A 72,089-nucleotide genomic window follows, 5' to 3' on the forward strand; every position below is an offset into this window, starting at 1 on the left:
TATGAAGGCTACCATGTGCCAATCACAACGGCATCAATGGAGGAGATCAGAGAAGATGCTCAATCAGAAGCCGCTGCGGTGGTGCCAGACGAGCATCAAGATGCTACTACTCTATATGGGGTGCATGCAGAGGAGCTACAAAATGAAACAGAGGATATGTGTTTAAACGGAGAGCTCTATATAGATATAGGAAGTTATGCTGAGTTATGCGAGGATGAGAGAGAGATCTCTTAAAGCCACAAATATTGTATTTGAACAATTTTGCTCCGTGTTGTAAAAGCTCTGGCTCTCTAAGTACCTTCCATGGTGTATAACGCTCTTTTCTACTCGCGCTCACATCTTTTGATTGAAAATTCTGAGTTTTCGACTTGCCTCTTCTATCACTCGATTCATTGCGTCATTGTATTTATATGCGTCATTACGTCATTGTATTTAATGGTCTTTGCGTCATTGTCTACTCTATTCATTCAATATTAAGTTTAAATATTCGTGTGTTTAATGCAGGTATGGATGATGAGGAGTTTCTTTCTTCTTTGTCACCGCAGCAGAGACAGTGGTACGTGGAGCGTCATCGCTCTGGCGCATCATCGCGCGTTCCTACTCCATCCGCATCTCCCTCTCTTTCGGAGCATTCGGCGCGCTCCGAAGCTTCGGCGTCGACGAGACGAGCTTCACACTCGTCTAGACACCGGCGCTCTAGTGGTGGCGGTGGCGGTTGTTGTGGGGATTCCGCCACCGATGCCTCCACACCGCCTCGTGTTCGACGAGGCTCTTTACCCTCCCCTTCTTTGCCCGCCCCCACACCAGCCACAGCATCGCCATCTACGCCAGGTTTTGCACGGCTGAATGTTCCTAGAAGCTACACACCTCTACCTACTCCGCCAGGAGCCACCCCTCTTGACACTCCTCGCTTCGGGGCCCAGACGCCGGTGGAGACACCTGACGTCCATACCCCCATCGGCACGCCGCTAGAGACCCCTACCGGGACACCCAGGTTCACGCGTCACCGGCCAGAGGGCTTGTCTTACTCCATCGACTTCAGCGGCGGCATCATCATGGATGATGACGGCAAGAAGGTGATCTCGCGCATGCGTGGTCTTTGCTCTCAGCTGTTTAGACACTACAACTAAACAAATGGAGTGAAGTACCAAGTGATTTAAAAAACAGAGTCATCAGCATACTTCATGATGAGTTTCCCGTTCCAACACGGGATAAGCGCTTCAATGAAGACCTGATGAAGATTCGAATGCGCGAATACTGCAAACACAAGCGTTCCGAAATGCAAAAAGCAATCAAGAATGGGTGGAACAGGCCAGTTTGGCTGGCCAAAGAAGATTGGAAGAATGCGAAGAAAGCAGCGCGCGAGAATCCCAACAAGTGGAAGCAACAAAAGGATGCAGCCAGAGCGCGAGTAGAGGCAGGGAGCTCGCACCACTTGGGGAGCGGTGGATGGACATCATTTGAGGCCGATTTTGTAAGTGTTTTCACATTGCTCTTTATGTTCGATAGTTTAGGGTTTATGAGTTTTTTAATTCTAACATAATGAAATCTTTGTATGTTTTGACAGTGGTCGATGACAGGACGTGATCCCACACCGTATGAGCGCGAGTACGCAGGCAGGAAGGGCTTAAACGCCCTGATGGACATTCTCAGTTCTCGCGGCGGCATGGTTAGTATTAGGGTTTACTCTTTTTTATTTTTTGTATTGTTTTATAAATGTCATTATATGTTTATACTTACTGAAAGCTGTCTTATTGTCTTTTTTTGCAGAATCCGACAGATACGCTGCTTGGACACGATGAGACGTCTGACTAGACGACGTCAGTTTAGCCGTAGCTAGATAGCATTAGTTTAGGGTTTCTCATAGCTTACGTCTTTTTGAACCATGTATATTATTACATTTGTCACCGCAGTTCCTTTTGCCAATCAATTCTTTATGCCTATGATGTTGTACAATTGTCATTATTACATTTGCCAATCAATTCATTTTGCCTATGATGTGTACAATTGTCAATTTTGCAAACAATGCGTCTTGTGGGTGACTATTTTGGGTCTATTATCTACCCTTGCACTTTTTTAAAAAAGTGAATCAAGTACAATATGGTTGATGGGTGGCAGGGCATTCAATGCCCTGCCACCAAAAAAAAAATTTCTCGGGCGTCGCTATAACCATCGCTATTTATTGCTCTGTAGCGTCGCTATAGTCCTCAGTGTAAACGTCGCTATAACCGTCGCTATGAGCGTCGCTATTAGCGTCGCTATATAGCGACGCTTATAGCGACGCATATAGCGACGCTCTCGTAGCGACGCTCGTAGCGACGCCGGGGGTTATAAAAACCCAGTGTATTTCCGTCGCTAACAGCGTCACAAGAGCACACAACCTCTTGTAGTGACATTATGAGCTGTAGAATCCCATAGAAACTATTCAATATCTACCCAAATTTGATCCTTATGACTAGATATGGTTACTACCTACAAAATTCATATAGTTCTCACAAGAAAATAGCAATATTGAGAAAGCTATACTTGATATACTCGAATGTTTTGTTTTCTTGTATAATTGAAAAAATCAACCATCATTGTGTACTATGAAAAATAGGGTATTAGGTGCCCCAAAACTCAAGGAATATTAGCTTTATGTTACAATATGTCACATAGAAAATCAAAAATGCATTTGGATATCATGAAAGCCACCAAAAAAATCATAAAAGAGCTAAAATTGGCTAAAAAACAGGATTTGACAATTTTTGTAATTTGGTCATAACTTACAACATTAACATATATGTCTCCCTAGAAGCATCAGGACATGTTGAGGACTACTAAAGATAGTTATCTAGCATTATAGACCTCACAAAACATGAGTTCTAGAGTGGTATAGTTACAAAAAGTTGAAAAAGACCAAAAACAGGACTCGTTTTTTCACACAGCTTAGGTTGCAAAATGTTGTGCAAGGACAAGGTTAAAGATGAAATTGATATTCCAAAAAAATGTCAAGTTTTTTTCAGCTTATGAGCCAACTTTCTAGAAAGATAGCACCTCAAAATCCATTTTGAAACTCTTGACATAATTCAAGAAAAATGGTCACTTAACAGGACATAAAAGTGTCCCAGGACATAATAGTGTCCCATTACCAACCTAGTGTTAAGCTGCATATGCCTATGTATCTGGTGTGCTATTGTCATAGGCTCCATGGCTGGCATTGTAGTTGGCCTCAAGCTATACGCCCCTTTTAAAACTCACTATTAACTTACATTAAAAATCCCACTACCAAGCCCACTTCATCTGTTGTGTAGTCTGTTTAACACTTATTCTTCAATCTATCACTTGTACCTTAATTTATTCCCCAAAAAAAAAAAGTAAGAATGTATCAAACACTCAAAAACACCACCATATGATTAACGGTGGTATAAATAACCTCTCTTAGTCTTCATTCTAACCATCTGCTCCAAGTTTTGACTTCTTCATCAGTATGAGTCTAACGTTGAGTTACAATGAGGAATGTCATGGTTGTGCATGTGCATCTCTTTAGGCAATTTCTTACATCCATACATACTAGCAATGTGTTATAAACATGCATGAGTGATTGCTGATGATGATAATTGAGCGTAGAAGTCACCACATGACACCTCTACATGCCAAATGCAATAAGGGTAAAACAACTTATGGAAAGCCTTCCTTGAACAAACTTAAATTTACAACCCCCCCTCTCAATCTCTCTCTCCATCCCTCTTGAAATTGCCCAAAACTCAGTATTGAGTACACATAGGCATTCATAGGTAAACTCAGGCATTGACAGGTAACATGCTACTAGAAATGGCTAACCATTTCCTCAAGTACACATGCTAGACAAATGTAACATGGTGGACTCTATTACCTTTGAATTATTTTTTTCCCCAAACAAGTTGTGAGTGATGAAGGCATTAAAAACCAAAAAAGTTACATAGAAAGCCATGCTCAATTCAAGCCATGGCATCAACCACCATCTCCACCATATCCAACTAGCTATACCAGATACATGAGTTGATGAAGGGTACCACCCTATAGACCAACTACCATAGAGGGACCTAGGCTGACTCGGGTTTCCACCAAGGAGTTAGCCCTGCCACAACACCCCCCTTGACCACCAAGCGAGTGTCCAAGAGATATAATGCCAAGCAAAAGAAAACTGCCATTACCTTTAAAATCTTTCCTCCAATGTGTGTACTTCTATGACTATAACAAAGTAATTGCATATCTTTTTGATGAGAAGTTCAACTCTAGTAACAATTTATATACGAGTTTACAATAGGATGTTGTTGGTCTTTGGTGGATTCGAATGTGGAGTATAGTTGGTTAAGCAGCCACCTTTGACATTGGGACCATCCTTCAAGACTATATTCCATGTGCAAGTTTATTCCCTTTCAAAATCACTCTTGAGACTTTGCAAATATTTGGAATGGAGATTTGAAAGACAAAAGTCCCATGCCACATCATCCCTCTCACCTCGAGCTTGGCATGGAAACCTTAGCCCGTTGCTTTCTCTCCTGTTGACCATCGCACAAGCCTACCACTGCATAGCCAAGCAAGACATAGCAGGCATAAGCCATTGTCATGGCCATGTGTGTCAATCCATGGTGGCACAGTGAAGCCCATCACGATGCAACATTGTCAATCCATGGCTGCAAAGTGAAGCCCATCATTGTGCAACAGTGCGCAGAGGGCTCAAGGCCGCAAATCGCATGCAAAGCGAGATGAAGCAGGCGCACAGGGATGCGCCACGGGCTCAGGGCTACAAAGGCGACACAGAGGGAGATGTGCAAGGATGCACAACGGTGCGGATCCCACAACCTTCATGGGATTTTGCAACATAAATCTCTCTCTCTCTCTGCCCCCCACCCTTTGCCCATAAAAAAATCTTCCCACTCTCTCTCCTCCATGGATCCATGCCTCCCTTTTCCCCTCAAACCATACTATAGGAGCATCTCACAAGATTCTACTAAATAAAGCCCAAAACCAAAATTGAGAGTATCTACTACTACTGGCAGCTTCCAATTCATATTGCTTCGAATCTCCTCAAATTCTTGAGAAGGTGACGTTTGAGGCTTCGATGCACTCCAAAAGCTTGTAACCAAGGGTGCGAATCGAGCACACAACCGGACATAGCAGGAGGTAGTTGATATGCTAACCACTCAGCCATGCACAACTTGTTGCTACCCTGGCGACTCGCTCTCTCTACATAAACAAGTGAAAGGATCACGATGGCTTTCTAAAACAATAATAAAGTAATACAATCTTTAGGTTGAGTTTAACTAGAATTATATAAAGTGAAGCACTATTCAAGAATGTCTCTTTTATTAAGCAATCGAGTGTCCTCCTTCCAAGGAAGCAAACCAAATATATTACTAATTTTTTGAAATTTATAGGATTTTTGAGCTAAGTGACATCATTGCACCGATTTTTCTTCTCTTTATCATGTTTTGCTCGTTTATATATATATATATATATATATATATTTATTTATTTATTTATATATAACTAATTAATATATATATGTGTGTGTATGTGTATGTATGTAGTATAGAACTTACTAGAATTAAGATGAAATAAAAATATCCATTTAATACTTTAAAACCAAAATAACATTTAAGGTAAGTCTCAATCATCACTGAAAACGCTGAAAGTATCGTAACCCAACACATCTCTAAGGCTTCTTTTAGAAAGCCAAAAAAGATAGTTTGTTGCCATGTATCACTAATCAACAAGCTTTTAACCAATGGTCCACAATTGCACCCAAAATATATGTAACCCTTTTACAATGGCCTTATGGAGTCCCAAAAAAACAATGTGAATGTTCATTATGGTCTACATAAGGCTATGTGAGAGAAAACAAATAAAACTTAAATGTTATGGTCTACATAAGGCTATCTGAGAGAAAACAAATAAAACTTAAATAACATTTAAGGTAAGTCTCAATCATGCCATTTTTTATGTTCTTCTAGTCAGTACTCGCTACTCGCAAATGGCTTATATATTAAGAAAGGGTCCCAATAATAAGGTAAATGGTGCACATTGCACATTAGTATTTTGAAACAAAATTTTAAAAAAAGGAAGTAAAATAAAAAGATACGTTAAAAATCAAAACAAAAGAATATTTTAATGCTTTGAAATAAGCATAGAAAATAATTAAATAATTTAGTGAAGTGATTTTTAAAAAAAATCCTCAAATGAGAGAATCATTTATCAATACCTCAGTGTTTGGGAAAGATGTGTCTGAGCTTAGGCTTAAGACGATTGAAAATCGAGATTAGCCGGTTGCAAAGGATGGCAAAGGAGAAAAAACCCAATAAAATATACTAGAAAATAGTTTGAATATTTTGCAAATTTAAAAATTTCTACTAGTATTTCCATTTTGTATTTGTATAAGGAGGAAACTTGTCGTTTAGAACTTAGACTAAAAGGACTTTCTAGAAGACTCCATCATAAGATCAAACTCCTATGAATATTTTGTTTAATGTTTTGATCTCTAAAGTCATTTTCAAGCATGCAGAGAAGGTAAATGTTGTCTAGCATTCTAAAACAATAGAATGCAAAGAAAAGTAAAGAAAGGATGTGAAATGAAAGATGAGTATTTATCATGCACTAAAAACTATGAAGTCCCCCTAACTCATCCAAACACTAACCCATCCCAACACTAAGGGTTTCTTTTAGAAAGCCAAAAAGTAATTTGATTCCCCCCTCCCTTGCTTCGTTCGAGCTCTGCTCCCTTCCTCTCCCAACACATAGCATCTGCTCGCCTCTCCAGCATTCAGTGGTTGCCACCTGCCTCCCTACGCCTCAGTATTGCGCCTGTCAATGCCTCCGCACTCATGACACCTTCCAAGATTCCCTTCATTTTCCATATTTTCCCCAGCCGGTACCCCCTACTGAGCTATCTACGCGTATCTACTGGGTCTATCAGAGTTTTATTATTACGTCATTGCGTTTCCACACTCTTGTCGTGCTTCAGTCCTTCCCCCTCCCTTCCTTTGCCTGCGTCACAGGGAGTGAACCCCTCACTGCATCCCGCGCTTGCAAGGTGCTCCCACTACCCTCTTGCACACTATTTCCTTCGCTTGCACGATTTCCTACCCTTCCTTGCCGTCACAGGTAGACAAAGAAGAGAGAGAGAGAGAGAGAGAGAGAGAGAGAGAGGTTCTTGCTTGAACCCTCAATCCTTGTCGTCGTGACGTCGAGACAGAGAACAAAGACACACACACACATGCCTTGGCCTTCTCTATCGTCATGCCAGATAGAAAACAAAGACAGTAAGAACCTCCACCAAGCTGCACATTCTCCAACAATTTTTATGTCTCTTGTCTCTGCATTCGCCTAGCCTTGCGTCGCCCCAAGTCTCTCATCCCAATGCCTCGCGTCGCTCTCTCTCTCTCTCTCTCTCTCTCTCTCTCTTTTGCAATTCCTACAATCTGTCTCCACCCCTGCACGTCTCAACTCCCTCTTTTTTCCCATCAAAGCAAAGCAAAATCTCATTAGATTATCATCAAAACTAATGAACCGAATATTGGACAGACATACTTTGTTGAAGCAAACTTGCAAAAAAATGTTGTTGCATGTTGGATTGCAACAAATTTGAAAGCATTTGCTTTATCAATAGTGGAAATTTTTCAATAAAAAAAACGAGAACAAGAAAAAGTGACTTTTTTCTTTTAAATAGTGCCCTTTAGGGAGAGAAGAGAGGCCAAGTAGTAGGGTAGGACGCCACAATTTTTGAAAGCAATTGTTTAGGTAAAATCATACTTTTGTTTCACGGGATGTAAAAATAAAGTTGAGTGTTTTAGTTTTAAGAGGAAAGCAGGAACCGTCCACGTGCATGTTTGTGAGTAGGGGAGGAGTCCCGGAGGATCCATTATTTTTCAGAGAAAAATACCCCTCTAATTTGTGGAAATTCTCAAAATACCTCTCGAATTTCAAAAATCTCAAAATGCTCTTTTATGTATTTTTGTTGGATTGTTCAAGATTTTATAATCTTTATTCCTTTTAGATCCGTTTTTGTGTTCTTGGCATGTAATTTGTCACAAAGATGGGGCACTTGGCAAGACGGTGGTGCCACGATTTGCAAAGGCACTTGAGGGAAGGTGTCGTCCAACGCGAGGCTAACATGGGCATGAAGAGGGGGGGAGGGACGAAGTTACAATTTTTCTTTTGATTGATTGGACGACGTGCTCATCGCAGCTCGCAAGTCGCCCAAGCTTTGTCTGGTTGTGCCATAGAGGACAAACCAGTTGCAACGCTGGTAGATGCAATGCATGGGAGGGACTTGACAGGAAACAGGGAGCTGCATTTCCCTTGATTCAGGAGGTGCTCCCAGCGAGGATAGAGTGACTGCCATGAAATGGCCAAAGATGGCCTCGATCGCGATGAATCCTAAGAGGCATGAGCAAGCAAGCAACGTGGACGAGGGTAGCAGAATGCCAGCGAGTGTGTCTGAGCTCCGATGTTGCCTGCTCGGCCCTACTGTAAGGGAAGATGGTGAAGAGAAGAAACGAGGGCCCATAGAGGATGGGGAGGGGGATTTGTCCACTCTGGTGTGTCCGACCTCTTGTGACAGGAGAGCAAGGTTGTCCTGCTTTTTGCCTTAAGCCAGGAAGAGAATCTATCGAACAAATTAATGAATGAATTTAAAGTGGACTGAGTAGTAGAACCCATATAGAAGCCACTTGAATTTTTTCTATTTCGTATGATATCTTCTTGATTTAGGTGGAAATACATTGCACTTATCTATTTGGTTTTTGAATTCTATTAAACAACCCCCCCCCCCCCCCCCCCCCCCCCCGCCGGTAAAGCCCAATGTGGCGGGTTAGGCCAGGCGCCCGCCCACTATACTTATTCATTAAGTACATAATATAATAAGGGGGCTCACATGTTGACAGTGAGTTTTAGCCCTTGCAAAGACGTCTCCTCTTCTCCTCTCTTCTCCATTGTTGCACACACTCACATAGGCTCCTGATCCCGCACTTCAACTGGTATCAAAGCTTGAGGATTGGAGAGCACCATTGGAGCTCGACATGAACACAGGTGCGAAAGCAACAAAAACTTCGAAAGGTTTCTATTCAGACCGTTTCCCTATTCTTCGGATTGATTTTTTGTGCTCTTCAACCTGCAGAAGAAAGTTCTCTCAAAATCCTCACCGATTTTGAGATATGTCACTCACACTGCCTACAGGTCATGTAGGACAGGCCACAAATTTTGTAGATCAAATTTCTCTTGGTTAGAGTCAGTGTTATAGGTCGATTTCCTAGACACCTAACCATTTTTGTGTGCTCTACAACTTTGCAGAAGGAAATATTTGCAAATTCCGCACGATTTGGGAGATATCTACTTCAGACAACATGGTGGTCTACTTTTGTAGGTCCTTCTACTTATAGATCCTTTGCATTGAGAGAGTTTTTTGGCATGTACATGTACGCATACACAAAGATACACTTGCAAATTGATATGTATATGGTGTATGCATATTTTGGTGATTTTGAGTGATTTCTGAGCTGATTCGCTACATCCAAAGAGCTCAGATTGAGCTTGTTGGTTCTCTTGTTTTGTGCATATATGGTTTGCACTCAATGAAGAGAGTGTGGGCTGAAAATTTTAGCAAATTTATGCGCATACATTGAGAACATCTTGTGGACTCTTAGGATTAGAGAGTGGATTCATCACAGGTTATGTGCATTGACTTGTGCAATTAAGCAGATTTTGGAAAGTGTGATGCACGGATTTGCAAAGAGTTTTGCAAGCATTTATAGCATGATTGTCAGCTAGTTTTGATACACATTTGGTGCATCCTTGATGCTCGCTTTTATTTCCATGTGGATGCACATGATGTGCGCTTTTCGGCGGATGTGGGACGGGTGTCTAATCTCACTCAGCGAGAACCACGATCAAATTGTCAATCCATGGGACGAACACTACAACAAAAAAGGGGGCCTTCCACGCACCCCGTCAAAAAAACCGTCGATATATGCATCCCTACAAAAAATTCGCTATATGCTTTGATTTACGCGTCGAAAGGTACTATTATCGATGCATATTTCGACGCGCGCCGAGATCGGCGAGTGCGCCTGTGCTACGGAGATGAGGACGTACCCGCCTCTACCACACCCCTACGTGTCAAAGCGGTCGTGATGGGAGACCTCGCAAGCGTCGTACCCGTAGGCGTCCCCCCCCCCCCCCCCCCCCCCCCCCCCCCCCCCCCCCCCCCCATAGGCGTCCCCTCCATAGGTGTCTCCCCCATAGGCGTCGGACCCTCGGGTGTGAAGCCCGGAGACGTAGTACCCATGCCTTTGGCTATCCAGTACTGAGACGCCTCTGCCATCTGACTGGGCGTCATCCGTGTGACGAAGCGCATAAATGCATCTACACTCATAGAAGCGGGATCTGGAAACTGGTCTGCCATACTAAAGTCCTGCACAAAGAAAGTAAAATAAAGCGTCAGAACACCTTTGTTTAAATTAACTTTAAGCTTAATCTTAAATCAAATTCTTCACACAAACACTTACAGGCCTAGGCCTCAACAAGTGAGGCATCATCGATAAGATCTTGCACTGTATCATTGTCTATCTCTAATTGCAGACATAACACTGTCCCAACTCGTTCTGGCAGATTGTCTTCATCCATTGCATCTTCATCTACAAGTGCCAATTTTGCCTCTTCTGCGTCATCCCTCGTATATCTGTCAGCTTCCTCTGCCATACCTTCGTCCATCTCATCTAATGTCATAGTAGTATCTGCGTCGTCTGACCGACTTTCCTCTAGGAGCTCTTGCCCTTCAAATACTTGTTTATTTCTTGGAGCAACCTGAACCACAAACCACCATTGTCGCTCTCAAGAGTCCGATAGCTCGCAATGTTCGGGAAGAGAAAATGTGTCTCTCGCATCTGTCCAAACCTTTGTAGAATCTATTTGCACAAGCTTGTTTCCATCTTTGCATACCATTGCATTGCGACCAGAGTAATGACCTTGAACAACTTCACATCCAACAAAAACATCTCAAACCGCCTGAAGCTGACTTTCAGGATATCTGACGCCAGAACACAGTAATCCAGGTTGCTAGTGCTCTCATTCGTGTCTCTGGCATTGGCCCTGCTTCCAGTCACATCCAATAGCGAGCTCTTCCTCTTCTAGAGATATGGGTTCTCTGATCTATCGAGCTGCTCTCAGTGTCTTGTCCAACCATGCCATTGTAGGGAATTCAGGTAGAGGAGCGAGATAGTATGGCAAGGGTAAGCCTCTAGTCGTTCAGCTTCGCCTGAAATCGTGTTGCTCCCTATTGCGTCTCTCTTTCTCTTCTTCGTACCTTTCAAGCCATTTTTGCATCGCCTCTGAATTTAGTATACAGAACTTCATGATCTTTTCTCGCATGGCGTCATTCATTTTCTTCGGCATCCCTTGCCCTTGTGGCTCCTCTCCCACCAGTCTTGCAACCTCCTCATCGCTCCACAGTCGAGGCATTTTTGGGTCAGAAACGGATATAAATTCGATCGTCAAGACAAGAGACTCTTGCACCATCCATCCTTCTGCCATGCTCCCCTCGGGACGCGCTTTTTGGCGAATAAAACCCTTAAGTGTTTTCATGAACTGCTCTAGAAAGAACATCCAACGGCTGTGGACTGCACCTGCCACTGCAACCTCATCTACTACATGGACGAGCAAGTGCATTTGGATAGTTAGGCAGCTCGTGGGTAGATACTTCTCAATCATGCAAACTGCCTCAATGGAGTTAGCCATTGCGAATGCAATAGATTCCTCTCGTATCTCCTTGGAAGAGATCCACCGCACTAGCTTTGAAATCTTGTATATGCAGGTCCGCACTTCCTCCGTTAAACACTCCTTGATCGCAATTGGAAGAATGAATTGCAAGAACTTATGCCAGTCGTGCGATTTCAGTCCTGACAGTTGATCGTCATGGGTGAATGCTGTCTTGAGACATTGCATATATCCTGTTGGCATCCTGAACTCTGAAATCACCCTTTTAACTTGTTGCTCTTCGCTTTTTAGCAATACCCATGGTGCTCTGAGAAGTTTTGTTTGGCCAGCTGCATTGGTGAAAGGCCACAGCTCTAGCATCTTTCCAACTGACTGCAAATAATCTCGTGAAGCTCGGTTGTCTTTCATTCCCATGATTGTCTTCCAGAGGAGCACTCCCACATTCTTGAATATATGCATTGGATCCAGCAAATGGTTAATTAGTAGATCACCCCAGTACGGCAACGTATGGAGAATGGACAAACGTTTCATTCCTGGAACAGGTTGCCCCTCATGTTGCTCCCATCGGCGACGCCACTCTTGTACATGCATAGGATGACATTCGACGCGACCAAGCTGACCTTCGTGCAAGTGATGGCCATCTGGAAGATAACGGTGGTGGCCTTGATAAATTGTCTTTCGAAGAGAGGCAGAATAGCGCACATCCAAAGACTGCCCGCAAATTGGACATGCATTGTATCCTGAAGTTGTTAGCCCTGTATATATCAAAGCATGAATCAGGCCAAGGAAAAGTGCTTGCAAATAGCGAGAATTTTGTAAATCAAGAACCATTACCAGAAGCTTCTCTGTATCCTAGCCAATCATGCATAGTCCACATAAGAAGTCCATGGATCCTTGCATGATGTTGTCCTACTGGTTCAATCGCATCTGCTATGTCGATCCCATGCCATAACTCTTGGAGCTCTTCAACTAGTGGAGCTAGATAAACATCCATGTTTCTTGCCTTGAACTTACCAGGTACAATCAAGCTTAATATCAAATGACCCTTCTTGATGGCAAGCCACAACAGGAGGTTGTAATTGATAAGGCACACAGGCCAAGTGCTCCATGACGAGCTTCTCAAGCCAAATGGATTGACTCCATCCATTGCCATGCCCAAACGCAAATTGCGTGGTTCACTCTTAAAATGTGTCTAGGTATCTTCAATGTGTCTCCAAGCCTTTGAATCAGCGGACACCCTAAATGTTGCATCACTGGATCTATTCGTAGAATGCCACTGCATCAACTTTGCAATGGAACCACAAAGAAACATGTTTTTTATCCTAGGAATAATAGGGAAATGCCGCAACACTTTAGCTGGCATTGTCTCGCCAACCGCATCTTGTTTGTAGCGCATTGCTCTGCACTTAGGACACGACAGACAATCTGCGAACTCATTGCGAAAAAGAATGCAATCATTTGGACATGCATGAATCTTGTTGTAGTCCAAGCCAACTGAGGTCAATAGTTGCTTTGCGTCTGGGCTGGAGGGGGGCATTTCATTGCCAGCCGAGAAAATTTGCTCCCGCAACAACCTGTTTAAGCCACATTAAATTAAAAAGCTCTCCAAGCACGTCACCGTTGCAATCGGAAAATCTCTTTTGTAAATTACATACCTAAACAAAGCAGTGACGCTTGCATCTGACCACCCGTACACTGACTGAAGATTCAAAACGCTAGACAAGTACGAAGCACATATATTTTGGCACCTTCATAGATTGGTTGACGTGCCAACTTCCTCAACATGTCTTCAAGAGATAGGCGCACGGCTTCTGGTGCTGCTTCGTTAGCGTTCTCCTTGCTTGTCTGGAAGAAGGCATCCAGCATCTCCTCCATGACGTCGTCTTCTGTCTGTAAGCCCCTTTCTACTTCCATCCTTGGCTCTATATTGGCCGGACCTTCATGCATAATCCTTTTTCTCTCTCTCTCTCTCTCAGATGTAGGTGCTATGTCGCAAAAATCAATGCCCGTTCCGTAGGATCCGTATCGTAGATTCTGTACAGTTTCTCTAGCAAACTCTCTGTACTTGTGCATATGCTCAGTACATATCCTACGCTTGCGCAAGATTTGATACTTGCAGAGCGTGCACGAGCATGCAATCTTTTCCTCCATGTTAGTTGATGACGTTGCCATCTACAATGATTATGAATGTTGTTTTAATATATATACTCCTCACAATGTAAACTACCTCGCATTCTCTAGTCTTGCCCAATCTCTGTACACCTCGGTCCAGAGGTGTACGGAGATCAGGACCACCAGGTCAAAATCTCGTCTTTATTAGTCAAATCCTATATGGGTAGACATATACGTGCATTCCCAGGTGTACATGGAAATGCATGTAGCGGGCAAAACCCCTTTGCCTCTTTTAGTTCCATAGTTTCTTCTAGAGGGAGAGAGAGAGAGATAGAGAGAGTTTCTATCCTTTTCACACAATTGGTCAGCCAACCTAACTCTTTCTCTCTCTCTCTCTCTCTCTCTCTCTCTCTCTTTCTCTATCTACTATCTATCTCTCTCTCTACCTTTGTAGCTATCTCTAGTTAATTCTCTCTCTCTCTCTCTCTCTCTCTCTCTCTCTCTCTCTCTCTCTCTATATATATATATATATATATATATATATATATATATATATATATATATATATATATATATCACTCTCTATTTCTCTCTCTCTCTCTCTCTCTCTCTCTCTCTCTCTCTCTCTCTCTCTCTCTCGATCTCGCTCTCGCTATCTCTCTCTCTCTCTCTCTCTCTCTCTCTCTCTCTCTCTACTTCCCTATCTCTCTCTCTCTTGCTCTCTACTTCCCTATCTCTCTACTGATCAAACAAGTGACTGAGCTAGAGAGATCTAGACGCCCACGACTGCGGAGGACTACACAACATCGACAGAGGATGCATCTAAGGATCTAGGTCACTTTGGCTCGACATGCACAACGCCCGGTCAGACTACTGACCATGGAGGAGATTGATGAGATCCGCCAGCGAGACCGATGCTGGATCTCCTATGATCTACCTATCCCAGCTAGCTGTTTTAGCTGCTTAGTCCACACCCAGCAGTTTAGGATTCCATAATATTTTATTTTGTCATCTTGTTACTCTGACTTTGTATCAAATCCACCACATTGTAACTTTGTGGTCTCATAGGTCACTTTGGCCTTTTGAAGACGTTAATATAACATTAACGTCTCATAGGTCACTTTGGCCTTTTGAAGACGTTAATATAACATTTCATTTCATTTCTCTCTTTAATTTCTCTTTCTTTAATTTTAATGTCCTACGCATACATTAATTCTCTCTCTCTCTCTCTCTCTCTCTCTCTCTCTAGCTTTTTAATTTCTTTTTTACACACACACACACATTTCTCTCTCTTTCTCTCTTTGATTTTCTACACACACACATTCTCTCTCTCTCTCTCTCTCTCTCTCTCTCTCTCTCTCTCTCTCTCTCTCTCTTTGATTACCTACACACACACACACATTTCTTCTCTCTCTCTCTCTCTCTCTCTCTCTCTCTCTCTCTCTCTCTCTCTCTCTCTCTCTCTCTCTCTCTCTCTCTCTTTTTCTCTTTCCTACACACACACACACCGCTCTCTCTCGCTCTCTCTCTCTCTCTCTCTCTCTCTCTCTCTCTCTCTATCTATCTATCTATCTCTTTCCTACACACACACACACACACACGATGTAGAGAGAGAGCGAGAGGTTGGGGGGGGGGGAGAGTTTCATAATACCTGCACAGCAGGTTTCGGCCAAGATCTGAGCGCACGTGTCACAGTTGAAAATGGCCCTTGCGCGCGGGTTTTCCTTTTTTTTCCCCCAAATTTTTTTGCGTTGAAATGTGCGTCGATATTTTCGTGGTAATATCCGTCGATATATGCGTGGAAAAGTATGCCTTGCCACGCGTATTTCCACGCACATATCGACGGATATTCTGACGCATATATCGACGGGATGAAAGTACGTCGATATCCGCGTGGAAAGGTACGACCGTCGATATATACTGCATCGATATCTTGATGTTAAGTTGTAGTGGAAGCTGACTCGACTAGTGCATAGAGGCTACAAGAGGTTGTCAATCTCTAGAAAAAGAACAAACAACTCGCATCTAACTCAAGCTACAATCAAGTGATTGAAACAACAGTGGATTTTTGACCTAGTTGTTTTTGACCCAGAATGCATCTAAATGCTTAGCAATGATGCCCCAATACCCCACCTATGCTTAGTTTTGATTTGGAAGTGTAAATTCCTACTTATGATGAAATTAGACCACGGTCAGTGACACCAAAAGCTACGAAATAACGTGAAGTGTTTACGTCAATGCCTAGAGCTCTTACCTATGGGTTGCAATGCAACAAACGCGACTGCAATGTGACAATCGAGAAGGGAGTAGGAAGCACGAGAAGGACAGAAGTGAGCGTCGTTAGCTCATGCTGTGTATTTCATTATCCAAAACTTAAAATTAACTTACAATAATTAGCTTTTATACCTTAGCCAAGGTTTTTGGTGGTCAAAACTAATAATCTGGGAGCTCTAACTAAAGATGGGTAATGACACGTTGATACAATCTGGAAGCTTGTAGCCCCGGCTCACCAATTACAAGGTTTATCCGAAGAATAGGAGTTATAATATTCCCGATTTATCAAAATAATAACTTTTTGTACAATGAGAGCTCCAAAAATGGTATTCGAGTTAGCTTGCTGCTAACATTCCCCCCCTCCTTGCTTGTGTCGTGCCTTGACATAGCTTTATGGGCTGAAATAGTCTTCAAGTTGACGGTTGGCGAGGCAGTCTTTAAGTGCATTTAGAGCCTTTTCGTATCTCATCTTTCTCTCTTTATCTGGCACCTGCAAAAACTGCATAGTGACTTTGTTTTTAAGCTCAACACCGGAGTAGCCTACAAATCTTGAAGTCAGGTTGTTGATCACTGGCCCAAAAATATTCGTTCACCAAGTGAAGAACCTTGTGTAGAATGCTTTCTCAAACACCAACATATTTTGTGAAGGTAAGAACATGCATCGGGCGTAGAAGCCATTGAGGACTTCTTCGGAAGGTTGACCGCTGAGATCGTAGCATAAACCTTTATTACCCTCGAGGAAAGACATCCACGGGGATCTGCTTGCTCTGGCTCATGAAAAACTTCAATGCTTATGAGCATTCGACAAATTTTATAAAGCTTCTCACATGATAGATCAGGTAGAATTTTGAAGAATGACATGGTGCCCGTTAGGATTTTCACCATGTATTCTTATGTGGCCGGTCCCTTTTGTGGAGCTGGAAATGTTGGGTAGTTCCGCCATGTTGGCCGCTTTTTTGTTATTGCCTCATGTGCTTGCCAGATCCTTACTATTGGTACAGGACAAAAAGTGGGAAGGCTTTTGAAGTGTCGCAGGTGCTCTTGTGAACAGAATCAGGTATCTTGGATTCTTGTTCAACCAGCTCAGCCTCCACTTGGGGTGGTCTTCATCTTGCACCTTCTACTTGCATGTCTTTATAAAGCCTCTCTTTGACTTGGAGAAACTCCACCTTTATCAAAGGATATGGAAGGGATTGTTGATGCCATTGCGCATTGATTTGATTGGGAGTGAGTTGAGTAGCATTGATAGAGTGAAGAACTCTCAACTCCCAATCCATCATTGCTTTCCACTTCTCATCCACCTCCTATGTAATATTTTCATCTTCCTCAGCTTTTGACAGCCAAACCATTGGCACTTCATCTGTTTCGGTTAATGGTACTCTAAAATCCTCTTCACCGCCTAGCCCTTCCGCTGGCTGTGTTTCCATCCCAGCAAAAGAAATAGAGAGAATATCTATCTGTGGCTTTTCTAAAGTTCTTGCTTCTTCATGCGTTTCTTGCCATCCATCTCTCAGCAGGAGCTGGTTGACTCTTTTAAGCTCGGCTATTTCTCTTAGCAGCTCTTCTTCTCGTTGCACCCGTATTAATGCCAGGTCTCTGCGTTGAGATTGCTCCAGCTTTAGCTCTAGCTCGAGGTCTTTGTTCTTTTTCTCTAATGCTTTGTATACCTCATCTGTCCCTTTGATCGAGGCTACTGCGGGATTTTCTTGTATTTGCCGCAAAAAAGTTGCCAGATTATTTATTCTTTGCTCTGAATATTTGACATAGTTGTAGTTAGAAGTTCGTTGGTAACCTCTGTCAGTTGTTCATCTTTGGCTTTGCAAGCATCTGTGAGTTTCATAAGAAGTTCACCTAACTCCTCCATCTCGCTTTGCTATTTACCTCTTGCTAGTTGATGTTGTTCAGCTTCAGCTTTCAATTCCTGCACTTGTTTTTATAGATTGGTGATGACATTTAATCTGTCTTCTAACTCTCCTTGGAGAGCGTCAATCACCATCTCTAGTTCTTTAGCCTTTGTGTTGCGGCTAATTGCTGCTGATCGGAGCCTTTCCGTCATATCCTACATTTGCCTTGCATATTTGTTGACTTGTAGGATTACCTCATCATTTGACTCCCAATCCTCATTTCTTGTGAGCTACCTAGATGTCTTGGCAGTCTCTTGTGACTCTCTCGACTACGTCATGGCGGTTGGTTGTTCTTGTCCTTGAGGCTGTGGTTGGCCTTCTTTTACTTTGTCATCTTGAGGCTTTGTGGATGCCTCGACCATTTCATGCTATGTTGAGGTAGAAGGAGTTTCCTTTGTTTTCTGTTCTTTTGTTTGCTCAAACCTTGTGTTCTCCTCTGGTACAGGACTTGCTGCCCTTTTCCGCTTTGATTCTTGTGCTTTGGCTTGCTCCTGTGTAGTGTCTTCTTTTTGTTCAGGCTCTATTTCTTTTGTGGGCTCAGTTTTTGTGGTTCTATCTGCTGGTGACAGTGGTAGGCTTGGCATGAGGTGATCATGTTGTACCATGGCAGGCAGGTGAAGAAGGTCGAGGAGACATGTCCCCTTTGTTTATGCTGGGCTTCTTCTTGTGCGGTTGCTTCTTCTGCTTGTTTTTGTTGCTCCACCGCCTCTTTACCTTTTCGTTATGCTTCTTGGGCTTCTTTCATCTTCAATGCTTCGGCCTCCTGATACATTCTTTCCAATAACTCTGTGGGGTCTTCGGCCTCTTTCCTAGCATGGTGCTTTGTTCTTGGTCCTTTCAATTCAAAGGGTACCCACTTTGTAGGGTCCTTGCCTTAAACTTGGCGGCTACGTTCATAGGAGTGCTTTTCTCTTTCAAACCTGGCATGTTTCTATTGTGGCTCCTCTTGATGTGCTTCCACGGCTTTTCTTTTCATTTCCTCGATACGTGTTCTTCTTTCCTCATTATTGGAGCTTTCACTACTATGTTGTTCTAGCGAGCTCTCAGCAGATTCTTCATCAGACTTGCAAGTTCTCTTGGTAGATCTTGTGGCTTGAGGGGATGGTTGTGCAGACATGATCCAAGTGTTCTAATCTGGGGCAGGTGGAAAGTTATCTTCCATGCCGATAGCATGGTAGGCGATTCTTGTGAGAACCTCTGGTGCTCCTAGATATGTTATTTTACCCTCTTTCTTTGGACAACACACGTATTGAGCGTAGTCTATAGGTTGCTTGGTTGTCGACTTGTGAACTTGTGTAAAAGTGGTCGCAACCGCATGATTGGGTGTTGTGTATTTTGGCGAGGAAGTGGAAGTGTTGGTGGTATAATCTTGCAGGTTCTTCCACCTGTTTTTGGATGAGATCGGCAAATGTCACAGCAGCGGTTTCCTTGGTGAAGGTTCCTGCCATCTTTCTATCTCTTGTTCTCATTGTCATTCCTTATGTTGGCAGTTTGAGAGCTTCTACCACTATCTCTTTTGTAATCACCACTTCTACCTTGTTCCCTTGTTGGTCAGAGATCTGGGCAGTTCCATCTTCTTTGATCGTGGACAAGAGCTCATAAGCTTTTTGGAAATCCACTCCACATGGCTCTTGCTTGTATAATTCTCTGAGCCCAAGCCTTCTGTTGGCTTCTTTTGTCTTGGGCTTTGCTGCGACATCAAATACTTCTTTTGGTAGAAGTTGCAGTTCTACCTAATGTCCTTCTTCGTTTTTGAATCTACCTGTGAACACTGTGGTGTTGTTCTCCTCCAACTTTTCTTTTGACAGATAGGTCGCTTTGGCTGTTTTGACTGAACTGGGGTCCAGTTGGTATGGCGGTAGCTCTTGCAGCTTCTTCTTTTGCAAGACCCTCTTCTTGGCCTTATCCGCAGCTTGCATGGCTCCTGTTAAGTGAATAGAGTGTCAAAGTTAGCAAACTTGGCAGATTCTTCTCTGAAGTGTCCTTCACTTTGAATCGCTGACTAATTGAGTCCAAGTTTCTTCAAATCAATATTTGAACATGCACAGATACATAAAAACATATAAAGGTCAAATTCATGCAGTCAAAACAAAAAATTGCAACAAAAGTAAATAATCGTGATTATTTACAGCTGAGTAATTTTTTTAACTTTTTGCAAATTTGACATTATAGGCTTGAAGTATATACCAAATACATACTCTAAGTGGAATATGGGCTCATTTAAGTGCACATGGTGAGAATGGTGCCAGATTTAGGCTTTAGGTCTCTGAAATAGTAGATGTAAAGGAATTTTGAGATTTTGAGCTCCATATTTGTTCAAACTTGGTTAGTGGGCTTAGGACATCATGTACTTTGGTCCCATGATGGCAAAGTTGCAATTTCCCCCATTTTGGCCAAAAAGTAAATAATGGTGATTATTAACGTTTTCATCAAAATGAGCATTTTTTGGTACAACTTGGTTCTAGGCATGATGTAGACCTTGTGTATGTGATATGAGGTGATTTGGATCAAAAAATGTGGCTCATAACTCAGAAATTGGCTTGCAAGGACTTCTTTGCGTTTTTTGGCAATTTTCCAAGTTATAATTGATCATTTTGATTCATACTTGAATTTTGGCATGTAATAGGTGTGTACAAGTGATAGGTGAGGTGATGATACAATTTTCAAGCCAAAATATTGCAAAAGTAAATAGTCGCGATTATTTACAACAGTCAACATTTTCTTGTAAAACTTGGAAATTTTGACCTAAACACATTCTATACACCTAAAACAAGTCCTAAATTGAATTTGGTAAAATTTGGTCTCGTTGGCATCACTTCGTGCTTTGTCGACTTTGAAATCACCGAATTTTGTGACTACATGGCCTGTAGAGTTGGTTAGCCACTTTTAAGGCTATGGACTTGTCCGCAACTTAGTCGTGAAGCAACTCATCCAATTTTGGCCCATTTGGAGCCACTCGTATGTCGAATTTGACGTTTTGTAGCCTTCGAATATTTTTTTTCTTTTTGAGGGCTTGACTTGATTGATTTTATCAAACCAATTATATACACTGTGTATAGACCTCACATGTAAGCTGTATGTGGAGTTGGAATCCAATTTTGGCATCTGCCAAAAACCTAGATTTTCTACTTGGGACCTCCTCGACCCTTGCCGAATGGTCAACTGTTGATATAGAAGTATTCTATTATGTTGGGGCATGCTACAGTTCAAATCTCATCCGATTTGGTTGAGCTGACAGGACCCTATGGTCGATTTTTGGTTGTAGGTCTTCATGCACTGCTCGGATTCTAGGGTTTTTTCCAGGCGTTTAGACTAGCTACCCGCCGTACAAAATGGATCATTGATAAGTATAGAACTTACCTCTCATGTCTCGTGTGAGACGGCACTGAAAACGGGCAACTGTAGACTCCAGAAAATGCGCGCGAAGAAGGTCGAAGAGCTCTCTCTCCAAAGGCAACAAGTGGAATGAGGTGATTTTAGCCTACCTTGGGTATCTATACCCGGACTTCCTGACCCATTTTTCCCTGAATTCCCCTGTTAGTCTTACTAGGCCGTGAAATCTATGTTATACTAAAAAATTTTCCCAATCGGATTCCTATAGCTCATTCTGCAAGAATTCTGCGAAAGTAGGTCTAGCTGCCTAATTTAAGCTTCCCGCTTCCATCTGCCGATTTGATTGAAATCTTTTATGCCTGTCCGCCTTGTCTTTCCGATCATCACCATGTCTTCAGTTTTTCCATCTGAGCTTCTTTACTATTTATTATTAATTTTTGACCTGTTTATTGAAAAATCAAAGAAAATAACAAAATGCGCTAAAAAAGAAAAGTGAAAATAGAATAATTAATAAAATCCATTGAAAAACATAGCTTTATTGTTTTTTGTTGGATTTCTTCATTTTTAAGTCTCAATATCAAGAAAATGATGAAAAATAACAAAAAAGGACTATTTTTTAATGATTTTCTGATAGTATGTACACTATTTACACTCATCGGGGAGATATCATCATTAAATTTTCTCTGTTGATGATATATAAGGGAATTATTAGGTAATTTGGCAAAAAATCACACGTTAACATCAAACTTTTTCCTCCCTCTTCAAACACTGTCCTTAATTACTTAGTGCCCTTCTACCCCATTAGGGAATTTCGGAGGTCATTTGGAGGGCCTTCTAAGAAAATGTATTTTTTGCACTCTCTCTCTAGAACAAATGGCAAATAAAAGAGCTGGGTCTTTCATAGTAAAAGTTCAAAAAGTGTACTGTAAGTAGATTCCTTACTCTTCTGAACATTCGTTCGTAGTGATTGAGGGATAATCCTCTTTTCAGTTGCATTGAATGAACCTCGTCAATATGGAGGGAATGAGGCTAACATGGAGGGACAAAGGCGCAGCGGCTATTCACTTTCCATTAAACCTGCACATTTGGCTAATGGCGCACTCCTCAAATGGCACAAATGTTACCCAGATACGAGCCAAATATCACCTTCACATTGATTTGGACAATGAGTACCAACCATTGATTAAGCGTAGTAAAACAAACACACATATACCTCCCGCTTCCATAGACACGCTCAGAGCTCAGGGAGCTAAACACATAGATATCTGGACGAGAGGCTCTCTCTACCCTAAGAATCCAATGACTAATGTGTCTCCACCGTTTGTCAATCCTACAAGCTTATTGACCTTTGCTGGTGATGGAGAAAAGGGCCTTTTGGGTTATTGTAAATCTCTTACAAGAGAAGCTGAAACTTACAAGAGCATTCTCCAAGCTCAACAATGTGAGATTGTTCACCTTTCACATTTACATTCTACAGATCAGGTTACCATTTTGCAACATAAAACAGAGGTACAAGAACTGAAAGGAAAGGTGCGAAGTTGTCAAAATGAAGGACACCATCTTGGGTGGTCGTATCCGAAAGAAGAAATTGCGCAATCTTGAAACATTGCAGGTTGCATCAGGCGGTCTTAAGAAAAGAATCCGAGCATTAAGGTGATGCTTCTTGGTTGGCTACATTGTCTTAGTTAAGTAATCTTTTTGTTTTTTCTTGTTATGCATTGTTTTCATGTGCCTAAATAGTGTTAGTGAAGCAAATTTTCTGTTATTTACTTATGCATTGTCTTCATGTAGAGATTCAATCTATCCTGACAAGGAAAACATTGACCCCAAAGCCAATATAGGAAAGAGATTGAAGCCACTTATAAGTAGAAGCCTGGCAGCAGATATAGTACATGACAAGAAGTTTAAGGTCCTACAACGAAATGTAGTGGACCGCTTTATTTCAGAGAACTCAGTGTCTGCAAAAGAGATACAAGGCACACTTGATTCACTTGGTGTAAGCAAAAGAGGATATTCGGCTATCCAAAAGTCTGTCTCATCCATCTTTGTTAAGAAGGGTATAAAATCCAAACTTCTACCATCAGCCTCAAGTGTTTGGAAAGAGAGGCTTCAGCTTAACGAGGCACAGGGAGACTATCTTGGGCAGCCCTTTCATATTAAAGCAACTTACAGTGGCCATGGAGCAAACATGGCATATGATGAGTTTAATAATATTTTTATGGACCTGCGGATATTACAGAAGAGAATGGTGGAGTTTTACAACATCACATTTGAAGAGTCACGAGGGGTATTACATTTTGTGTTAAAACTGGATGAGTGTGAGCTTGTTAAAGAGAAAAAGCTAGAGCGTGTTACTATTACTTTAATGAATAGAGCCCTCTCAAAGTGTCCCAGTGATGATTCTCATTTATTTTGTGTTGCAGGTAAAGAAAGAAGATCATGAGATTCTATATTGGGTGTTCCATCGAACTAATATTCCGGAGGTGATTGATCGACAGACTAACCAGGGAGAGGTACTACGTCTAGATGGAAGGGGAGACTTTCAAGTTTAGTGGCATCTTGCAGGTGACCTCAAAACATTAAAGTGCATGTATAATTGTGGAATGGGTGCAATGGCAAAGTCGTCGTGTTTGTTCTGCATGGAGCCTGCAAAGGTCATGGACCCAAAGTGGTGGAGAAAAGCTCCAACACGTCACATTGAGGATCCTGCTTTTTGACCGGTTTTGAAAATACCACTTGTGAATGTCCACATTTGTACAATGCATGCCCTTTGTAGAATTGTGGAGAAATTGGTCTACTTATACATCGGGTTTGCTTGGAAGATTAAGAACTCGACAGAACGACAAGTAGCCCTGCAGCGCTTAGAAATGGTACTCTCGGATATGGGGCTTCATGGTGGCAATGTGAAAATCCAGCGGGATGAAAAGAGATCAACTGCTGAGAAGGATGTCCCATGCAAACCATCCATCGGTGGGGTGAAGGCACGGAGGTTTTTATCTAAACCCCAAGGTACAAGAGATCCAAAGCTAACAAAACATGGAAAAATATATAACACATATTATGTTAGCAAGGTAGAGTATCAGAGCTGGAAAAAGCTACATATTGCAGTCAAAGACCAAGAACCAACTACTCGTAACGCGAAGGCTGAGGTTTGGTGATCATTAGACATCCTATTTTTGATGTGCGACAAAGATGACTGGTCACAAGGTGATATGAACAAGTTCAAGGAGAATCTCAACCTTCTGAAAAAATCATTCAAGACAGCATGGACAGACACCCAGATTACTCACTACATGGTATTATCGTGTATTTCATTCTCTCTTATGTGCAAAACATTCTAACTAATCTGTTTTCATATCCAGCACATCATCTTCAATCATTTACCATATTTTATACAAAAGTATGGGAACCCGGCAATATGGAATACCCAAGGGATGGAAAAGTCTCATTACATTGCGAGAAATGCTTATTTCAGGCACACACGACATGGTGGCTCTCGAATCAAGGCTAACAGTTTGAGAGAACTATTTGAATGGTTCTATCGTAGAATCATTCATCGAATGCAGGCAAAAGAAGTCTTGGCAAATTCAGCAACAGCATAAGCCATCAGACATTTACAACAACATAAAGTTAAAAGATCAATGGCATACAACAACTCCGGAGCTCGTGAAAGTCAACGAAGGTGGAGAGAGACAATGGTGTATGTGAATCACAAGTGGAGAAAGATACTCTGAGTGGATGACATTGTACAAAATTTATGTAATAAATGATCTTATACAATTGCTACTTGAAGTGTATCAAAATTTTGAAGGTTCAATTTTGTTTTTTGGCACGTCACCCTTGTAACGAATCATGAGATGTTTGCCATACTCTAAAAGTTCATCTGGGTTTTGTCTACCAAGAGCTAGTGCCATTGCTGTGTAGGTGTAGTAATACGCTGCCCGACCACCTGTATAGCTCGGGCAGTAACCAAAACAATCTCTAGCAAACACTTTGTCCACAAGAATGACTTTATCTGCACTTTTGGGCAGCACCGGTCCACCCAAGAAGCGTGATAGTGTCTTGAATGTGTAAGTTGCTATTGAACCCTCTTGTGACATGGAATTGTGAAAAACTACTATCGGCGACTCGCAAAGCTTTGAAAGGTACTGCGCTAGGGCCGCATCCCTTCCACGATACTCTCGAGTCCGCTGCCGAAGGAAGTCATCCTTGTCAGCAATCCAAGACTGCACATATCATGTCAGAAGTGACACAAAGAGAGAGAGAGAGAGAGAGAGAGAGAGAGAGAGAGAGAGAGAGAGAGAGAGAGAGAGAGAGAGAGAGAGAGAGAGAGAGAGAGAGAGAGAGAGAGAGAGAGAGAGAGAGAGTTACCATGAAGCTCTCATCCTACAGAAAGAGGTTTTCCTACCACAGGTCTACAGATGTAGTTGACCCCTAACCTGAATGGTTAAACCAATCCTCCACTTCTTTGTTACTTGTTGATGGTCTTAGGCTTTGTCTTATTGCTTGGAAGGTGGCTTCATCAGGTAGTGTCTCCTTGTATTTTTTAGCTTTCTCAAAGCATCTTCGAAGGCATTCCATTGGATTGCTGGATGTTTCCATTGCCTCATCATCACTACTATCCTCTGAAACAAATCCACTCCTCTCCTCTTGGACTCTGGAAATAATAGCCAGGGAGAAATCCTCCCTTAAATAAAAGACACTTTGCACATCATGTAAGAAGATATAGGTCCTGTCTCCAATCCTGAAGTCAGGCACAGCAGGCAACATCATCTGAGCATGCTTCTCAGTGAAGTTACTGGCATCCAATGGAAGTTTGATTTCTGTGGTTTTCACAGAGAGCATCTTACTTCTTTGTACTTCAATTGCCTCAACCTCAAGGTCGACTGTGTCTTCAACCTCCTCGAATTCTTGTATATGAGTTGTCTCCTCGCATTCTTCATCTGGTGCTGCATCCTGCTCCTCTAACACCTCATCAGGATTCTGCATGAGGAATCCAAACAGGCTGTTCAGGTAAATCATAAAGCCAAAGGCTTCCTGAATGAGTTTGCATTCTTTTTGGTGCAAAGGGCAGGCTGAATGTCGGCAAGAAGGTGGTAATTCCCTATACTTCTTCAGTCCTTGTCCCTTTCCACCACAGTCATTTAAATGCACAAGAGTCATAGTAGGCAGAACAACCCTCCCTACCTGCACCATCACTTCAAACTTATCTCTATAGGACTGCAAGAAATTACTGTGCTGAGCTAACAGGTCTTCAATGTCAAACTTTGGATTAAACATAGAATGAACTAGATCAAACTTGTCCCTAGCACCACAAGATGCTGCAAAATCAAACAGCCTCTCATCAGTTGCAACTGGGTCTTCCAGAGAAGACACATCCTCTTTCGCTTTACATTTAGTTGCACAGGGACTACTTTCTAGCACATCTGCATCATCTGAGAAGTCTATATTCCTCTTTCTTGTATTTTTATTCACAAGTACTGTACAGGGTGAGGGAGCCTTGTAGGGTGAGGGATCCTCTTGCCCTGGTGACCTCTCTGATTGATCTTCACCAATTGACTTTTCTTCAGATATGTCCTGACAAAAGTCAATAGTCCTTTTGGCAGAAACATTAAGCAACTGAGCCTGCAAAGGTTGAAATCCTGGCACAAGCTCTGGGTCTGGTTTCAGCCTCTTCTGCCTACTGGACCTTAATCCTATTCATCAGGAAACATGACAAGTCTCTCTCTCTCTCTCCATATATATATATATATATATATATATATATATATATATCTATCTCTCTCCAAAGCACAAACAAAAACACACATAGTCTCTCTCTCTCTCTCTCTCTCTCTCTCTCTCTCTCTCTCTCTCTCTCTCTCTCTCTCTCTCTCTCTCTCTCTCTCTCTCTCTTTGTACTAAAGGCGCGCAAGGACGAAAACGTGCTTTTTGCAACTCTCTACGCGTGCCTTAAGTACAATTGAGAGAAAGGCGCGCAAGGATGAAAACGTGCTTTTTGAGAGAGTCATAACTATACTATAGGCGCGCGGAGAGAGCTGCAACCAGTGTTTGGTTGGCTCTACGCGCCGTTAGTAACGGGGACAGAGAGGGGAGGGAGAGAGAGAATGTGTATATCTGTGTGTGTGTGTCTGTGTGTATGTGTGTGTATGTGTCTCTGTCTATGGAAGTATGTGTTAAGGTGTGTGTGTGTGTGTGTGTGTGTGTTGAACAACAGTCTGGGTTTTTCTTTGTTTACACACACACACACACACAATTTGTACCAACTGTTGGAAATACAGAGAGAAAGAGTGAGAGATCACCTTTTGTTGGTGGGGTTTGCAGAAACTCCAAGGGAGGTGTCTCCTCCATTGCCTTTTTTCTGTCAAACTGACTCTGTCTCTCTCCCTCTCTCTATCTCTCTCTCAATCTGTGTCTCTCCCTCTCTCTATCTCTCTCACAATCTGTTCTCTCTCTCTCTCTCTATCACTCTCTCTCTTTATCACTCTCTCTCTTTCTATGGCTCTCTCTCTCTCTCTCTCGCTCTCTCACTCTCTACTTGAGTGCTCAGCTTTTGACCACATTAGGTCCTCTTTTCCCCATATATTCAGCCATGATCTCTCCCTACATACCTTCCTCTCCCAACCACGATGTGGACTCTCTATTGCGACGCTCATTTCAGCCATTTTTGAGCATCGAGAGTCACTTATGAACTCCACTCACACCACGTGACATGTTCATTTGGTCCCATAGGTCATATTTGACCTCTCAGGACGATAATAGAACTATCTATCTATCTATCTATCTCTCTCTCTCTCTCTCTCTCTCTATTGTTCTCTCTCTTTCTCTCTCTCAAAATCACACTTATAACGGATACACATGGCGGCGCTCCACGTGTTACTATAAATTAGAGTATAATTGCATGTTGTCACACGTGCAGTCATTATTGAGACCGTATACTTTTGTACGTCATATATAGAGGTCATGAGAGAGAAAAACCACACCTCGTGAAAGAGAGTGAGTGAAAGAGAGAGAGAGAGAGAGAGAGAGAGAGAGAGAGAGAGAGAGAGAGAGAGAGAGAGAGTGCAAGAGCCGTCGTCTGCGTCTCCGACAACAAGCCGACCCATCGACATAACAAAGGTCTACGACCTTAGGAGGTTTGGCCCTCTCTCTCTCTCCCTCTGCCTTTGCCTCTATCTCTCTCTCTGTTTCTGTCACAGTATCAAGCTCAGTCTTAACAAACAAAACACACAAACAGTCACAAATACAACACACACACACACACACACTCACAAACACACAGACACACATATAGAACATACACACACACACACACAGACACAAATATAACATACACACACACAGACACACACACACACACATAGAGAGACACACACACAAATCACAAACACACACACACACACAAATATAACTTACACACACACACACAAATACAGACACACACACACACACACATAGCTCTCTCTCTCTCTCTCTCTCTCTCTCTCTCTCTCTCTCTCTCTCTCTCTCTCTCTCTCTCTCTCTCTCTCTATACTAAAGGCGCGCGTAGAGAGGCATAACCGGTGTGCATGTCTCTATGCGCGCCGTTAGTACTGTGCATTGACTAGTGTATGTGTGAGTGTTATAGAGAGAGGATGTAAGGCAGGGAGAAGAGAGAGAGAGAGTGAGTATTTCTTTTACCTTATACTAACGGCGCGCGGAGGTGTTTGTTGAGGTCAAATTGTGCTCCACGCGCGCCTTTAGTAATGGGCTCTCTCACTCTCTCTCTCTCTCTCTCTATTTAAATATGCTAAGCTATAGAAAGGAGAGAGAGAGAGAGAGAGAGAGAGAGAGAGAGAGAGAGAGAGAGAGAGAAAGAGAGAGAGACTCCTCTTTTTGTATACAGTGAAATGGCTAGAACAAAAGCCACTGCAAGGAAGGCAGGCAAGGGACCAGGATTAGCAGCTAAAGCAAGTAGCAGATCTGCAACCCCAAAGAAAAGACCTGGAAAACCCAATAAAATTCTGAAAGGTCCAAGGGTGAAGAAGTTACAAACCTGCATGGGACTTTTCAGAGAAATCAGAAAGGCACAGAAATGTGTAGATTTATGCATACCAAAGCTGCCCTTTCAGAGGATGGTGAGGTCCATATGTGAAGAAGCTACTTGGGGCACCAAAAGGTGGAAGGTGGTGGCAATAATGGCTCTACAAGAAGCAGCAGAGGACTTCCTACTGGAGTACTTCAGTGACATGACCATTGTTGCAGCCCATGCCCACAGGGTTACTATAATGGACAAAGATAGTGAGACACTGAAAAGAATAAGGTGGAGGTATGACAAACTACTGGTCCCCAATGTCTGCAGGGATAAGAAAATGAGGGAAATTTTGTTATACCCCCCGGAGCTAGTGCCACAACTCACAGTTGTAGATGTCACACATGATGTGAATACAAGGGCAAGGGCAGAGACTATTGCTCGTCAAATAGAGGACATGAGGGAAGCAGAGCTTAAGGAGAAAGCAAAAGTAGCAGTGGAGTCCCAGAGGCAAACAGAATGCAATGTGACCCTGTCCATAGAGGCAAGCAATTGAGAAACTCTACTTTCAATGAAGGATGGTTTGCTTGCAGAGATACCATTTGTAGATGGAGCCAGAAAGCTAGCTCTGGAAAAAGTGGACATTAATTTATTGCAAAATCCAGATGCTCAGATTTCAGACACAATTATCTATGCTTGTCTTAAGTAAGTGTTACTATCTTGCTAGCTTTGAAAACTCAGATAATAGGTTTGCTAACTCAGGTAAAGTCTCTGCAGCCTGATCAAAAGTCAACTCCCACTGCACACCCACACAAAGGTGTTTCTTCTTGATCCACAAATGTCAGTGATTATTAGACAAAAGAACAGTCCATCTGGGACCTTTGAGAGTTGGTTCCTCCACTGTGCTATGCTGGAAGTTACTGTCATCATCTTTCCATATCAGAACAACCATCACTGGAGTCTCATATGCCTTGATGTTGACCAACAAGCAGTGTGGGTGTTCAATTCAATAAAAGGAACCCACCCTGAAATTAGGCTGTAAGTGTTTTGTATCAGAAAGTGTTTCTTATAGATATCCATGTAAATTTGAAGCCTCATGCTAACATCTTGACATTGGTTTGTGCAGTTGTATAAAGAGGTTGTTGCTTGCCTATGGCAAGCTATGTGGAAGGTATGAACTATACAAGGCCCCAATCAAAGATGTACCTGTCCCAAATCAAACCGATGGAAATTCTTGCGGCTGGAGATGTATTCTCCATGCAGAATATTTCCTGCAAAGCTACTTTGTATTAAAACCTTTCATGACTAAGGTACCCATTTGGCAATGCATTCAGTTAGTTTTGGTTTAGTTTATAAAAGAATTCTCACCATGTGGTCTTTCAATTTTGCAGAGTGCTTTAAAAAACTACACATATGATTATTTGCAAAGATACAGGGTAAGTTTAATACAACACCTGCTTACTATGTCTAGCCCCAGAGAGCTTGAAGATAGCGGCTTGGATGACCGCACTATTGATCTAACAATACATGACGTTCCACCACGAGAAACCCCTGCATCCGATACAGTGGAATCACAACGGGCTGAGGGGGTCATATCAGCAGAAGATGAAAGAGCCGAGGATGAGGAAAGGTCAAATGAGCATATGGAAGGTGCTAGTATACAACCAGAGGAGACAATGAAAGAGCCAAGTCAGCCAGTGGAGGAGCCAAAAGAGCCTATGGCTGAAACCCAAGATGAGGAAAGCAGGCCTATAGATGAGCAAAAGGATATGGATGAGGAAAGCAGGCCTAGGGATGAGCAAACTGATATGGATCAGGCAAGGATGTATGAGGCAAGCCGGTCAACCGAGGGAGAGGAAAAGACCTTGGAGGAAACCTTGCATGAGGCAGAAAGAGCCATGGGGGAGACCCCTGATGAAGATGTGAATGATGAAGCTAAATCAGATAGAGCAACAACGACATCAACACTACAGAGACCCAGTATGGACCCTTGCTACCTGTAGATACGGTTGTTCCGGTAATGTCTATTCAAGTATGGCAAAATATGTTCAGCTTCTAACTACTTATATGTACTTGTCAACTTTTACAGAGGTTGATTATCTTGGACGTCAATGGATTGCTGCTGATGCAGGTGCCTCTCGGTGACACAGAACCCTTGGAGGATTTGTAAACGTTTCGGATGGGAACTTGTCGAGTCGTGGTTCGTCCAGGAACCAAGGAATTTATTCAGTTTCTTCTTCCGCGCTTCAGAGTTGCCATATGGTCTTCAATGCAAAGGCAAAACTTGTCGCCACTAGTTACAATAGTTTGCAGTGTATGCGACGCTTACACGTCAGATTTTGCCTTTTTGTATGATCAAAGAAAATGCGTTACCGTTGAGGGCCACTACCACCCTAAAAAACCACACTTACCTCTTTTGTACAAACCGTTTAGCCAAATCGGTGTACCCTTTGATGCAACTAATACACTACTGATTGATGATACTCCTGAAAAAGGAGAACTAAATCCGCCGGGAACAACTATCTCACCACCTTCTTTCGAGGGACATTCCTTCGATTTTTACCTTGAAGACATTCTGATTCCATACTTACAGAAATTGTATCTCATTCCATTGTTCACGGACGAGTTTGTACTTTCTAATGAATTAAGATGACTCTTCTATCATGTCTTTGTCTTGTCTAACATTGAGAGAGAGAGAGAGAGAGAGAGAGAGAGAGAGAGAGAGAGAGAGATTTGACATGGTAAAGAAATGTATTTCAAGCACACTTTTTCACAGGGCACAATTGAAAAATGAGCTCAATAAACTTCATGTATTGAAAGTCATTTGTATACACTTGGGTTCACAAGAATATCTGTTACATTGACACTACTTCAACCCGACCATCGAACTCTTTGCACAAAATATCTTTTTCCCTTCGCCGCATCACCTTACGGCCAGCTAGGAAAAAGGAAAAATCTGATAGGTCCTTGTCCATTGACTCTTCAATTATGTCATGCCGCAAATGCTGAAGACTGCATAGCTCCCTTATTGTAACCACCAACAGTAGGCCATGCTCTTTATCAATCACTTCCACATCCACAGCAGGATTATCTTCCAAACCTGCAGAAACCTGGTCCATAGGAATGTACTTACCATTGAGCATTTGTGATCGCATATACCAAAACGAGAGTAACAGTGATTGGCTTGCAATCATGTACTTGACAACTAGAGTATCAAGCGCGACCTCGCACCGTAAACCAATCTCTTCCTTTGCATACCATCCTCTGTCAAGAAGTTTGTCACAGGATGACTGCTGAAATGACTTGCACATGAACATAGTTTTCGTAACACGGATGTTGTAGCTATGAAACAACTCTATGAAGAGTGCAACAGGACAAAAGTTTGCAATTCTAACCAGTTTGGTGGGAATAGAGCTACGTAGAGACCTTTGTATATCCTTGTAGAGCTTACTTCGCATTGCCTCCACCATTGTTTCCTCGGGAACTGGCCAGTCCACAGTGTTCCAATCGGTTGGTAGAGGCACTTTCACCAACATGCCATTCTTATTCCTTGAGCTGAGTTGGTAGAAGTGGTCATAAAAAAATATTCCCTCATCAGCCAGTCTTTTGCTGCTCCTCCTTGCATACTGTAGAGAACCAATGTGGGCATGAACAACATGGAAGAGGCCTATTATGCACTCCACAGGCTCCCATTGCTCAGAAGAAGAGGGATAAACATCTGCAATATATATAAGAAGAGTTAAACTAAGAGTATCGATAAGCAAAAATGACAAATCTAATGTAATTGAGCTGTGAAGAATGGAGACATTGCTCATAACAAGCGGGAGAAACATTGCAAAATATATAAGAAAAGTTATAATGAGAGTATCAGTAAGTTCACATGTCAAGAGTACTTACAATTGCAACGTGGTTGATGTATCTCTGATACATTTCCACCGTTTGCTATCACCTCTAGATGGGTAAACACATGCTGAACAAGAACTTCCTTTACAGATCTTTTGCCGATTTCAACTTTGAAATCCAACACTCTGGCCTTCCATGCTGAGCGGTAAACGTTGATACCACTAGACCTCTTGGGTCTTCTTGGTTGCATGAGGACCCATGAACCTTTGTTTATCCTTTGTCCAACCCATTGGTTCTCTGCACTTATTGAAGTTGATATTGTAATTGAGGATATGCTACTACTTGGCCTTCTAGGCAAAGTGCAGTTGTTGGTTGTTGGTGTGAGAGACAGTAAACACCTGGAGCTTCTTGGGCGAGAAGACGTGGAAGCCATAGCTCTCAGAGAAAAGCTTTAGTGGAGGGAGATTCACTTTGAAAGCATTCTAATGGAGGGAAAGTGTTTTAGAATTCCAATATCTTGTGTGGGCTTAATGGTCACCCTCCAGTACGTTAATGACCATAAGAGAATATCAGAAGTGGGACCACATGCAAGCACCTAAAAGCTCGGTAAAAGGAAGGAAATTACGATGCTACAATCCTAGATTCGTGAAAGTTTTATGCTATTTTCCTATTTTTTGAGTCTTTCCACGTACTTTCCTACGTAACGTAGCCTTCGTGCTCATTGGACGCGCTCTATTATTCTCTCTCTTCATATGGCCCTCCAAATGACCTCTGAAATTTCCTAATGCTCCTGGTTGAACAATTGTATCTATGCATAGCCTTGGTTGGCTCTACCATGCTTTGAAGATCAATGCAATTCAAATCATTATGTTGTGCAAGAGTTGGATCTTGAGTAATTAACTCAAGGATTTCTGATGTCGAGGCTTTCTGATGTTGTCTTCCAAAGAGCAATATTGTAGCTTGTGTGCTCTTTGCTTGATTGTACCATCAGGATGCGTTAGCACGTTGATTGCCTGAGTTGTTGGTATCACTTTTGACTGTTGTCGATCTTTTACTTGTCATTGTTACCTTGGCTTGATTTGGTCAAAATGGTGTGGTTGAGGTTTCTGAGACTTAACTCTCCATTGCTTGATTGGCTTTCCAGTTTACAGAGAAGAGAAGATCTCCTTTTTCTTCCAAATCCATTTCATGTTAGGTTTCTTGCTCGGATATGCTCGTCTCTGTATTTTGAACCTTGGAACCGTCTTTGGTTTTGTCGATGGTGTTTTGGGCACCCAGATTTGAGTTGGCTTGTTAAGCTGTGCTTTCGGTACCCAAACTTTTCTGACTCCTTGCATGCTACTTGTGGCATTTACTTGTCTATAGGATGGAGAGGATTGATTGCTTCGTGGTTTGTTTTACTGGTAAGATCCTTTCCATTCCTCCTTGCTTGGTGCAATTGGAACAATGAGTTGTCCGCCTTTAGGTGATAGATTGAGCTGATTAGTATCCCAATCTACTACTGCCTTGTATGTCCGCATCAAGGGAATTCCAAGAATCATCATCTCATTCATGTGTTCATTTGGTAAGCATACAAACTGATGAGAACATGAACATCCATGTACTATCACATTCAAGTTGACTACTCCCAATGTTGGTGTTGGGTTTTGGTTGCATCCTTTGATAGTCGCTATTCCTGTTGTCAAAGAATGACTTGTTTCTTTTTTTTACGTGGAATATTTGACTGCATTTACTCTAGCTCATGTATCGACCAATGCATTTGTGCTTTGATTGTTGAGCTGTACTTTGATGCGAAGGTCCATTCCATCTAACCATTCATCATCTGTTGACACTGCATCTTTCTACAATTCCCATTGTCAGTCATCTATTTCTAGAGTGTTGATGGAAATAGGTATTTATTGATTCTTGAGAGCAGTTTTCCTTTTGAGTACCCGAAGCCGAGCTTCCTCCTGGGCTTCATCAATAATCTGTTGTCATTTTATATTTCTTTGTTTGGCTGCATGCATTCTTTCTAGCAATTCATTGATTAGTGGAAAATTGTACTTCTTTAAACGACATCCACTAATCCAATTAGCCATTAGTTCACCATCTAGGGTGGTCAACTTAACTGCTCCACTTGGAGATACATCTTCAATCATAAACAGTCCGTTTCCCTTTTTCTTAAACTTGGGAATGTGTTGCTTAAGGGAATAGATTAAAACTAAGTCCCTTTTTTTGAAGATTTTTGTGATTAAATGGGAATCAAAAAACTATTTTTGTTTCCGCTTTTGTGCATAGATGTGAGCTACATCAGTTAGCCTTTGCTCATCTAGCTTTTCTAAATCTTCAAGTCTCTCTGACAATTCATGCCCAGTCCACTCAAGATCCTTAGCTACCCTTAATGTCAGCAATAGAAATTCTATTGGCAATATGGCATCAAGACCATAGACAAGGTTAAAGGGTGTAGCATTTAAAGCTGTTTTGAATGAGAGTTGATAAGCTATAGAGCTGCATGAAAATTCATTTCCCAGTCTCTGTCCTTCTTGAACTAACCACTTTAGTCAATACCAAGCTAAGAATTTTATTCGTATGCTCAGCTTGTCCATTTGCTTATGGGTGATAGGAAGCTAATTTGTTATGGATGACCATAAATTCATTAAACAGATACTTGATTACCTCATTGAGAAAATGAGTTCCCCTATCACTGACAATTTCTATTGGTAGTCCATATCTCGTGAGTACATACTCATATAAAAATGCGATAGTGGTTCTGGCATCATTCTTTTGAGTTGCCTTAGCCTCGGTCCACTTGGTCAAGTAGTCTGTAGCTACAATGATATATTGAGCTTGGGCTCTATAAGCAGGTGGTTGTATTGGCCCAACAAAGTCTATACCCCATTTTGCGAAAGCTCTAGCTCCCATCATTGGTCTTAGGGGCATGCTATCTACTCTTGTTGGCATTTTTTCTCGTTGACAAGCATCACACCTTCGAACATATTCTTTGGCATTCCAAAAAGTGTTGGCCACCATATGCCTGCCATTAAGATTTCTCTTGTGGTGGTCTCACTAGAAAAGTGACCTCCAGCTAATCCAGCATGTGCTTGTTCTATAATTGGAATATACTCGTCTTCATTCGCATAAAGGCGCAGATGTTGATCCTTACCTCTCCAATACAATTGATTTCCAATAAGAGCATAGTCTTTTGATTTAGTTTCAATTTCTCTTTAACAACGTCTACTCATATCCTCAGGAAATGTTCAGCTCGATAAGTAAGTAACTAGATAGTTACTCCACTTAGGAACAGGTGACATTTGGAACAATGTTACGGTATGGATGATTGTTTTTGACATTGAGGATAATTTTTCACAAAAGAATGAACATCACTCCTCATAGTTGGCCAAAATACTCCAAGTCTTAAGATTCGTTGCATAGTTTGATTTTCTGCAAAGTGAAGTCCTACTATGGTAATATGTGCTTGACTTAGGTATTGGGTTTTCTCTTCAGGATTAATGCATAAGAGCAATATTCCATCTCAGTTTCTTTTGTATAGCCTACCAGCTAGTAATTAATACATAGCCAATTTCTCGATAATCCGATTGTAATAGGAAGTGGTATTTGTGAATCCACTTGAGCTATGGTCATCAATGATACCATATTTCCGACCATCGAGGTATCATTTCCACGGAGAACAGATATGCATCTAGTAGATCATCGTCTACTCCTTTAGGTGATTCTCTTGAAAAAATCCTTGACAAATGATCTGCTCTTTGATGAGTAGTGCCCTTTTTACAACCATAGTGAAATCAAATTACAGAAGAATGATGAACCATCTCACTATTCTTCCTGTGTTGCATGGCTTGTTGACCAAGTACAATAAGGCTTGGTGGTCCACAAAGAACAAAAATTTGTTGGCCAATAGGTAATGTCTATACTTTTTTATGGCATGGATCATCCCTAATCCTTCCCTTTTTGTGGTGGTATAATTCTTTTTCACCATATTCAACTGTCGGCTAGCATAAGAAATAAGAAAATCAATTTTCCCGTCTCCTGGTTGAGCTAGTATACACCCTATGGAAAAATTGGAAGCATCTACATGTATATGGAATATCTTATTCCAATCTGGTGCTTTTAATATTGGAGCTAAAGTGAGAGCTTGCTTAAGCTTCATGAAGGATTCTTCACACTCATCATTCCATTCAAAACCTGTAATCAAGCTATACATGGGTTTTGCAATTATAGCGTACATGTAAATAAACCGTCTGTAATATCCACAATGTCTCATGAAGGCTTGAACCCCCTTGACTGTTGTCGGTGTAGGCAAATCAACAATAACATGAATTTTATCCATATCGATAGCTATGCCGTTTTTAGACACTATATGTCCAAGAAATTTTCCTTGTCTACCCATGAATGTGCACTTTTCAAGATTTAAGAAAATCCTATAAAGTCTACATTTTTTGAATACCTTTTTTAGGTGTTCAAAATGATCAGCCCGGATTGATGAATGTACGCATAGATCATTCATATATACTTCCAAGAATTTCCTAAGATATTCTTTAAAAGCATGGCTCATCAATCTTTGAAAGGTGGCAGGAGCATCGGTTAACCCAAAAGGCATAACCCGATAGGCAAAAATACCCCATTCCGTTGCAAAAACAGTTTTATGCTGATCGTTTGGGTCAACCAAAAGTTGATTGTATCCCAAAAATCCATCTAAGAAGCTGTAGGCTTCTTTCCCTGCAACTCGTTCAAAAACATGCTCAGTGATTGGAAGAGGGAAGTTGTCTCTAATGGTAGATGCATTCACTTTCTTGAGGTTGACACACACTCGTAATTTCCCTTTTTTTTGGATACTACCACAATTGGAGAGACCCAATCCGTGTGTTCAATTTCATAAATGAATTTGGCTTCCTTTAGTTTTCCAATCTCTTCTTTGATCTTTCTGGAAAATGTCTCATTATATGTGTATGGCCTTTGTCTACTTGGTTTTGCATCATCTCTCATGGGTATAATATGTTGATAGATTTTTGGATCAACACCCTTGAGATCCTTGTAGGACCAAGCAAAGATATATCGGTACTCTTTTAGAAAGCTTAACAAAAGCTCTTCTTCTTCCTCAGTAAGGTCATTTGCAATGTAGGCAGGCCTAAGCTCTTCTCTTAGTTCAGCCAGATCTATCTTTTTTTGTTTTCAGGCCCTAGGACTCGCCCTGTTTCCTAACAGGTTGTTTGACTATGATTTTTCGATCTTGAAGAGTATATTTCTTGTAATGGGATGGAACACTCACTACATCTTTACCATCCTCTTTTGTGGTTTCCATTTCAATTGTATATATCTCCTTTAGAGCTTTTTTCAATTCTTGATACTTCTTTTTCTGCTCAACTCGTGTCATGGTTGACTCCTTGTCCTTTTTTTTGGCTTTGCTTGAGTTTCCTTTCTTGTTTTTTTTTAACGTTTTGGTCGTTTCATGTTATTTATTTAAAGGATATCTACTAATGATTTTGTCCTTGACACAATCATGTGCATCTATCTGCATCAGGAACTGTGTTCTATTGGAGACTGATGGCATAGGTCTAGCTTTCAAATTTCTAGTGTCTCTTTTTCGTCTATACCATTTCTGTCTTCTTGGTTTCTAGTCAGGAAAGTCAATAAACTTTTCCTCCGCTCCTTTTGTGAGTAGCTTTGCTCTCACATGTCCTTTTCCCGAACTCAAATCTCTTGAGGTAGCTGAGTGGTCTTCTAACTCATCTGCTGCATCATAGTAGAGGTTTGAAAAGACTTGCTGAGATTTCATCAAGTCCTTGGTTTTCCTGAATTTTGTCTTCAATGTGGAGGGTTGAAATTATTTGGATGGGAACTATGTCATAGGCGTTCTCATTGTAGAATTGAGCAGGCATAGACGTATTCACATATACATCCATTGTCGCTAAAATTTGAGTCCACTCAAATGGATCAAACAAATGCTTTGGAAAGGGTTCAGGTACATAGGCTTTATCCGTACAATCCCTTTCTAAGATACATTCTTCTTGTTTCAAGCTTCTGTTTCCTGAAGCTCCGCACATCCATATAGGAGTGTCTTTGTTCAACTAAGATGAGAGCTTAGTTTCAGCCGAAGAGACTGAATCAAACTCTTGTATGCGCGTTTTCATCACATCTCTATAAGTGTGATCTTTTAGATTAACCCTTGTGATTCATTCCGCTTGCTTCAAGTACAAATAATTGTTTCCCCAAATCTTGGATGAGCTATACCGGTCGCATGAAAGGTCTTCCCAAATATGATTTTGTAATTGAGTTTCTTTCCAAAGTCTACTATGGAAAAAGTGTGTTGATATTCAATCCCACAGGAATTAACTATCACTTTTTCAAGCAGTCCTAAGGGTCTTTCGATGTGTCCATTAGCCAATTGAAACTTCATGCGAGTTTGTCTAATGGCTGGCTGTCCTCAGGATTCCCATACTGCTTTAGTGGCTATAGCTATGCCTGCTCCACTATTCAGTATTGCCATGATTTCTATGTCATTATATTTCACTGGAAGGGTTGCGTTTTCTTCCTCCCCTTTGTAGTATTCTTTGACTTTGTTCATTGGAACATATAAAATCTCTTTGTTGTCCATTTTGTGTTTAAATTTTCCCCATTTTTTTACGATTAGCCCCGTTATTCCCACCTTCTCTAGGATTTTTTTTAGAATACTCCATAAATATGGTCTAATTTTTAATAGTCCTCCCAAAGTAAGAGTGCATCGGATGGGTGTAGACATGATTGAATGGATGTTGTCTACTTCTAGGGTTTGTTCCGCTCTTTTGACTTGAGTGGTCTTACACACTATGGATTCATCTTCGTTACCTCCCAAGTAAGAGGGTAATTTTTTCAAGGTCAATGGTTTAGACATCCCTGAAGCTTCAGATCCACAATCCCCATACAAGGATTGTGCATCCATGTCCATATCAGGAGGTAGATTGTCTAACTAAACTTCCTCTATAGGAGCTGACTTTAGAGTTAGGCTCCCATCATTGATCTCTCTAACTTTTTCCCATAAGTGTCCTGGCAGTCTTCTTCTACGATGGAATTTCGTCTAAGGCATCTTCGATGTACGGCACTATAAGTTCTAGCCCTTTTGTTTCAAAGTGGGGTTCTACCACCACTTCGGATTTTTTTTCTATTGTCTCTTACCACAAACTCCTTAGGTTTTGTCATACTTTCGAGCTTGGGTTTTTGTTTTTCTTACTAGATTCTGATAAGCTTCAAGCTTAATTGCTTTCATGTCTAGAGAAGGATAGTTTTTCCATTTGTTTTCCATGTTTTGGCCTGCTTGGTAGGCTTCCAAGGCTGCATTAATAGGCTCAAAAAATTTGTCAACCAAAATGGATCCTCCAGATTTCACGGTGGTTTCCTTGATTTCTCTTCCAGTTTCTTTCACCTTTTTCGAAAATAGCTTCTTTGCTTTCTCCTCAATTTCAGCCCGTTGTTTCTGTTTTCTTATCTCATACCTTTTGCTTTTGCTTCGTTTGGTCTTTTGAGAGGAAATTTTTGTATTCTTTGAAGCATCAAAGGAGTTATGTTTCTTTTTATTAGCCTAGGCTATGGTGATTACCTTGATTGGAACAATCAGTTCACTCTCTGATGAGCTACTAGGTATCACATGGACTACGTTCACCTACTATTTCACCCTTGTTTAAAGGATTTTTAGAAAAATATTATGAGAAGTGTCCTCCCTTTTTTCAACATTGTATGCAATAAGCTTCAACTAGCTTGAGGTTCTTGTCAGGCTCTGGGCATTCATTTTTCCAATGATCATCTGCACCACAGTTATGACAGTTTTCCGTTCTTGGTTTAATCATGGGTCTTACCATAGGAGGCGTAACACCTTGATTAGTCACATAGTACATTGGTGCAAGATCTGGTGAAGTATAAGTCACAGGTTCTTCCATTAGTGGTGGATGTGAATTATACCAATATCCTTCTACCATGATTGCAGATGGACTAGGCTCAGCATAGGGTGTAATATTTGTTCATCTATGACTCGCTCTTGATGCATGTACTTTACAGGCACTGCATTATGTCCTAGATACAGAGGTTGTTGACCTAACAGGGGTTGAGATCTTTCCATACCCATCAGTAGTCTTTGAGCTGGGGCCATGTTAGGCTGATATCTGTACATGGGTTGTCCTTGTGGCCTCATGGGCACATACTGAACATTTCCATCATACTTGGGTCGGTAGTAGCACTCATACCATTTACTACCGACCATTTACCCTTGATCGCACACCATTTTTGCGATTCAATTGGTTGTCCCTGTTGAGGTATCCCTTGCCTTGGTCCCCTCATAGGTGCTTTTTGCATGTTATTTGTCATGTCATTCATCCTTTTGAGCATGTCTTCTATGGCTGAAAGTGGTGCTGCAGCACCCTTTCCCACGAGCTCGTTTGGTGGATGTTGTTTTCTCACTTTGGTTATCCTTAGGGACATCTTCTTCATTAAAAATATCATAATTGTCTCCTAAGTCAATAGCATCTAACACACACTCTTCTAGGGTTGTATGCTTTTTGCTATATAGTATAGCATGAAGTTCTTTATTTAGCAGTCCCTCTAGAAATAATGATACTAGTCGTTCTTCTGCAGGTATCTCTAGCTCTGGGAATCTGGCAATGTATTGTTCCATTCGAGTTGCACAATCCCTAACAGACTCACCTTGTTTCTACTTAAAGCTGTAGATTTAAGCTACCATATTGTGTTTGATCCCCATTTTGGAACAAGCGGCTACAAATCCTTGAGCTAATGTGTTCAAGTCCATGATTGACCTTGGTTAAATGTTTTGGAACCATGTCAATGCTTTTCCTTCTAGTGTCATTCCGAACCCCTCGAATTGAGTATGGAAATCGAATATGCATTCTGCTCTTAGCACTTGCTTAAAGCTTGCGAAGTGGTCGTTGGATCCCCAGATCCATTGTATTTTTTGACCTATTTCTGAAAATCAGCTGGTCTGACACGTCTATTTGGTTCAACTCCCGGTCTTCTGGTTGTTGGTCCTGTTCTGAGTCCTTCAATCCAGTCTGTTGAAAATAGTGACTCATGTAGCCCTAGACTGGCTTTAGTGTCACCCGGTTTTCTTTGTGATGAGGTGGTTTTTGGTTTCTTAACATTACTCTCAAAAGATCTCTCACAGTGTTCATCTCTTGGAGTAGTTTCTGGTCCTTGTCCCAATATCCAATCCCTTGTGGAATACCCTTGATACTTGGTTTTGTTCTACCTCCTCAGGAGTCATCATAACAAAGTTGTTGTTATAACAATCCCTAAACAGGTAGGCTGGTAGATCTGTTGATCCCTTATCTTTGATCTTGAAGATATAGATGATCTTCATGGGCGTTAGTTGTCCTGATTTGGCATGCAAAGTCCACAAAAGATCTTTTACATTTCTATCCTCCCAGCAATAGACTCCGATCCTAGGATTATCCGTACTAAGCCGTTTCAAAGGCTTCAAATCAACTTGATCATATCCCTTAAATTCTAAAGTTGGTGGTCCTTCTTTTGCGGCCATATCTGGAATTATGGTGTTTACTTCTAACCCCCATTTGTCTATCACGCCAGGGTTTTTGACTTGTAAATATTGAGTTTCGTTTCTATCCATGTATATTTTTCCCTGTTTGTTTGCCCTGATCTCCTCTTTGAACTCAATACTATGGTCATCAATGCGAATAGCATACTCTTCGTTGGGGTCCAGGTAAACTTGATCTCCATGGCGATTAGTCTTATAAAATAAGAGTATATGCTTCTAATGCATTGTCTTTCCGATTTCTCAGTGAGTCGAATAGGATGACATTTCAGAGGTTGAATTGGAAAGTGTTTGAGACTTCTTCAAGGATAGTGTGCAAGGAATTTCCTTGATTCACACTTTCTTTGATGGATACTCTACTAGAAGTTTTCCCAAATATGCCTTGATTTCCTAGTACACGACCAGATCTAAGGTTCATAAATAAAGACTTGTGAAGCCCTAGATAGAGTACTTACCTTTGGGTTGACTTGTTGTCAGTTTCCACTTGACTTGATTGCAGATTCCATCAAGCTATCGATTCCTTGGCTGCAACCTGATTCCTGTATCAATTTTGATCAAGTTAGCTATTCTTTCGAAAAGACTATGTAATTTTTGATAACTATTGTGATTGGTATATGTGTATCACTTCAATTTGGGCTATGGGAGTCAGCAATTGAGATTTTCAGACTCGACTTTGGCAAAAATCAAAAGATTAATCTGCAACTTGGAAACTGAGTGAACATGTACTAATTTGGATCCGATTGAACCTAAAATTTCCCGGTGGCCTTGTATTATGATGGTCTAACACTGTACAAGTCCAAAAGTCAAAATTTGTATCTCTCTGAAGCAGTAGTAAATAATCGCGATTATTTACTTTTGTCAATCTTTACACTTTTTGGCTTGGTTTGCCAAGTGTACAAACTGTTAAGGTCCCTGGACAAGTTTCGCTAAGTTTGGACAAAATCTATTCAAGTTTAGCCACTGTTTCGTGTTTACAGACTTGGTTTTCAAGAATCTGGCTTAGATCTCACTTTATGATCCATATTTCTTCAAAATATATTTATGTGGTCTACTTGATATGCTTGACCTTGTGGTATGCTCAAATGTGCAAAATTGTCAAATGAAGCAGATGTTAATAATCGTGATTATTTACTCTAGCTAATTGCTTGTAAGTTTTTATTCCAACCTTGACACAGATCTATTAAGCACTTCAACTTAAGGTCTCTAGCCAAGTTTCATCAAGTTTGGACTAATTTTGGTCAAATGGTCATCAGTTTTGTGTCCGCAGACTGACTTTGCAAATTGGTCACAATTTTCAATCCAATGATCCAAATCTTACCAAATTTGATTTGTGGGCTTATTACAACATGGTAAAACTAGTGATACACTAACTTAGGAAAAAAAGTTAATATATGGGGCAGATGTAAATACTCACGATTATTTACTTTTGGTAAATTTTTGTATCTTTTTGGTCAAGTGAGCATGTACACATGTCTATCACATCAATATAAGCCTATGAATCAAATTTCATCAAGTATGGACAATTTTTTTTCCCAATTTACACTCAAGTTCTCGAAAGTGTATACAAACTTTAGCTTTTACCCAGTTTTTTTGCCAATTTCGTGATCCAAATCTTTTGTGCCTTTACAAAAGTTGTTTGTACACATGCAATGAGTCACTGATATCAAGCTTGGTCAAATTTGAGATGAAAGTAAATAATCACAATTATTTACTTTATGCCCAAAATGAACATTTCTTTGCATTTTTTCAATGGACGGTCTTTTCAAGAGCTATTTTAAGGCTATGAATCAAGTCAAAACTTAATTTAGCCTAAAATATCAAGAAAAAGTGAATAATTTGATTTTTTGCAAACTCTTGAAAATTTCACCTCAATGTGTCCTTGAGCTTACCCACTGGTTCATACAACTTTTACTCTCCAATTGGATTGAGTGGTTTGGAGTCTTTTCATGCTATTTCTAGCCGTAGACCTGAAATTTTGCAACTTCAAATTACAAGTCACAATGATTCTTCTGGAGAGAGCAATGTTCTGAAACCCACCTCCGATCCTACTTACTCTACTCCTAGGTTCTCATGCAATGGGGTTGTGGAAAGTGTCCCCACAAACACTCGTTTTCTTGTTTTTTATGGTTTCCTGAGCATTGATCTTAAGACATGTCTCGTCTATCAATCATTCTCAAAATCCTAATCTAGTTTTAAAGTCCTACAATCCTAAAGGCACTCGACAAGTAAGATTACTTCCAAGCTACCTCTACACAGCAAAAGACGACAATCTTAAGCTATGCGTTTCTTGACTATAGGAGATTCTAGAGGAAGTTAAAGAATAAATTCACAAGATGCTCGTGTTTTTCCATAGTTTAGGTCTCTTCAATTCCCAGCAAGGGTGCCAAATGTGGGATGGATGTCTAACCTCTTCTCCTATCTTATTGCAGATTTAGCGATAACCACGATTAAATTGTCAATCCATGGGATGAAGCTGATTTGATTAGTGCATAGAGGCTACAAGAGGTTGTCAATCTCTCGGAAAACAACAAACAACTCGCATCTAACTCAAGCTACACTCAAGTGACTGAAATCACCAAAAGCCAATCGCTGATTGGCAAAGAAATTACATCCGTTACAACATCAAATGACATCCAAACGTAACGAAACTTCTAGTACAAGTTTATAAGACCTAAGAACACATGCTTATGGTCTCAAATCCCACTTTAGGTCAAGTGAAAAAATTGCGATTATTAACAACAGTGGATTTTTGACCTAGTCATTTTGACCTCGAATGTATCTAAATGCTTAGCAATGATGCCCACAATACCCCACCTATTCTTAGTTTTTTATTTGGAAGCGTAAATTTCTACTTATGATGAAATTAGGCCGCGGGTCAGTGATACCAAAAGCTACGAAATGCCGTGAAGTGTTTACTTCAATGCATAGAGCTCTTACCTGCGGTTGCAATGCAACAAACGCGACCACAATGTGACAACCGAGAAGGGAGTAGGAAGCATGAGAAGGAGAGAAGTGAGCGTCGTTAGTTCACGCTGTGTATTTCATTATCCAAAACTTAAAATTAATTGACAAAAATTGGCTTTGATACCTCAGCCAAGGTTTTTGGTGGTCAAAACTAATAATCTAGGAGCTCTAACTAAAGATGGGTAATAATAGGTTGATACAATCGGGAAGCTTGTAGCCCCGGTTCATCAATTAAAAGGTTTATCCAAAAAATAGGAGTTACAATATTCCCAATTTATCAAAATAGTAAGTGTTTTTACAAAATGAGAGCTCCAAAAATGGTATCCGAGTTAGCTTGCTGCTAACAGTGGATGATATTCTTTGCCTTGCAACGGCTTATGTGGACTGATTTTTAGGTATTTTGAGCATCAACTTGTGCTATATTTTGGTTGGTTTGCATTTAGGTTTATGATAGTACATGCCTCGCTTATAGAGTGCGGTTAATGCACTTTTTTTTTTTTGGATTATAGGATTGTTTTCCATGTTCAAGGAGTTGAGACTTTGGGACAGCTCATGTATGCTTGAATGCGGATTTTGTGCATGATTTTCTCATGGTTTTGAGCATGTTTATGGCATGTATGGTTATTATGGCTAGATAATCAAGATATTGTCAAAACTCTACCGGATTTTTCTTGCAAGTTTATTTGTTTATGCGTGTGGTTTGTAGTCGCATTTTGGCACTTAGTGGTTGCTTTTCCATTGTGTTTTGGCATCGCATTGTGAGAGTGTTTGCTAACCAGATTATATCATTTGACATGTATGCGATAATCTCTTCAAGAAGGAGATTATTGATGATAGATTCATCCGTTATCTCATAGTGCTCTTGGATTAGACAAGGTTTTTTGGCATCATTTGAGCGGTTTTGCTAACTTATCCCATAGTGCTGTTGGATTAGAGTGGGTTTTTTGGCATCATTTGAGTGGTTTTGCTCACTTGTCTTGTTACATTGATCACCATATTTTTTGTTGGTTCTCTTGGACATCTTATGCTACCTTATGTTGTATTTTGACAATACTTGGTGTGTGAGTTAGCAAGCTTTGGTTGTTTAGTTGATCGATTTGTGCTTAATCTTGTCACTGGTTATTGCCATGGATTTGGGATGTACATCATTGTCAGGGTTTATTCTTTTCCATGAAGTTTGATGGTTCAAAATTTGAGCATTGGAAAGCAGGTATGCATGATGCATTGACTCAGTTGGGCCAAGTGTTGCCACTACATGGCATGGATGCTAAGCCAGAGTCTATGGCTGATGATGAGTGGGAGGACTTGGACAAGCTTGCACGTTCGATGATCGTGTTACACCTTGGTGAGTCTATGTATCGCATTGGTTTTGATGCATGTACAACTAGAGATTTATGACAAAGATTGCACAATGATTTTGGCACAAATGAGTCTAGAGAGATGCCTACAGTTAAAGGATGATCTTGCATACATAGAGATGTTGCCTATTGGCATTGTGGTCATACATGACATGTATGTAGGCATTGGTTTTGGTGGATGAGACAACATAGGAGACAACACAAGAGAGATGCAATCACTTTGGATGATGTGGGAGTAGATGTAGCATATGTGGTTACCCATGATGGAGATGTGAAATTTTCTTCCATGTTTACTCCTGACTTTCTTAGATTTTGACGACACATTACCTTTGCATTGGATACTAGATGTGACTGCTAGATTTCACATCACACCAAGTCATGAGTGGTTTACATATGCTAGTGGTATACTTGGACATGTGTGTTTAGCGGATGGTTCAGTGCATGACATATCATTAGGAGAAACTTGGACTCAATTTTGGGCCCTGTAAGAAACGCCAACTCAGCATAGAGAGAGGTAATTATGAAAAATGCAAAAGTTTTTTTTTGGAATTCTATTTCTCATACTACATACGTAAAAGTTTGCTCAATCACTTAAATGCATGCTCGTACAAAATGCTTTTCGAGAGCCCAACTTAAGTGTACACAAAATTCCATGTCTGTGAATCTTAATAAGTGATGTGATGTGCGATGAAAGAAAACACATAAGAGTTGTTTTCAAAATACAAAAATAATGCCACGAAATAGAGGCACAAGTATCAATCACCTTTTTATGAAGTACTCGCAATTTAAATTCGAACAGATTGTACTTGATAGTGATTGATAGGTACTATTTAAAACTATGAAGGAGTCAGAACCAAGCGAATAGAGGCGCTTGAGGGGTCTCTGGGACCTCTATTCGCTTGGTACTGACCTCATGAGGCCCTAGGCCTAAAAATGCTATATCTTGAGCTAGAGACGTCAGATTTCAGTGTTTTAAAGAGCTATCCTATGGTTTTTGGACGTTTTGGATGCATCCGTGGGCAGATTTCAAGGACCTCTATTTGCTTGGTACTGACCTCATGAGGCCCTAGGCTTAAAAATGTTATATCTTGAGCTAGAGACGTCAGATTTCAGTGTTTTAAAGATCTATCCTATGGTTTTTGGACGTTCTGGATGCATCCGTGGGCTTAAAAAGTGCTACATCTTAATCCTAGGGCCTCCTAAGGTTAGAACCAAGCGAATAGAAGTCCTAGAGACCCCTCAAGCACCTCTATTCGCTTGGTTCTGACTCCTTCATAGTCTTAAATAGTACCTATCAATCACTATCAAGTACAATCTGTTCGAATTTAAATTGCGAGTACTTCATTAAAAGGTGATTGATACTTGTGCGAGATGCACAAGTACAAGTACTTCACTTTATATGATAGCAACAACGGGTCATAAAAAGACGTTCGGCGCTTGTGCCAGATGTCATTATCAAGCACCTTACTTTTTTGATGATAGTGACAATTTCACCAAAATGGTTTTCATGGACATTTTCAAAATGAGAAAAAATGTTTTTTCAACGTAACGTTAGCCTTCTTCCTATTGGATAAGGAGCATTCTCTCACTAGAGTTGAAAGGCCCGAAAATGAGTCCATTTCTTTCCTAATGGTTAGGAAATATGACGTAGCTAAGTAGATAATTGAGTAGATTACTTAATGGAGAGAGATAATTTTCACACACAAGAGATTATAGAGTAGAGAGAGAGAAAGTACACACAGTATACGTGGTTCATACAATGTGGGCTACATCCACGGTAAAGCAGCCACTTAATGGCTTTAGTACTTTAAACAAGAAGTAGGTTACAAAGGGATTATACCCTTAATAGAGCTCCCTCCTTGCTTCACTCTCACCACCTCACACCCTCCTTGTTGCATCAACTCTCGGGGGATTCACTCTATATATAAAACGGGACGCCACCTGCGAGCGGATAACTTTGCTAAAACCCCTATATACAACTCGTACTAGGGAATATGACCCCCCTTAGAAAATTATCATACCCCTATCTTACATATAAAATTTAGGTATCACATAATCTAAGTGAGTACAACTAGTCAAAGAGGATGTAGCATAGTGACTCACAATGTACTAAGGTACCACTTATGTTGATAACTAGATGTACCTACTCATCCAAATCTTTCCCATCTAAATTAGTCAAATAACATGGTCATAAAGTTGTGCTATGTTTTTTTGTGTAAATTTGCAATATACAAACTCTTTATAGCTTTCATCCCTCAACAAATGAACTATAATCACAAAACAAGCAATTGATACAAAGCAGTGTTAGTTCTTGCATGGATCTTTGTGGCTATTGACTCAAAAGTTCAAGGGCAGACTCTTTAAGGAAGCCATGGTTTAGAAACACAAAAACTTCCTCTCATTTTTCCTTTTTTCACTTCTCTCTCTCTCTCTCTCTCTCTCTCTCTCTCTCTCTCTCTCTCTCTCTCTCTCTCTCTCTCTCTCTCCCCCCCCCCCTCTCCCCAACCAATAAATATGGTACCCCCTCCCTTATTTTTAAGCTTCGAAGATAAATTATTGGGGGCCTGCCCCTACTTATATGCTTTTGTAACTGTAAAAAACACCCCCTCCCTTGCACTTACGCGGTGTGGTAAGTTTCCATGGTGAATCCCCCGGGCATCAACTTCACAGTATGAAATGTGTGTAGAAATGGCCTCTTTTTATAGACCAAAAGGGCTACCCTCTCTCATGAGAGGTAGCCATGTGTAGCTGCCCTTGTGTAGATAAGTCCAAATCGGACCCTCCAATCGGCCCATGTGTGGCCGCCCTTGAAAAGACAAGTCTGCTTTTGAATTCGGCCACTCGCCACTGACCACGGCAATTGACTTCCGACCACCGGCCATTGACTACCGGCCACCGGCCAACCGACCAACTGATCGGTCATTTTTCGACCCATTTCCGGAAAAATATCAGATCCTCCAAAATACAAAGCATTTGTTGTTGTCCCTTTTAGATACCTAAGTATCCACTTCACAGCTTGCCAATGCTCTTTACCTGGGTTGTCCATGTACCTACTTACAACTCCCACTGCATGTGCAATGTCTGGCCTTGTCCAAACCATAGCATACATAAGAGAACCTATTGCTGTAGCATATGGAACTTTAGACATAAAGGCTATCTCCTCTTGTGTCTTTCGACACATATCCTTGGTTAGTTTAAAATGACCAGCCAAAGGTGTAGAAACCGTTTTGTATTTTGCATTGCAAACCTTTCTAGTACCTTCTTGATGTAATCCTCTTGAGATAGCTTTATTGTCTTCTTTGTCCTGTCCCTTGATATCTTCATACCAAGTATCCTCTTTGCAGCACCTAAATCTTTCATTGAAAAAGATTTAGACAGTTCTTCTTTTAGGTCTTTGATGTCCTGCATGTTAGCACTTGCAATCAGCATGCCATCAACATACAACATTAGGATGATGAACTTCCCATATCCCAAATTCTTTGTGTAGACGCAATGATCTGAGTTGCATCTTCTGAATCCGTCATCAAACATCCATCGATCGAACTTCAAGTACCATTGTCTTTATGCTTGCTTTAAACCATACAAGCTCTCTTTAATCTACAAACCATTTTCTCCTTACCTTTTACTTCATACCTCTTTGGTTGAAGCATGTAGATTTCCTCCTCTAAGTCACCATGAGGGAATGCCGTATTTACATCCATTTGCTCAAGATTTGAATCATGATCAGCCACAAGGCTTAAGATAAGCCTAATTGAGTTCATTTTTACAACAAGAGAAAATATTTCATTGAAGTCAATACCTTTCTTTTGAGAAAACCCTTTTACCGCAAGCCTAGACTTGTACCTTTTCTTCCCACCTTCTTCTTCCTTTAGTTTGTACACCCATTTGTTTTGAAGTGCCCGCTTACCTTTAGGCAACTCAACCAACTCCCATGTTTGGTTGCGATGTAGTGAGTCCAACTCCACTTGCATGCTCTTCGTCCATTCTTCTTTGGATTCATGTTGCATAGCTTCTTCATATGATTCCGGCTCTCCAGAATCTGAGATCAAGAGATGGTTGAAGGAAGGAACAAACCTTTCTAGAGGTCTACTTGCTCTTGTAGATCTTCGGGGAATAGGTTGAGGCTCCTCATTTGGTTGACGTTGTTGCACATTGTCACCATTTGCAGTCCTTGAGTCTTCACCGTCCTCAAGCTCCATGTACTCATCACCTGTTTCTTTTGTTTGTTTTCTTTCCAAGTAGTCTCTGTACCTGTTTTGTTCCTTAAAAATTACATCCCTACTCCTAAAGATTTTACCATCTTTGAGGATTCCATAGGTGATACCCAAAGTATACTTCTCCATAGCCACTGAAGAAACACTTTTTGGATTTTGCATCTAGCTTTCATCTTAGGCTTCTATCTATGTGCATGAAAGCCTCACACCCAAACACTTTGAGGAATGCATAATTCACCGGTTTACATGTCCATGCATCTTCTATACTCCCCCATCCAATGTCATTGAGGATGACCTTCTGATTAAGTACACAGACGTACTTACAACTTCTGCCCAAAGCTCAAGTAGTAGGTTTGCATATAGCCGCATGCTTTGTGCTCACTCCATGATTGTTCTGTTCATCCTTTCGGAAATACCATTTTGTTGAGGTGTTCTTGGGGTTTTTCTTTGCCTCCGAATGCCATTGCTAGCACAAAAGCTTTCAAAATGGCTTGGCTGCAATATTTGCCTCCATTGTTGGACCTAAGGCTTTTAACCTTAGTACCTGTTTCATTCTCCACAAAGGCTTTCCACCTTTGAAATATGGAAAACATATCGGATTTATTCTTCATTACATAAAGCCATGTTTTCCTAGTTGCATCGTCTATAAATGTTACATAATACAATGAGCCACCAAGTGATGGTGTACTTGCAGGACCCCAAATGTCAGAATGAACCAAGTTTTTCATTTTTTCTTTCATTTTCTGATTTTTGAAATTTTACCCTCTTCTGTTTACCATAAATACAATCTCCACAGAACTCTAAGTCCACTTCTTTCAAAGCTGGTAGAAGCTTGTTTGTCTGAAGGATTTGCATTCCTTTGGCACTCATATGCCCAAGTCGGTAGTGCCACACCGCACTGTCGATTTATGTACTTATTGCACAAGCTGAAGGTTGCGTGCTAATAGTACACAAGTAAAGTGTACCAACCTTTTCTCCCTTGGCAATCAACAAAGATCCCTTTGAGATCTTCCACTATTTTCTTCTGAATGCAATGTTGTGACCTTCATCGTCCAATTGTCCTGTAGAGATCAAATTTTTACGAAGAGAAGGAACATGCATAACATCTTTAACCTTCCATTCATTTTTGGTTTTGACACAAACTGTACCTTTGCCGACAATTTTACAAGCTTCATCATCTCCCAAATATACATAACCAAAATTACCTTTCGTGTAATCTTGGAAATGTTGCTTGTGTGGTGTCGCATGGAATGAAGCCCCGGAATCTACTATCCAAGAATTAGACACATTGTCTAATGAGAGAATTAGAGCATATTTCTCTACTTTACCTGCCACATTGGCCTCTGATGTTGGCTTGTTGTCTTGAGACTCCGAATCCTTCTTCTTCTTGGACCAGCAATCCTTCTTGATGTGGCCCTTCTTGCCGTAGTTCCAACATTCAAGAACTGATTTTGTGCGTGACTTGCTTCTCCTTGAGCGATCACGACCCTTTTGGTTTTTGAACCTCTCCTTAGGCCTTCCTCTTGTTTCCACTGATAGTGCAACACTTGATGATTCTCCTGTGCTTCTCCTTTGCATTTCCCTGCTTAGGAGAACACCCACAAAATCATCAAAACTTAAGAGTATTTGTGCCAAAAATAGAATTACTTACAGCCATCACAAGGCTGTCCCAACTATCCAATAGAGATGATGGTATAAGGAGAGCTCGCGCTTCGTCATCAAAATTTATTTTCACCGATCAAAGTTTACTTATGTTGGTGTTAAAGTCATTTAGGTGTTCTACAATTGAACCGATCTCTGCCAACTTTATATTGAATAAGCGCTTCATGAGAAATACCTTATTAGATGCCAATGGTTCCAAGTCATCAAGTGACTTCATCAAGTCCTCTGTGGTCTTCATCTCCAAAACATTGAAGGCCACCGTTGACACCAAGCTTAATTGGATTGTTCCTAGTGCCTTTCAGTCAAGGACAACGCATGCTTCATCTGCCATTGTTGCGAGCTTCTTTGCAAGACCGCTTAGTGGCAAATAGAGGTCATTCTAGTAAAGATAGTTTTCAATCTGCATCTTCCAATGTTGGTAGTTTTTGCTGTTGAACTTCTCAATCTTGAGCTTCCCTTCCTTTGCCATTACTCCTACTCAATTCAAGGAATCCTTTCCTTGAGATGATTTAGCTACAAGCAAACCTTGCTCTGATACTAGTTGTTAGGAATTGTGACGTAGCTAAGTAGATAATTGAGTAGATTACCTAATGGAGAGAGATAATTTTCACACACAAGAGATTATAGAGTAGAGAGAGAGAGAGAGAGAGAGAGAGAGAGAAAATACACACAATATACATGGTTCACCCAATGTGGGCTACATCCACAAGAAAGCATCCACTTAATGGCTTTAGTACTTCAAACAAGAAGTAGGTTACAAAGGGATTATACCCTTAATAGAGCTTCCACCTTGCTTCACTCTCACCACCTCACACCCACCTTGTTGCATCAACTTCACACTATGAAATGTGTGTAGAAATGGCCTCCTTTTATAGGCCAAAAGGGCTTCCCTCTCTCATGAGAGGCAGCCATGTGTAGCCGCCCTTGTGTAGATAAGTCCAAATGGGACCCTTTAATCCGCCCACGTGTGGCCACCCTTAAAAAGACAAGTCCGCTTTTGAATTCAGCCACCTGCCCACCGGCCATTGACTTTCGACTGTTAGGAAATAAGATGTAGCTAAATAGATAATTGAGTAGATTACTTAGTGGAGAGAGACAGATTTATATACACGAGATTATAGAGTAGAGAGAGAGAGAGAGTACACACGATATACGTGGTTCACCCAATGTGGGCTATGTCCACGGGAAAGCAGCCACTCAATGGCTTTAGTACTTCAAAACAAGAAGTAGTTTACAAAGGGATTATACCCTTAATGGAGCTCCCGCCTTGCTTCACTCTCACCACCTCACACTCACCTTGTTGCATCAACTTCACACTATGAAATGTGTGTAAAAATGGCCTCCTTTTATAGGCCAAAAGGGCTGCCCTCTCTTATAAGAGACAACCATGTGTAGCCGCCCTTGTGCGAATAAGTCTAAATCGGACCCTCCAATCTGCCCATGTGTGGCCGCCCTTGAGAAGACAAGTCCGCTTTTGAATTCGGCCACCGGCCATTGACTTCAGACCACCGGCCATCGGCCATTGACGACCGGCCACCGGCCAACTGACCGGTTGTTTTCCGACCACTTTCCGGCCGCCGTCCGGCCATAATATTCTGGCGAAAAAAGAATATTTCGGCGAAAAAAAAGTCTCGGGGGCCTCCACCCCCGAGGCCTTTAAAGTTGCCCATGATTCTTGTCCGTGAAAATTTTGGTTTCCAGTGAGTGATTTTCCTTCACGCACGATGGCTTCTCCTCATAATGGGGGCCTTACAAATGTGCGCTTTTACCACAGAAAATTACAATGGTAAATCAGGCTCCATACTTAACAATCTCCCACTTGGAGACTGATCTCCAAACCAAACCTGTGACTGCTTTCCATTCTGGCTTCTTATCCTTGAATGCCGATTGAAGATGAGCAAAAGCTCAACTTCTCCTTGTTGACCACCTTTGTAAACATGTCTCCAAGATTTTCACTTGTATGCACCTTTCCAAGCTTTAGTTGTCCCTCTTCCAAAAGAGTGCGTATGAAGTGATATCTCACCTCAATGTGCTTTGTCCTTGAATGAAAGGCTGAGTTCTTCGCAAGATGGATAGCGCTTTGGCTATCACTGTACAAGACACAATTGTCTTGTTTGAATCCAAGCTCTTCTAAGAATCTGTGAAGCCACAAATTTTCTTTGCTTGCCTCCGTCATTGCTACATACTTTGCTTCCGTGGTAGAAAGTGAAACCACTTTCTGCAGCTTTGAAGCCCAGCTTACTGCTGTGCCTCCAACCGTGAACACATAGCCAGTAGTGCTCCTTCGAGTATCTTTGTCACCTGCCATATCTGCATCAGCATACCCTTCTAGAAAAATATCAGTTCCTCCAAAATACAAAGCATTTGTTGTTGTCCCTTTTAGATACCTAAGTATCCACTTCACAGCTTGCCAATGCTCTTTACCTGGGTTGTCCATGAACCTACTCACAACTCCCACTGCATGTGCAATGTCTGGCCTTGTCCAGACCATAGCATACATTAGAGAACCTACCCCTGCAGCATATGGAACTTTAGACATATAGGCTATCTCCTCTTGTGTCTTTGGACACATATCCTTCGTTAGTTTAAAATGACCAGCCAAAGGTGTAGAAACTGGTTTTGCATTTTGCATTGCAAACCTTTCTAGTACCTTCTTGATGTAATCTTCTTGAGATAGCTTTATTGTCTTCTTCGTCCTGTCCCTTGATATTTTCATACCAAGTATCCTCTTTGTAGCACCTAAATCTTTCATTGAAAAAGATTTGGACAGCTCCTCTTTTAGGTCTTTGATGTCCTGCATGTTAGCACTTGCAATCAACATGTCATCAACATACAACATTTGGATGATGAATTCCCCATGTCCCAAATTCTCCGTGTAGACGTAGTGATCCGAGTTGCATCTTGTGAATCCATGATCCAACATCCATCGATCAAACTTCAAGTACCATTATCTTGATGCTTGCTTTAAACCATACAAGCTCTTCTTTAATCTGCAAACCATTTTCTCCTTACCTTTTACTTCATACCCCTTTGGTTGAAGCATGTAGATTTCCTCCTCTAAGTCACCGTGAGGGAATGCCGTATTTACATCCATTTGCTCGAGATTTAGATCATGAGCAGCCACAAGGCTTGAGACAAGCCTAATTGAGTTCATTTTTACAACAGGAGAAAATATTTCATTGAAGTCAATACCTTTCTTTTGAGAAAAACCTTTTACCACAAGCCTAGACTTGTACCTTTTCTTCCCACCTTCTTCTTCCTTTAGCTTGTACACCCATTTGTTTTGAAGTGCCCGCTTACCTTTAGGCAACTCAACCAACTCCCATGTTTGGTTGCGATGTAGTGAGTCCATCTCCACTTACATGCTCTTCGTCCATTCTTCTTTGGATTCATGTTGCATAGCTTCTTCATATGATTCCGGCTCTCCAGAATCTGAGATCAAGAGATGGTTGAAGGAAGGAACAAACCTTTCTGGAGGTCTACTTGCTCTTGTAGATCTTCGGGGAATGAGGCTCCTCATTTGGTTGATGTTGTTGCACATTGTCACCGTTTGCAGTCTTTGAGTCTTCACCGTCCTCAAGCTCCATGTACTCATCACCTGTTTCTTTTGTTTGTTTTCTTTCCAAGTAATCTTTGTACATATTTTGTTCGTTAAAAATTACATTCCTACTCCTTAAGATTTTACCATCTTCAGGATTCCATAGGCGATACCCAAAGTCTCCTTCTCCATAGCCAATGAAGAAACACTTTTTGGACTTTGCATCTAACTTTGATCTTAGGCTTCTAGCTATGTGCATGAAAGCCTCACACCCAAACACTTTGAGAAATGCATAATTCACCGGTTTACCTCTCCATGCCTCTTCTGGAACTCCCCCATCCAATGCCGTTGAGGGTGACCGATTGATTAAGTACACAGATGTACTTACAGCTTCCACCCAAATCTCAAGTCGTTCCATGATTGTCATGTTCATCCTTTCCGAAATCCCATTTTGTTGAGGTGTCCTTGGGGTTGTCATTTGCCTCCGAATGACACTGCTAGCACAAAATCTTTCAAAAGCTTGGCTGCAATATTCGCCTCCATTGTCGGATCTGATGCATTTAACCTTGGTACCTGTTTCATTCTCCACAAAGGCTTTCCACCTTTGAAATATGGAAAATACATCGGATTTATTCTTCATGACATAAACCCATGTTTTTCTAGTCGCATCATCTATGAATGTTACATAGTACAATGAGCCACCAAGTGATGGTGTACTTGCAAGACCCCATACATCAGAATGAACCAACTCAAGTTTTTTATTTTTTCTTTCATTTCCTGATTTTTGAAATTTTACCCTCTTTTGTTTACCATAAACACAATCTTCACAGAACTCTAAGTCCACTTCTTTCAAACCTGGTAGAAGCTTCTTTGTTTGAAGGATTTGCATTCCTTTGGCACTCATATGTCCAAGTCGGTAGTGCCACACCGCACTGTCAACTTCTGTAGTTGCTGCACAAGATGAAGGTTGCGTGCTAACAGTACACAAGTAAAGTGTACCGAATTTTTCACCCTTGGCAACCACCAAAGATCCCTTTGAGATCTTCCACCGTTTGTTTCCGAATGAAATGTTGTGACCTTCATCGTCCAATTGTCCTGTAGAGATCAAATTTTTCCGAAGAGAAGGAACATGCCTAACATCTTTAAGCTTCCATTCATTTCTGCTAGCAGTTCTGATAGAAACTGTACCTTTGCCGAAAATCTCACAAGCTTCATCCTCTCCCAAGTATACATACCCAAAATTACCTTTGGTGTAGTCTTGGAAATGTTGCTGGTGTTGTGTCGCATGGAATGAAGCCCCGGAATCTACTATCCAGGAATTAGACACATTGTCTAATGAGAGAATTAGAGCATCTTGCTCTACTTTACCTGCCACATTGGCCTCCGATGTTGGCTTGTTGTCTTGAGACTCTGTCTCCTTCTTCTTCTTGGACCAACAATCCTTCTTGACGTGGCCCTTCTTGCCGCAGTTCCAACATTCAAGAACTGAGTTTGTGCGTGACTTGCTCCGCCTTGAGCGATCACGACCCTTTTGGTTTTTGAACCTCTCCTAGAGCCTTCCTCTTGTTTCCACTGATAGTGCAGCACTTGATGATTCTCCTGTGCTTCTCCTTTGCATTTCCTCGCTTAGGAGAACACCCACAACATCATCAAACTTAAGAGTATTTGTGCCAGAGATAGAATTACTTACAGCCATCACAAGGCTGTCCCAACTATCTGGTAGAGATGATAGTATAAGGAGAGCTCGCACTTTGTCATCGAAATTTATTTTCATTGATTGAAGTTGACTTATGTTTGTGTTAAAGTCATTTAGGTGTTCTGCAACTGAACCATTCTCTGCCATCTTTAGATTGAACAAGCGCTTCATAAGAAATATCTTATTGGATGCCGATGGTTTCTCGTAGAAGTCGTCAAGTGACTTCATCAAGTCCTCCGTGGTCTTCATCTCCGAAACATTGAAGGCCACCATTGACGCCAAGCTTAACCGGATTGTTCCCAGTGCCTTTCGATCAAGGACAATCCATGCTTCATCTGCCATTGTTGCGGGCTTCTTCGCAAGACCGCCTAGTGGCAAATAGAGGTCCTTCTGGTAGAGATAGTCTTCAATCTGCATCTTCCAACGTTGGTAGTTTTTGCCGTTGAACTTCTCAATCTTGATCTTCCCTTCCTGCGCCATAACTCCCGCTCAATTCAAGGAATCATTTCCTTGAGATAATTTAGCTACGAGCAAACCTTGCTCTGATACTAGTTGTTAGGAAATAAGATGTAGCTAAATAGATAATTGAGTAGATTACTTAGTGGAGAGAGACAGATTTATATACACGAGATTATAGAGTAGAGAGAGAGAGAGAGAGATTACACACGATATACGTGGTTCACCCAATGTGGGCTATGTCCACGGGAAAGAAGCCACTCAATGGCTTTAGTACTTCAAAACAAGAAGTAGTTTACAAAGGGATTATACCCTTAATGGAGCTCCCGCCTTGCTTCACTCTCACCACCTCACACTCACCTTGTTGCATCAACTTCACACTATGAAATGTGTGTAGAAATGGCCTCCTTTTATAGGCCAAAAGGGCTGCCCTCTCTTATGAGAGACAGCCATGTGTAGCCGCCCTTGTGCGAATAAGTCCAAATCGGACCCTCCAATCTGCCCATGTGTGGCTGCCCTTGAGAAGACAAGTCCACTTTTGAATTCGGCCACCGGCCATTGACTTCCGACCACTGGCCACCGGCCATTGACTACCGGCCACCGGCCAACTGACCGGTTGTTTTTCGACCACTTTTTGGCCGCCGTCCGGCCATAATATTCCGGCGAAAAAGAATATTCCGGCAAAAAAAAAAGTCTCAGGGGCCTCCGCCCCCGAGGCCTTTAAAGTTGCCCCTGATTCTTGTCCGTGAAAATTTTGGTTTCCAGTGAGTGATTTTCCTTCACGCACAATGGCTTCTCCTCATAATGGGGGCCTTACAAATGTGCGCTTTTACCACAAAAAATTACAAGGGTAAATCAGGCTCCATACTTAACATCGACCACCGACCACCAACCATTGACTACAAGCCACCGGCCAACCGGCCTACTGATTGGTCATTTTCCTACCACTTTTCGGCTACCGTCCGGCCATAATATCCCAGCGAAGCCAATCGCGAGCTTGGGCTTGAGACTGGGCGTGAGAATTTTGGTTTTTGGCGAGTGATTTTTCTTCATACACGATGGATTCTTCTTATAATGGGGGCCTTACAAATGTGCTTTTTTAATACAAAAAAATACAAGGGGTAAATCAGGCTCCATACTTAACAACAATCAGTTGGTGTAGGAGGTGATTATTGTTGTCTAGTGGTGCATCATACGTATTGCAAGATGTACGCCATGTGCCAGGTTTGACGCATAGCTTGATCTCTATGAGTCAGTTACCAGACAATGGATGCCAAGTAATGATGGATGAGCATAGTTTCAAATTGCATCATGGACAGCTAGTCATAGCGAGAGGTGCTAGTGTTGGTACCATTCATGCAATGCAAGTACATCATGTGCGAGATGCAACAATCTTTGTGAGTACGCAACCATGCAGAGAGACAAGGCATGTCGCCTTTGTGGATAGGTTGCATGATGCTCTAGTTTGTGAGCATGGTGATCCAATTGTACAACATAGCATGCCATTCATGGATTCAATGATAGATATGGATGGATTGATCACCTAGAGGATTCAGTCATTCATGGATATGCTTAGGATAGAGGCTGATGCATGTGAGTTGGAGCTAGGCATTGCTCTTACCACACAGGGCTCAAGACACATATATGCTCTTGGTATGCATGTGACATGCGATGGACACGTGGATGGATTCAAGGCAGCAGAGTGCGGGTGATTACTATGAGTGGAGTTCTGAGTCAAATTTGACTGATATGGTCAGATTGGCAGAGACTGCATCAACATTCGAGAGTCTCATGTACGAGATATTGATCTCGAGACCCAAGATTTCATTACAGTAGGTGCATTTATAGTGAGAGTAGTAATCCATGCAGTGACTAATATTGACCTTGAGCATAGGGGCACTTTGTAGTGTATGGTGAGACGCGAAATCTAGGGTTAGGTCAGGGGCCCGCCCACTATACTTACTCATTATAAACATAATAGAATAAGGGGACTCACATGTTGATAGTGAGTTTTAGCCCCTCCAAACACAAGTATCATCTTCTCCATTACTGCACACACACTCACACACGCTCCCATTCGCTCACTTCCCCCCCCCCCCCCCGCACCTCCTTCTCAATCTCTCGCGATCTCTCCATCCCACCTAAAATTGGGTGAAATTCTGTATTGCATAGACATAGACATTTTAAGTAAATTCAAGGATTGACATGTAAACCCAAGAACCTCTCTCTCTCTCTCTATGTGTGTGTGTGTGTGTGTGTGTGTGTGTGTGCAAAAACTCCTTATCTCTTACCAAGCATATATTTGCTATCTACAAAAATCTACTTGGTCACCACAAACAATAGAGAGCTAGCATGCATGATGATGCACTCATCAAAAGGAATATCTATGTGTGTGTGTGTGTGCTATCTATGTGTGTGTGTATGCTATCTATCTACAAAAATCTACTTGTGCACCACAAACGATAGAGAGCTAACATGCATGATGATGCACTCATAGAGAGAGAGAGAGAGAGAGAGAGAGAGAGAGAGAGTTTTCCATAGGTGGCATGCAATGGTGTAGAGAACAAGGCTGGAGAGGGGGGAAAGCAAAGAGCTCCCATGCCTACCCACAAATTTAAACATGTGCATGATGCATGCCATAATGTAGGGAACAATGTTGGAGAGGGGAGGAGGGCAAAGAGCTTCCATGCCTGCACACATATATAAACCTAGGCATACTGCAAACCTGCATATTTTTCCCTCCCATGGCCTACACCCCCCCCCAACACACACACACACACACACATTTGTTGTTGAAATTTTCTTTTCACTGAAAACCCAAAGCATCTTTTTAAGCTTTGATCATATTACTAAAGCTTTGATCTGTTTTTCTAAAGCTCTGATCATACTACTGAAGTTTTTACCTTGGGATAATTTTCCCTATTAGCTCCTAAGCACTCATTGAATCTAAAATTTTGGGCCATACTTATTGGCTATGGATATTGTGATGCCTCCTAGGGTTTCAATTGCTACTAACGAGTCTAGTGGTAGAAAAACATTTCTAGTTTTACCTTCTATAGTATATAGTATACTGGTAGGAACTTCCTCACCAACTTATATGATTCCTTGTGAGGGATAGTTTGGAAACCCAAAGCATGTGCTAAAGCTTTAATTATTTTATATTCCTTGGGATGAATATCCCTACTAGCTCCTAGCTCCCTACTGATAATCTTGGGGGTTTCTTTTTTACCAACTTGTTGTGGAAACATACTTTAGGTTGACACCTCTTATTATTATGGTTGGAATTCCTTCACCAACTACCACATTTAAGGGAGCGTGCTGGTTATTTCTTCCCTAATCTCTGCATTGATTAATTTGCCTTCCCCTACGGGTGACACAAGACTCCACAAGATCTTCTACATCCTTATACATGCCTTTCCACCAATTTATTTCTTTCACTTTGGCAAAAGTATCCCATACACCTCGATGTCTGGCACATAGGCTTTCATGAAGCTCTCTGGTAATTTTAGGTTAATAGGCTTATCACATACTACTCGCAATGGAGTCCCATGTCTTCTTTTCTAGCTTTCTTTTGAAAAGTACTTAGGTAGTGACCTATGAGCATCCATTAAACTTCTTAAAACTCCTCTGAGAAGGATTCAAGTGAAGATACAATGTATATATCATCACACTTTGCATGAGAAGTTGTGTAGAATTTTGTGCCCACATCTTATTTTTCATCGATCATATTATCCTCATCTTCATATCTTGCCCTTGAAAGCATATCTTCCATTGTATTATCTTTTTCTGCAATTTGATTCAATGCTAGGTTCAAGGACTTTATGTATGCAATCCATCTAAGCATAGCAATGTTAGGAGTAGAACAACTTGCAATCATCCCTAGACTCTAGAAAGCAATCAGTCTAAAGCAATCAGTCTTCACAACCATGGATGGTCCAATCAAGTACTCTTTTTCACACTTTAATCTTGTAACCACTCCCCATAAATCCCTTTTTACCTATGCTCTTTGGTAAGATCTTAGAACCTTGGCCCCAAACCTCACCACATACTTGTGTTTCTCGTCATTGTCTTGTCTTATTGCCCATCCTCTATACTTGTTGGACTAGTGTCCACTGTCACAATCACTGCACACTCATAGTTGATCTTCCTCAAAGTTGGTGAAGACAACAGTAATTTCTTCAACTTTCTCATAGCTTTTACTTGTACACATTCCATTGAGACCTTTGGTTTTTCCTTAGAAATTAATAAAGAGGATCTAAAACATGTGCATAATATGGAATCCATATGAGATAGAAGACACATGCACCTAAATATCTTCTTACCTCTGTGATATATCCGCATAATTCTTTCATCCTTTGTATTGAATCTACTTTAGTTGGTCAAGGTCGAAGGCAATGAGGACTACAAAGATGTCCCACTATCCATATTACTTCAACCCCAAACACTGACTTTTGCCCAGATAATGTAAGGTTCACTTCTTCCAACCTTGTTAAAATTATGTCACAATCATTGATGTGGTTTGCCACATATTTAAGGCACCCTCTCAAATCTAGAGCCTCATTTCTTTTTGGCTATGTTGCATCCTTTGATGTCACATCATCAAGAAAGGGCATTGTAATTTGAGGTATGAAGTCACGTGGGACTTTATTCATACCATTCACCATGTGCGCAACTGAGTTGGATTCTCCCTGCGGTAAGGTGCACATCCTTATCAAACCCAAGGGTGTTCTCATGGTAGTCAAGTCCCCGCTTTCCATTGCTATCTGGAATTCATACCCTGATTAAAAATACCCCATAGAATATATTTCCCTTGATCCAAATGCCTTTGCAAACTCATCTCAATTGGCCATGTACCCATATTCTTGCACTACAAGAGGTTGTGTTCACTTGTGACGTTTTTAGTGATGGAAATACATTGGGTTTTTATACTCCTGGTTTCGCTAAGACCATCGCTAATAGCGTCAATACGGGAACATCACTATGAGCGTCGCTATATAGCGACACTAATAACAGTGCTTATAGGCTACCTTTAGCGACGCCCGATAGTAAAAAAAAATTGTGGTAGGGCATTCACCCAACAACCATATTGAATGTTTCAATAATAGAGTAAACCTAAATGAATCCAACATAAGCCCAAATTCACCTTTGAAAGAAAGTGCAAGCTTAGGTATAGACCGAAAGTAGTCACCCACAAGACAATATAACCATTAACTCCATCATCCATAGTATTGTTTGCAAAATAAAGATACACAACTGACAAAAGTAAATTGATGAAAGTAAATCAATGAAAATTGTACACATCATAGAAAAAATAAGTTGATTGTTAAGCTTTGCAAATGTAATAGTTACAACACCATTGTCATTATTGAGAAAATATACATGGTTTTTCAATAGTTACAAAAAGACATATACACATCATCTCATGATACATATGCTATCATGAGAAAAGGAAAATAATGCTATCTAGCTACGGCTAGACTGACGTAGTCTAATCAGACGTCTCATTGCGTCCAAGCAGCGTATCTGTCGGATTCTGCAAAAAAAAACAATAAGACAGCTTTCTGTAAGTATAAACATATAATTTACAAAACAATACAACAAATAGAAAAGAGTAAACCCTAATACTAACCATGCTTCCGCAAGAACTCAGAATGTCCATCAGTGCGTTTAAGCCCTTCCTGCCTGCGTACTTGCGCTCGTACGGTGTGGGGTCACGTCCCGGTCACATCCTGTCATTGACCACTATTCAAAACATACAAAGAATCCATTATGTTAGAATTTAAAAACCCCTAAACCCTAAACTATCAAACATAAAGAGAAATACAAAAACACTTACAAAATCGGTCTCAAATGATGCCCACCTGCTACTCCCCAAGTGGTGCGAGCTTCCTGCCTCTACTCGCGTTTTGGCTGCCTCCTTTTGTTGCTTCCACTTGTCAGAATTCTCACACGCTGCTCACTTCACATTCTTCCAATATTCTTTGGCCAGCCAATCTGGTCTGTTCCAACCATGCTTTATTGCTTTTTGCACTTCAAAACGCTTGTGCTTGCAATATTCGCACATTCAAGCCTTCATCAGGTCTTCATTGAAGCGGTCATCCCGTGTTGACACAGGAAACTTGTCATGCAGCATGCTGATGACTCTGTCTTTTAATTCACTTGGTACTTCACTCTAGGTGTTTAGTATGTAGTGTCTAAACACCCGAGAACAAAATCACCTTTTTTCCTTCATCATCCAAGATGATGCCGCCATTGAAGTCGATGGAGTAAGGCAAGCCCTCTCGCCTGTGATACGTGAACCTGGGTGTCTCGGCAGGGGTCTCTAGCAGCGTGTTGATGGAGGTACGGACGTCAGGTGTCTCCACTGGAGTCTGGGCCCCGAAGCGAGGAGTGTCGACTGGGGTGACTCCCAAAGGAGTAGATAGTGGTGTGTAGCGAGGAACCGCCATTAGCCGTGCAAAACTTGGTATAGATGGCGATGTCGTGGCTGGTGTGGGGGCGGGCAAAGAAGGGGAAGGTAAAGACCCTTGTCGAACACGAGGCGGTGTCGAGGCATCAACGGCGGTCACATCCCCACAACAATCGCCACCGCCACCGCCACCACTAGAGAATCGGTGCATAGATGAGTGTGAAGGTCGTCTCGTCTACACCAAAGCTTCGGAGCGTGTTGAATGCTTTGAAACAGAGGGAGACGCTGAAGGAGTAGAACGACGTGATGGTGCTCTAGAGCGATGACGATCCTCGTACCACTGCCTCTACCGGGGTGACAAAGAAGAAAGAAACTCATCATCATCCATACATGCATTAAACACACGAACATTTAATCTTAATATTGAATGGAGAAGAAAACATGGACAAGTAGAGAGAGAGAGAGAGAGAGAGAGAGAGAGAGAGAGAGAGAGAGAGAGGACTCCTAAAGAGGGAGGGATTCCTGTGTAGAGAGATTCCTGTGAAGTTCTTGTGAATTTGTCTCCCGTGTGCATTCTATGTATCTTGTAAAAGCACTGCACTCCGAGTGCAATGGAGATTGAGGTTGAAATCGTGGAGGAGGTGATCCGTCTCTGCTCATAGATGCTGCTCTCCCCTCTACTAGATCTAGTTGATCGGGTGAAAGAGACGCTAAGAAGCAGTAGTAGTGCTTCTTAGCGTCTCTTTCATCTGATCAACTAGGGACGAGCAACATCTATGAGTAGAGACGGATCAACTCCTTTGCGATTGCAGCCTCAGTCTCCATCGCACTCGAAGTGCAGTGCTCGTCGGAGAGGAGTGTCCCTTCTTGTGAGAACATACCTGGAGCATACGTACCTGGAGTGGACGCAATGACGATTAAACACAATTTAAATTTCTCAAGTATAGCCATGTGAATACAATATATATTATAAAACGGAGCAAAATTATTCAAATACAATGTTTATGGCTTTAAGAGGTCTCTCTCTCATCCTTGCATAGCTCAACATAACTCCATATATCTATATAGAGCTCTCCGTTTAGGCAGATGTCCTCCGTTTCATTTTGTAGATCCTCTGCATGCACCCCATAGAGAGTAGCAGCTTGATGCTCGTCTGGCACCACCTCAACGACTTTTGACTGAGCATCTTCTCCAATATCCTCCATTGATGCCATTGTAATTGGCACATGGTAGCCCTCATACATCGGTGCACTACGAGGGTCTACCTCTATGACGTACCACCAGTTTGATGCAAACTTTGTAGGATGAAATATCACTTGCCAAAGCCACATAACTTACATGAGAGCTTCCAAGCACATATCTTCTCCAATCTCCTCCATTGATGCCATTGTGATTGGCACATGGTAGCCCTCATACATGGGTGCACTACGAGGGTCTACCTCTATGACGTACCACCAGTTTGATGCAGACTTTGTAGGATGAAATATCACTTGCCAAAGCCACATAACTTACATGAGAGCTTCCAAGCACATAACTTACTTGTTCACAATGCTCGGGTAGTACGAAAGTGTCTCTTAGGTCAGTCCATTTTTTAGTTGAATCCACTTCAAGCAAACCACACTCTCCTCTGCGCACAGTAGCGTTGCGACCCTCCATGTTTATCTTGAACCATTGCACGTCGAAGAAGTCGACAAAAAATCCTCTATAATTGATCCTCAAAATCTCTTGAAGCGTGCTGAAGTAAATGAGTTCCACTACCACAGGACTACATCAGAGGACCGTCGTCGACTAGACTGTTCAAATTTTGCCATGATTCCACAATCTTGAGTAAAACGCTTTTTGTCGATTTGTTCCACCCTAAAATGTTGACCTTTACACCATGCTACTATGTATGACTCATAATACAACCAACAAAGATTATGAGTGGTTGTTCAAACATCTAAAAGTCACTAGTCGTACATTGCAAACTTACCTTGACTGTGCAACCCCGAGAGTACTCCCACTCCTCCTCGGTCACTTCTTCACCGCACTGTTGTGCACTTTTCAATTGCTTGTGCAACCATCTTAAGCTCATGAATGTTGGTAGGCTCTCCAAACCCGCCGGATAATGCATCAGTGGTCGTCTTCCCCGTCTCCACTCAATCCGTGCCCTTTGTCACTCTTTGCATCCTCGTATTGTGAAATCCACTTTTGCATCACTGGATTGTGAATCATGCAAAATCGATTGATTTTAGCCTCTAGATCTTCCGTCATCTTCTTCTCAACACCGAGATTGCACATGACAATCCCAAATATGTGCTCATCATCTATGGTTCTCCATAGCGTGTCCCGGGATTTATCAAATCCATCTAGCCACTCTCCAATGTAAACTAAGGACTCTGATACCAGCCAACCTTATGCCATGCTACCCTCCGGACGTGCCTTGTGACGCACATATCCCTTAAGTGTTTTCATGAAACGTTCGAAAAAGAACATCCATTTGGAATGTATTGTGCCAGCTATTTCCACCTCATCAACTATGTGAACAAGAAGATGCACCTGAATTGTTAGCATGGTAGTAGGAAAGTGTTTCTCAAATATGCACACAACCTCTACAGCATTTAGTTTGGCAAATGGTATGGAGTCTACATTGATCTCCTTTTGTGAGATCCATTGCACCAACTTCGCAAGTTTGTAGATTGTGTTACGGACGTCAGGAGACAAACATCCCTTAATGGCCACTGGTAAAATAAACTGCAAAACACGTCTAGCAATGATATTAAGTCCACACACAAATTTTGTTACACAATTCCCACTATGATGTATTCCACTTCAAACATACCTGACACATTTTGTACCAGTTGTGTGACTTCAAACCCGTAAGCTTTCCTTCTGTAGTGAAACACGTTTGGAGCGAGTGCATTATGCTAGTGGGGGTCCGCACAGATCAAATGGTCTCTTTCACTTTGTGTTCTTGGGCCCTTGTGAAAATCCATGGCGCTTTAGGGAGTTTTATCGATCCATCGGATGCTGTCTGCGGCCAATATTGCTCCATACAATCCACATTTCTAAGGTCAACCCTGGCTCCCAAAGTATCTTTCTTACCGGTCAGATGGTCCCATAGTAGATTACCCACATTCTTGAATATGTGCATTGGATCGAGCAAGTGATTAATCATGAGTTGGGACCAATATGGTAACTCGTACCATAGAGAGAGTCTCTTCATCCCTAGGGGAAAACCATCATCACACATCTCCTTTTGCTCTAACCATACTTGTGCAAACATCCTCGGTGGCTCTCTTCCCAAAAAGCCATCACATAACACATGATTCTCTGGAAGATACGCTTGATGACCTTCGTAGGTATGGTTCTTCAATGAGGGCGCCCAACGTGCATTCAGTCTAGGTCCACATGTGACACATGCTCTGTATCTGCTTGTTTGAATCCCTACATGTATACACATGACAATATATAAGCTTGAGAAAAACCAAGATTTACAGTGTTTGAGTTTGAGTGCAAATCACATGAGCATTCTGTTAGTCCGGGATAGTCATGCATGGTCCACATTAGAATGCCTCTGATCAAAGCATTCCGCCGACCTGTGTGTCGGCTAATATCCACCACTTCTATGCCAATCCACAATTGTTGTAGCTCTTCCAATAGTGGACGAAGATACACATCCATATTCTTCACTTTATACCGCCCCAGCACAATCAAGCTTAGCCACAAGTGCCCCTTCTTGGTAGTCAACCACGGGGGAATGCTATAGTTGACGATGACATGGGCCATACAGTGTAAGATGTTGATCTTTGACCAAATGGATTTACGCCATCCATAGCCAGGCCTAGGTGCAAATTTCGAGCTTCCCTGGCAAAATACGGCCATGTTTCGTCTATATGTTTCCAGGCTGCGCAATCTGCAGGAATCCATAGCACACCATCCGAAGATTTATTCTCCTTATGCCATGATGCTAGGGCGGCCATGGACTTACATTTTAAGAAATGCTTAATGCGAGGAAGCAGAGGAAAATGTCGCAAAACCTTTTGTGGAATTTTTGTTCCGTGGAGATCTACTCAATATCTCTCAGAATCACATTTCGGACACTTCTCCATGTCTATGTATTCCCCTCTGAAAAGAATGTAGTCATTAGAACAAGCATGAATTGAGTTGGAATCCATCCCCAAGTTTCACAAGATCTTTATTGCTTCCTCTCTGGAATGTGGCATCACATTATCAGCGGGCAGTATGTGCTCTTTGAGCAATCTACACAACAAAAAAAATGTGATACACTTGTGTAAGTAATCTATCAGATCATTATACATCTAGAGTTTTTTATTAAAGTAAACACATTGTAATAGATCACCTGAAAAGCGCTATGACGCTAGTGTCACTCCATCCAAACTTTGCATGCATGTTGAGAAGAACCAGGAGCGCCTTCAATCTAGACACATGTGCTCCATCATACAATGGCGTATCGGCTTCACTTTTCTTATCACATCATAGATAAGCCTTTCTGAATCCATGATCGTTTCGATCATTTCATCAATCTTGGGCTCAAACACTGCCTCGTTGGGAATGTGGTTTGCATGATCATCCTCCGAGCTGCTAGAGACTACATCTTGTGGCCTCATGTATGCTTCTTGACCAAAGCGCCTGTGAACACGTCTATTGGATTGCAAGATTGATGCCAGTGTCAGAGTCCGACGAGTTATAATTGGCAACAACTCAATCCATAATAGATGGATCGAACTCACCAAATTCGCGTACGTGCTGCAAAGAAATGCGTCTTGTCCGTCACACAGCATGCTTGCATTGATTACAAGGACATAATATCCTTGTTGAGAGATAGGTGTTTCGGTTGGACGGCCCCACATCCTCGTTACTACTCATAATGAAGGTAAAAACCTTATAACCTGGACATAAATTTAATCTTCTACTGGCATCCTCCGTCTTTTCTCTCTCTCTCTCTCTCTCTCTCTCTCTCTCTCTCTCTCTCTCTCTCTCTCTCTCTCTCTCTCTCTCTCTCTCTCTCTCTCTCTCTCTCTCTCTCGCTGTTCACATTGTAAACTACCTCACATTCTCTAGTCATGTCCAATCCCCGCACACCTCGGTCTAGAGCTGCATGGAGATCAAAACCACCAGGTTATAATGTCTTCTTTATTGTTCAATGCCTATATTTGTGGGTACGAGAAATCTACACACCCACATCTACAAGATAGTGCGACAAAACCCCTTTGCCTCTTCTCTAGCTGTAGCATTTCACAGCATCTTAACATCTCTATACAGTAGATCTTTGTTCGTAGGATTACTTATCACATTACATGTTGGCCTCCAATCTGAGTATCATGCCGTTGAAAGCTTTTCAACTTATGGTCGCATCCGTAGAGAGGAAGAGAGGGATCACCGTTCGTCTAACTCTAATTTTTTTACCGTAATCTCGAAGGTAGACTCTAATATAAAAACTCAATTTAAAATCTAATCATAAATCTAACCTAATTGAACATGTGGTGATTCACAGCTAATTGAATATGGTTAGTGTGAGTTAATATGTGTGAGATTCTGATGGGAATATACATATTGTTGTGTAACTAGTGTTTGCTCTTTGGGCAAAGCGCGCCTTCATTGACATGCACTAAAATCTAACCTAAATCTAATCTAGTCTTAAATCGAACATAAATCTAGATATAATATAATCTTAAACTCAAAATAAACCTAAATCTAATCTAATCTTAAATCTAACATAAACCTAAATGTAGTCTAACTTAAATCTAAATTTAATTTAGTTAATCTTAAATCTTGTCTTAATCTTAAATCTAAATATAATCTAATATTAAAATCAAAATAAACCTAAATCTAGCCCTATCTTAAATCCTAAACCTAAATGTAATGTAACTTAAATCTAACATAGCTAGCTAATCTTTAATACTGTCCTAATTTTAAATCTAACCTAATCTTAATCTAACGTAAATCTAAATTTAACATAATCTCAAATTCAACATAAACATAAATCTAACTATTATCTAACCTAATCTAATTAAAATCTTAACTTAATCTCTCTCTCTCTCTCTTTGTTTTCTCCCCTAAGCCCTTACCTCTCTCTTTCATCTTCTCCCCCTCTCTCTCTCTTTGGTTTTTTATTCTCTCTCTCTCTCTCTCTCTCTCTCTCTCTCTCTCTCTCTCTCTCTCTCAACGTGTGTGTGTGTGTGTGTGTGTGTGTGTGTGTGTGTGTGTGTGTGTGTGTGTGTGTGTGTGTATGCATTCTTTGTTTATGCATGTGTGTGTATGTGTTTTTTGTTGTGAGTGAGAGAGAGAGAGAGAGGGAGAGAGAGATAATGAGGGGAAGGGAACATCAGAGAGAGAAGAGGGAAGGAGCATACCTGGCTCTCCTTCCTCTCCTCGTGTATGTGTGTGTGTGTGGGGGGGGGAAGGGAGAGAGAGAGAGAGAGAGAGAGAGAGAGAGAGAGAGAAAGAGAGAGAGAGAGCGGGTTACCTCTTTGCTTGACCGCCAAAAACTCAGATCTAAGATCTGAGTTTTTGGGCGCTCTCAATTTATTTTTTACCCCTGTCGGCGTCCTTATGAGAGTTGCTATGTGCGTCGCTATGTAACAAATAAAATAGCGACACCGTGGATTTTCCCCTTTGAGCGTCGTAATGTGAGTGTCACTAAAAGGATGGCATCCAAATGAATCCATCAAAGTTAGAGGTAATAAAAGGATGGCCTAAACCAAGGAATCTTCATGAACTAAGAAGTTTTATAGGTATGTGTGCATACTATAGACGCTTCATAGAAAAGTTCTCACAAATTGTGGGACCATTACATGACCTAACAAAGAAAAGCATTAGGTATACATGGTCTGCTAAGGAGAACAATGCTTTCAAAAAGCTTAAAGAAAAGCTTATCTCTCAACCTGTGCTTACACTACCGGATCTCTCAAAACCATTTGAGGTCCAATGTGATGCTTGTGGTGATTGCCTTGGAGCTGTTTTGCTCCAAGAAGGCCACGTCATAGGCTATGAGAGTCGAAGGCTCGACCCTGTTGAGCAAGCTCTAGGCATATATGAAAAGGAACTCCT

Source organism: Adiantum capillus-veneris, chromosome 8, assembly GCF_014529385.1.
Source record: "Adiantum capillus-veneris isolate H3 chromosome 8, ASM1452938v2, whole genome shotgun sequence".
In the NCBI taxonomy this organism is placed as follows: domain Eukaryota; kingdom Viridiplantae; phylum Streptophyta; class Polypodiopsida; order Polypodiales; family Pteridaceae; genus Adiantum; species Adiantum capillus-veneris.